This window comes from Triticum aestivum, chromosome 1D (genome assembly GCF_018294505.1).
Source record: "Triticum aestivum cultivar Chinese Spring chromosome 1D, IWGSC CS RefSeq v2.1, whole genome shotgun sequence".
Classification (NCBI taxonomy): Eukaryota; Viridiplantae; Streptophyta; class Magnoliopsida; order Poales; family Poaceae; genus Triticum; species Triticum aestivum.
The window spans coordinates 487690847-487762388 of record NC_057796.1 but is presented as its reverse complement, the minus strand read 5'-3'; the positions used below and the strand labels follow the sequence as shown (position 1 = coordinate 487762388).

The following is a 71542-nucleotide window of genomic DNA, read 5'->3' as shown; positions in this document are numbered from 1 at the left end:
AATATTTTGCAAACAATCAATAAATTCAGTTCTTTGATCATTGTTACTGGGCCCATAGATGTTGGTTATCATCCAAGAATTTCCAGTGTGTGCAGAGGTAAACCTAACTGAGACTGAGAATTTGTTCTTAAACATGCATTCGCCATGGAACATATTATCATTCCAAGCAATCAGCAACCCACTAGAGGCACCTTTAGATGGAGAAAACTCAAATTTAGAAATCCCTCTTGGTCAGAAATTCTTGAGATAGGCACTGTAAAAACTTTAGCTCTTAGTTTCTTGTAGACACACTATGGAGCAATCAGATTCTTCAATTTTACAAGAAATGGGCAACCATTTATTGCTAGAATTAGTTCCTCTAACATTCAAGTTGAGAATTTTCCAAGCTCTATTCATTAATGTAGTTGCTACTTGAAAAAAACAATCACATGCCATAGGTAAAGAAAAGCCCAGCTCATTGAAAGACTAGTCCATGGATAACAACAAAAGATTTTGAGAAAAAAGACCATAACACAAGTAGCTGCAATACATAAAATCCTTATTACAACACTTCAGACAGAGTTTCAGAGAACTAAACATCTGACTAATCGTAGGCTTAGATCCTTTCTTGAGGGCCTCCAGTTCCCCTCCTTCCCAGTAGCAGGTCCAACTTTCCTTGCTTCAGCCTTGCCACCCTTCTTGGCCCTCTTCTTAGTAAGCAGCTTCTCACTTGTGTTTTTAGGCTCCACCTTGCAGTAAGAAGCATTAAGATTTTTAACCACCATACTCTTAAAGTTAGGAGCAGCAGCATGGCAAGCCATGCAATTCTTATTTTTGCAAGTTTCCTTCTTAAATCAATTCTTAATGTGCTGGAGCCTGGCACTCCTTACCCCAGTTTCCATAACTGGTCCCCTCTCCTTTTCTTTTGCCTTTAATGTGTAGAGCACTTGTTGTGGAGGCCGGTACCAGCTTCCTCTTGTTGCTGTGATTTGTTGTTTGGAGGAGTGGAGAATTGTGTCCCAGCAACCTATAAAACTTCCTGAGTGGAGCCCTGTAAGTGAAAGTGCAACTATCCCTGGGTGGTTTTGGTAATTCCTAACAACATATAGCTCATTGAGCTAATGCTATTTCAAGATAAGTATTTCAGGAAAGCTCAATGATTGGCATGGCATGGACTAGAAAGTGGACCCCTCAAAATGCTAAGGACAAAAGATTGGCTCAAGCTCAAAGCACAAGACTCTACATTCTACTTTTAGTGATCCAAGATCACATTGAGTCCATAGGAAAAGCCAATACTATTAAAAGGGGGTGAGGTGTTGCTTAATGAGTTACTTGCTCAAAATGCTTAGTGATATGCTCCAAAAACCCTCAACTACTTTCTCATATCCACATATGTCCCAAACAAAAAGTCAAACTCGGCCTCACCGAAATCTTTCTATCCGGCGCCACCGAGTTCTCTTGACATAGCCACTGCCACAAACCCTAGTCACTCCGGTCTCACCGATAGGGATCTCGGTCTCACCGAGATGGGATTGCAACCTCTCTGTTTCCCTTCGTAACTTTTCGGTCCAACCGAGATGAGCGATCGGTCCCACCGAGATTGCAATGCAAACTCTCTGTTTCCCCTTCGTAATGTTTCGGTCTAACCGAGATGAGCGAATCGGTCCCACCGAGTTTGCCTGACCAACTCTCTGTTTGCTTATTACCAAAATCGGTCCCACCGAGTTTGTGTAATCGGTCTCACCGAGATTACGTTATGCCCTAACCCTAATGGAATCGGTCCCACTGAGTTGACATGTCGGTCCCACCGAAAATCCTAACGTTCACATTTTGAACTAAATCGGTCTGACCGAGTTTTATAATTCGGTCCCACCGAGTTTGGTGATTTGTGTGTAACGGTTAGATTTTGTGTGGAGGCTATATATACCCCTCCACCCACTCTTTCATTCATGGAGAGAGCCATCAGAACATGCCTACACTTCCAACATACATTTTCTGAGAGAGAACCACCTACACTTGTGTTGAGGTCAAGATATTCCATTCCAACCACATAAATCTTGATCTCCAGCCTTCCCCAAGTTGCTTTCCACTCAAATCATCTTTCTACCAAATCCAATCCTATGAGAGAGAGTTGAGTGTTGGAGAGACTATCATTTGAAGCACAAGAGCAAGGAGTTCATCATCAACACACCATCTATTACCTTTTGGAGAGTGGTGTCTCCTAGATTGGCTAGGTGTCACTTGGGAGCCTCCGTCAAGATTGTGGAGTTGAACCAAGGAGTTTGTACGGGCTAGGAGATCGCCTACTTCGTGAAGATCTACCCTAGTGAGGCAAGTCCTTCGTGGGCGATGGCCATGGTGGGATAGACAAGGTTGCTTCTTCGTGGACCCTTCGTGGGTGGAGCCCTCCATGGACTCGCGCAACCGTTACCCTTCGTGGGTTGAAGTCTCCATCAACGTGGATGTACGATAGCACCACCTATCGGAACCACGCCAAAAATCTCCGTGTCTACATTGCATTTGCTCCCTCCAAACTCCTCCCTTTACCTTCATATGCAATTGTTTTACATTCCGCTGCTATACTCTTAGAATTGCATGTGTAGGTTGATTACTTGATTTGTGCTAGGTTGCTAAAATCTGCCAAGACTTAAAATTGAGAAAAGGCTAGATTTTTATTTGGTTAAGTAGTCTAATCACCCCCTCTAGACATACTTTCGATCCTACAAGTGGTATCAAAGCTTTGGTCTCCATTTGCTTTGATTTCCATAGCTTTTGGTGATCATAGCCTTGGTTTCACAACCTAGGAGAGTATGTCATCTAGTGAGGGAAATTACCACCGTAGAGGTCCTTACTTTGATGGTACTAACTTTGCTAGTTGGAAGCATAAGATGAAAATGCATATTATTGGACATAACCCCGCCGTTTGGGCTATTGTGTGTATTGGCTTGCAAGGTGAATTATTTGATGGGAGAGAACCGAACCGTGAAGCTACCGCGGAAGAGTTGAAGATGCTGCAATACAATGCTCAAGCTTGTGATATTCTCTTCAACGGATTGTGCCCCGAAGAATTCAACAAAATCAGCCGTCTTGAGAATGCAAAGGAAATTTGGGATACTTTGATTGATATGCACGAAGGTACCGACTCCGTCAAGGAATCCAAATTGGATGTGCTTCAAAGTCAACTTGACAAGTTCAAAATGAAGGATGGTGAAGGTGTCGCTGAAATGTACTCTAGGCTTGCTCTCATCACAAATGAGATTGCCGGCTTAGGAAGTGAAGAGATGACCGATAGATTCATCATCAAGAAGATCCTAAGAGCCTTGGATGGAAAATATGATACCGTGTGCACATTGATCCAAATGATGCCCAATTACAAAGATCTCAAGCCAACGGAAGTCATTAGAAGAATTGTTGCTCATGAGATGTCACTTAAGGATAAGGAAGAGCTCCACAACAAGTCAAGTGGTGCTTACAAAGCCTCATGTGAAGCTCCCACATCATCAAGTGAGAAACAAACCTTCAATGAAGAATTGAGCCTAATGGTGAAGAACTTCAACAAATTCTACACGAGTAGAAGCAAGGAAAGAAGCTCCAAGTCAAGGTCCTACAATGACAAGAGATCTTCGAGTCGTGAACGAAATTGCTAAAATTGTGGAAGACCCGGACACTACTCCAATGAGTGTACGGCTCCCTACAAAAGAAGAGAAGATTCTCCCAAAAGAAGGAGTAGAAGATAAGAATCACCGCCAAGAGAGAGGAGTAGAGATGATCGTTATGAACGAAGACCCTCTCGGAGAAGCAAGGATTCGGAGAGGAAGGACAAGTCATCAAAAAGCTACACAAAAAGAAGACATCAAGCTCATGTTGGTGAATGGGTATCCGACTCCGACTCCGACCATCACTCCGAAAGAAGTTATCACTCCGACTCCGAATATACTCAAGTGAAGGTGTTGCCGGTCTAGCACTTGTGTCAACCAACTCCTACAACATATTTGACTCACCAAATGAAGGAATTGGAAGATGCTTCATGGCCAAAGGTCCAAAGGTATCACACCCCGAGTATGTTGATTTCAATAGTGATGAAGATGATTTGCTAGGACATGATGATTTACTTGTTGACAACTCTAGTTATGAAAACTATGATGAACTTGCTATTAATCATGATAATCAAGATAAAACGAATGACGATGATAAGAAGGAGATTGAGCGTCTAACTAAAGAACTAAACACTCTTAAGTTAGCTCATGAAATTACCTTGGAAGATCATCGAGAACTTTTAAAGACTCATGAGGAGCTACGCTTTGAAAAGCTCAACCTTGAGCAAGAGCATGAGTTCTTAAAAGCAATCAATGATGATCTTTGCAAGAAAAGTTCTTCTTACATTGCCAAGCGTTTACTCTTGTCTACTTACATGCCACAAGTTAAATCTAGCAATAAGAACAAGAAAGATTCTTCCTCTAGTAGTAACAACAGTCATGCTAAATCCAATATTGTTGCTTCTAGTAGTTCTCTTGATTCCACTAATGATTCTCTTAGCCAAGTTACACTTGAGCAAGAAAATAGCTTATTGAAGGGAATTATAGAGAAAGGTGTTTACAAGAGTCTTGCCGGAAGTAAGCAATTTGAGGAAATTGTACGCAAGCAAGGAAGACACCGGAAGAATCAAGGTGTTGTTTTTGAACAAAAGTTCAATGCCAATGGAGTTGAGTGGGAAGAAGATCAATACCCCAAGACGAAGTTTGTTCCTCAACAAGAGAAGTATGATCCTACTTCTTTCCAAGGAACACAAGCTCAAGATGATCTTCCACCACAAGACCACAAGCTAAAAGGCAAGGACAAGCTTCAAGAGGAGATTGATGCATTCGAAGAAGCACCTAAGGCCTTGGTCAAGTGGGTTCCCAAGACTACATCAAGTTCCACTTCATCAAGTACGACTACAACTCCAAGGATTCCCATCAAGATGGTGTGGATCCCGAAGAAGAAGAACTAGAGAGTTCTTGAGTGTGACTCCGCCAACATACTTCACTCTTATCATTTTGGCAAGGACAAGTGCAAACAACTTCCATATCTTGCACTAGTTCAAGGAGTCACAAACCCTCTTGTTGGTAAGACAAGGGACAAGGTAACCTAATGCATTCATGGACATCATCTCCTGAGAATATCACTCTATGTCTATGGATATCCTTGTTTGTTCCTTGTGGGACTAACCCGTGTAGGTATTGAAAGTGCAACTCACTCCAAAGGATTGCTCCAAATGATCTACATCAACATTGAGCATCCAAATCTTCAACACCTACATGAAGTCATCATCGACAAAACCCAAGGTTAGTTCATCCCTCTTAGGGGGGATATCACATCTAGGGGGAGCTTTACTCTAATCAATTGAGCTAAAGAAACTCTAATGATGTGAGCACAACAATGCTTTATGTAAAAGTGGCAACCTGATACGTCTCCAACGTATCTATAATTTTTAATTGCTTCATGCTATATTATATTCTGTTTTGGATGATTAATGGGCTTTGTTATACACTTCTATATTATTTTTGGGACTAACCTATTAACCGGAGGCCCAGCCCAAATTGCTGTTTTTTTTGCCTATTTCAGAGTTTCGCAGAAAAAGAATATCAAACGGAGTCCAAACGGAATGAAACCTTCAGGAACGTGATTTTCAGAACAAACGTGATCCAGAGGACTTGGAGTCTATGTCAAGAAATCAACCAGGAGAGCACGAGGCAGGGGGCGCGCCTACCCCCCTGGGCGCGCCCTCCACCCTCGTGGGGCCCATGTTGCTCCACCGACGTACTTCTTCCTCCTATATATACCTACGTACCCCCAAACCAACAGAAGCATCCACGAAAACCTAATTCCACTGCCGCAACCTTATGTACCCGTGAGATCCCATCTTGGGCCTTTTCCGGCGTCCTGCCGGAGGGGGCATTGATCACGGAGGGCTTCTACATCAACACCATAGCCTCTCCGATGATGTGTGAGTAGTTTACCTCAGACCTTCGGGTCCATAGTTATTAGCTAGATGGCTTCTTCTCTCTCTTTGGATCTCAATACAAAGTTCTCCACGATTCTCGTGGAGATCTATTCGATGTAATCTTCTTTTGCGGTGTGTTTGTTGAGACCGATGAATTGTGGGTTTATGAACAATATTTGAATCTTCTCTGAATTCTTTTATGTATGATTGGTTATCTTTGCAAGTCTTTTAGAATTATCAGTTTGGTTTGGCCTACTAGATTGATCTTTCTTGCAATGGGAGAAGTGCTTAGCTTTGGGTTCAATCTTGCGGTGTCCTTTCCCAGTGACAGCAGGGGCAGCAAGGCACGTATTGTATTGTTGCCATCGAGGATAACAAGATGGGGTTTATATCATATTGCATGAGTTTATCCCTCTACATCATGTCATCTTACTTAAAGCATTACTCTGTTCTTTTGAACTTAATACTCTAGATGCATGCTGGATAGCGGTCGATGTGTGGAGTAATAGTAGTAGATGCAGGCAGGAGTCGGTCTACTTATCACGGACGTGATGCCTATATACATGATCATGCTTAGATATTCTCATAACTATGCTCAATTCTATCAATTGGTCAACAGTAATTTGTTCACCCACTGTAATACTTATGCTCTTGAGAGAAGCCACTAGTGAAACCTATGGCCCCCGGGTCTATTTTCCATCATATTAATCTTCCAACACTTAGCTATTTTTATTGCCTTTTATTTTACTTTGCATCTTTATTATGAAAATACCAAAAATATTATCTTATCATATCTATCAGATCTCACTTTCGTAAGTGATCGTGAAGGGATTGACAACCCCTTTATTGCGTTGGTTGCGAGGTTTTTATTTGTTTGTGTAGGTGCGAGGGACTTGAGCGTGGCCTCCTACTGGATTGATACCTTTGTTCTCAAAACCGAGGGAAATACTTACGCTACTTTACTGCATCACCCTTTCCTCTTCAAGGGAAAACCAACGCAGTGCTCAAGAGGTAGCACAACCCCACTTGTGCTTAAACGATGAGTATGACCTATGATCAAATGTTCTCATTTGACTCCTAAGTCAATATACTCATATATAGATGACCTAGTCATCGCCAAATTGCTTGATAGATGCTAGAGTGTTTGTGCATACTTTGTCACATATTTCATTTGTCATTTTATTGTGTGAGCATGTTGGATGCATATTTTACTCATTCGAGGACATCCATTTGTTGCTTTGATTGTTTGGCTTTTTCTCTTTTGCCAAATGGATGGACAAGAATGCCTAAGAACTCCCTCTAGCTATCTATGCTTTTCTCGTCTCAAACTCTATTCATGCTACATCACAAAGTTTGATCAAGTCAGATTCGAACCACTCTGTGTGAGGAGCACTCGAAGTCCCCGATTCGTCATAGACTTAAACTTCCAAAACCTCTTTGTGCATTTCGGTATGACCGAGTCATCCATTTCGGTCACACCGAGATCACTAAGTTGATCTAGGTTTTCAATCTCGGTGCAATCGATTTGAACTCTTCGGTCACACCGAGTTGCAGTAACCGCTTGCGATTCTGTATCTCGGTGCCACCGAGTTGTTCCACTCGGTCACACCGACAGGGTTGGGATATATAAACCCACGGGTGAGATTTTGGAAATTTCTTCGAAACCTCTCAGCCCGCGCGTATCCTGCTCTGCCGCCTCGGGTCTCCGGATCGTCTTCTCGCCGCCAGCGACCTCCAGCCGCTGGTTTCCATCGCCGTCAATGGAATTCTACCCCTCCGTTGCCGCTGTAGCGAACTCCGCCGAACTAGGGTACGAGTTCGATCCTTTGTGCTATTCTTTTACCTTTGATTCGTAGCACATTGTTCTACCATGATCATCACCATGTATGCAAACACTCTATCCACTGAAAACATCCCTTAGGTTAGGTTTGATTTGAAAATTTAGGGTTAGGTCTCCGCCGAACTCATCTCGGACAGACTAAGTTGTAGAAATCGGTCTCACCGATTTGGCTTAGGCCATTGCACTTGCACTTTCGGTCTGACCGAAAACTGCAAATCGGTGTGACCTAGTTTGATTCTCTGTGAAACCCTAGCAGTCTCGGTGCCACCGAACTATGACTCGGTCTGACCGAGTTCACTAGTTTAGATTCCAAAAGATGCTACGGTATCACCCAGTTTACAAATCGGTAGATCCAAAATGCTTTCTGTGAAGAACCAAAACTAAGTTTTTAAGTCTTCTGTTTTGCAAAAACTCTGCACTTTGTGATGCTCATCCACTCTACCTCATCTATATCTATTCACAGGGTCTGCTGTCAGTAAGTTTAGAGAGATGTCTGATCAAAGTGACAGTCAGAACAGGTCAGAGGAACATGTGCACATGAGTGAGGGTTCAGATTTCTCTAGCACTTCTGATGATGGCAGCAGGAGCACTCCAAGCAACTTGCCAAAGGCAGCAACCAGATCTAGGAAGAAGAGAACCTCAGAATCTGAGGATGAGGATTATATTGCCACTGAGGAGGAAGTAAGCTCCAAGAAGAAAGTACTGAAGAAGGAATATGCCACAGCTGCTACAAGTAAGCCAGGAATGAAAACAAAGGCACCAGCATGGAGAATTCCTATGTCTAAGGTCAGAGCCTCCACTCAAGAGACAATGGAGTTCACTCTTGAACCCAAAGAAGGTGGAGAAGGCAAGAAGAGGAGAGAAAGGGTCAAGAAGACCATTGCCAGAGTTATTGGGAAGCCCTCAATGATGAGAGATTCTGAAGAGGAAGAGGAAGAGGATGCTGCACCAGCTCCCAAAACTCAGAACCTCATGGGAGATTCTATAAAGGCAGGGGCTGCTCCATCTAAGCCCAAGCATGCTCCCAAAGCTCCAGCTCAGAAGCCTAGTAAACCCAAGAGGAGCACCAGGAACATTCCTGCTGAAGAAAAGAACAAGGCCCCAGTGCCTGAGGTTGAAGAAGAGGATGATGAAGCCCTAGTGCTAAGAAAGTTGAAGCCCAAGATTCCTGACCATAATGATGCTCATCCAGTAGCAGAAGACATGCACATCAGGAAAGATGCTGGACTGAGATTATGGAGACTGTCTGATCCTTATGCCGTAAGGAGGAGGACAACAGTTGATTACAGGTTTCACACAAAGGAACAACAAGACTTCTATGAGACAATTCTGCTTGACAAGAAGCCCATTGTTTGTGACATGAGATGGGTTGATTGGGAATTCATCAAGGAAAATGAAGATCACTTCCCAGGAGTACATGACAGCTTCAAAGCATGTGGAGTGGACAAATTTGTTGCTCAGAAGCTCACCAAATGGAATGATGAGCTGATCATGCAGTTTTACTCCACTACTCACCTTTACCCAGATGGGAAGACCATTTGGATGTCTGAAGGTACAAGGTACCAATCCACAGTTGAGGAGTGGGCCAAGCTGATAAATGCCCCTGAAGAACATGAAGATGACTTGGATGTATATGCTGACAAGAAGAAAGACCACAACACTATGGCAAACATGTACAAGGAGATCCCAGACAAAGCTTTGGAGACTCATAAGCTTGGATTAGTACATTACCTGCTGTCTGGTCTGCCTACCATCAACTGGATCCTTAGGCACACATTGCTACCCAAGTCTGGAGATCACAAGATGATAAGAGGACATGCTATAAATTTGCTACATTTGTTTGATGTGCCTCAGAAGTTCAAGGTCATGAGTTTGATTGTAGAGACAATCAAAAGGACAGCTGCTGATCAGAAGAGAAGCTGTGGGTATGCTCCACACATCAGGAGCTCATCAACTCCAAGATGGGCACATGCACTTATTTGTTGGACAAGGAGCACTTACCCTTATATCCTGAATTTGAAGACAACAAGGTTGTGATGAATGAGGAAGAAACATCTTCAGTTTAAGCACAGGAGAAGATAGCCAAAGCAAAGGCTGAGAAAGATGCCAAGTGTTGAAGAGGCATCTCAAGTTTTCCTGAAGAGCAAGCAAGATCAACTTGGATATCTGATCCAGTCTACACTAAGGATTGAGAAGGGCTTGGCCACCCTGACTCAAAACCATAAGAGCTTGGAGAGGATCATAGAAACCAAATTTTAGGATCTTGATCTGAAGGTAACTGAGATTCAAACAGCAGTTGAGCAGCTTCAGGAGGAAGCAGAAGAGAAGAGAGGAAAGGCAACTACTGATGCATTTGAGCGAGTGCCTAGAGGACAGAGGTCTGCTGCAGTGCTAGTGAGAGATTCCAGAGCTACAGCATCAGCACCAGCAGCTACAGCCCCAGTGCCACATCCAGCAGCCACTCCACCAACTCCAACTACATCCACAGATGCCTTCGTCCTTGGAGTTCTCTCTACACCACCTCCCGAAGACCAAGCCTGAGAGACGCATAGCACTATGCATATTTGAACTTTTTGGTAACTTGTTGCCAAAGGGGGAGAAATATGTATCGATCATAGGCTTCGAGAGAGAGTGTCTTGCTTTTTATCTCTCTTGCTTTTGGTTGAACTTTTTGATTGTGTGCTTGTGTGAGATACTTTATGTCCTTGTGAGATACTTGTGTGATCATGTGATTGATCATTTGCTACCTTAATGCTTGTTTGGATGATACTATCTTTTATATCTCATATATGATCATTCACTTGCTTGGTGATGAGTGCATGCTTTTAATTTCTATCACTCTAAGCGCTCCACCAAGATGTATGTGACATGGAAGAGTAACCCATGATCCTAATCGATTGTGCATTTGCATTCAATAGCAAATTTTAAATAATGCACAAATTTAGGGGGAGCTCTTGCTTATCACATACTTCTCAAAGCGACGATGTTTTTCAATCTTATGATCATTTGTAGAAGCTTTGATCTATATGTTGTCATCAATTACCAAAAAGGGGGAGATTGAAAGTGCAACTATCCCTGGGTGGTTTTGGTAATTCCTAACGACATATAGCTCATTGAGCTAATGCTATTTCAAGATAAATATTTCAGGAAAGCGCAATGATTGGCATGGCTTAGAAAGTGGACCCTCAAAATGCTAAGGACAAAAGATTGGCTCAAGCTCAAAGCACAAGACTCTACATTTTACTTTTAGTGATCCAAGATCACATTGAGTCCATAGGAAAAGCCAATACTATTAAAAGGGGGTGAGGTGTTGCTTAATGAGTTACTTGCTCAAAATGCTTAGTGATATGCTCCAAAAACCCTCAACTACTTTCTCATATCCACATATGTCCCAAACCAAAAGTCAAACTCGGCCCCACCGAAATCTTTCTATCCGGCGCCACCGAGTTCTCTTGATATAGCCACTGCCACAAACCCTAGTCACTTCGGTCTCACCGATAGGGATCTCGGTCTCACCGAGATGGGATTGCAACCTCTCTGTTTCCCTTCGTAACGTTTCGGTCCAACCGAGATGAGCGATCGGTCCCACCGAGATTGCAATGCAAACTCTTTGTTTCCCCTTTGTAACGTTTCGGTCTAACCGAGATGAGCGAATCGGTCCCACCGAGTTTGCCTGACCAACTCTCTGTTTTCTTATTACCAAAATTGGTCCCACCGAGTTTGGTGATCGGTCTCACCGAGATTACGTTATGCCCTAACCCTAATGGAATCGGTCCCACCGAGTTGACATGTCGGTCCCACCAAAAATCCTAACGTTCACATTTTGAACTAAATCGGTTTGACCGAGTTTTATAATTCGGTCCCACCGAGTTTGGTGATTTGTGTGTAACGGTTAGATTTTGTGTGGAGGCTATATATACCCCTCCACCCACTCTTTCATTAGTGGAGAGAGCCATCAGAACATGCCTACACTTCCAACATACATTTTCTGAGAGAGAACCACCTACATTTGTGTTGAGGTCAAGATATTCCATTCCAACCACATAAATCTTGATCTCTAGCCTTCCCCAAGTTGCTTTCCACTCAAATCATCTTTCTACCAAATCCAATCCTATGAGAGAGAGTTGAGTGTTGGGGAGACTATCATTTGAAGCACAAGAGCAAGGAGTTCATCATCAACACACCATCTATTACCTTTTGGAGAGTGGTGTCTCCTAGATTGGCTAGGTGTCACTTGAGAGCCTCCGTCAAGATTGTGGAGTTGAACTAAGGAGTTTGTACGGGCAAGGAGATTGCCTACTTCGTGAAGATCTACCCTAGTGAGGCAAATCCTTCGTGGGCGATGGCCATGGTGGGATAGACAAGGTTGCTTCTTCGTGGACCCTTCGTGGGTGGAGCCCTCCGTGGACTTGCGCAACCGTTACCCTTCGTGGGTTGAAGTCTCCATCAACGTGGATGTACGATAGCACCACCTATCGGAACCACGCCAAAAATCTCCGTGTCTACATTGCGTTTGCTCCGTCCAAACACCTCCCTTTACCTTCATATGCAATTTTTTTACATTCCGCTGCTATACTCTTAGAATTGCATGTGTAGGTTGATTACTTGATTTGTGCTAAGTTGCTAAAATCTGCCAAGACTTAAAATTGAGAAAATGCTAGATTTTTATTTGGTCAAGTAGTCTAATCACCCCCTGTAGACATACTTTCGATCCTACAGTAAGCAAATAGGGGCCATAGATACAGGGCAGGTGTCAGTCTGGTGTTCTACATGAACTAGTTAAGGTAGGCATGGTTAAAGAGCAACTCGAATAGCTCTCCTATCTCAAAATAACCGCCGTTTACAGGAAGTTGGGCCAAGAAAGACTCTCCTATAATTCCGTAAAGTGTCCATACCTTTAAAGGATCATGTAAAAGTGGCATTTTCTTCCCAAAGGTTTATGGGATGATCATCTTCTCGTATCTTTTTGGCGGGCTAGTAACCATATATGAAACTTCACCGCGTGCCCTGCCGGAACGCCGTTGCGCCACCATGCCGAAATGCTGCCGTGCCCACCCCATCTTGTGCCCGCGCCGCCCGTTGCCACACCGTCCTCCGTCCGCGCCGCCGCCCACTGCCACGCCGCCCCTCGTCGACGGCTATTGCACCGCCCGCCGTCATGTGTGTCATTCACTAGCAGGTCCTAGGAAATTATCTATTTTTTATAATTAAAAATAAAATAAAAATGAATTTGGTGGAAGAATTTTAGGGAACTGACAAAAGTTGCTTTGAGACAACTTTCCCTAATTTGATGAAAAGCCCGTAAAGCCAGTTTTACGGGAAGATTTTTAAGGGATCTATTGGAGTTGTTCTAATCCCCCGACTTCGTGGTTGGATAATCCTCCTGAGTATTTGACACTTAATTATGGACGATGTAACCCTTGTTTAAATTATTTTTTTGTGGGGAAGGCCCTCATGGCTAGCTTTATTAAATCAAATAACACTTACATCGTCTACTAGTAAAGGAATGATAAAAAGGGGAGGTGAGTCCGACCACACAGCCGGTGGATGAACATGTCCCTGTTGAGATAGTGTATGAGCAACCATATTCCAATCTCTATTACAATGCCAAATAAAAACTTTCTTGAAATCTTTCAATAAACTTCAACAATCATCAAGAATTAGGGTTTCCACCATTGAATGCATGGCATTATGGTTTAGTGCTTTGACACCAATCATGTTATCCATTTGCACAACAATGGAATTGCATCCAATGCTTAGGGAAACTTCAATCCTTCAAGTAGTGCACCAGCCTCAGCTGAAACAACACCTAGAACATGTTCCATTTCACAGTTGAAGCTCCCACAAATGAACCTCTATTATCAAGAAGGACTACACCACAAGAACCCACGTGATCATCTTTTGAAAAGGACGCGTCCACGTTCAAGGCGAGTTGTCCTGTAAGTGGCTTCCACCAGCGATTACTTGGCGTGACAACAGGTTTCCTAGATGCTCTAACAAAATTCAGAGAAAGAGCTTGTATTGCCCTGCTTGTTTGATCAAGCGACTAGACCTCATCATCTCCAACAAGGCGACACTGCTGCCATATGTACTAACAGGTAATAGCAATCGTTCAGGTTTTTGTACAATGTCCATGTATTGCTTCTGAAAACTTAGGTCACACAAGATGATCACGATTACTTCCGCTCTTGATCTGCCAACTATTCCTGCCACATCTAATATTTCATGTAGACCAAGAGCTCTCAAAATCTCCCCAGCCCATCCCCATTGCAATGCGCCGGTTTGCAAGAACACACTAACGTGGGATTGCGTCATGTATGCATCGCCAAAAGAAGATCACTATTCCTAGAAGTTCCAAATTCCAGAGCTTCTGCCAAACCAGATGAGGTCTTGTCCCTCCAATGCCTGATGGACTAGCCTCCCACCGCTTGTAATAAGCTGATCGAACGCTAAAATACCCGACTTTGTTAGGTGCCAAGCGACAAAATCTTTCGTATGTTGTTGGTATATAGGAATATGCAGAATGCGCTCTGCATCAAGATGCCAGAAATTGTCCCTAATCAGCGTTTCATCCCAATGACCAGAAACAAGATCGATAAGCCCACTAACTCTGGTAAGTCTGCAATTGCCCCGGTTTGTAATAATCTTCCTATTTGAACCATTCGAGATTTAACAATCCTCTCATATGTTTATTTTCAAACCGTTTCCAACCCACCAGATACAAACTTTTTGGGAAGTATGTACTCCAGGCCAAATACTTTGCCAAGCATAGGAGGAGATTTTTTTAAGTTCACAATTAAGCAAGTCACCCACTGGATAATATTTGAACCTCATCACTCTAGCGCACAGTGAGTCATAGTTATCAATCGATCTCCAGCACTGCTTTGCTAGCATAAGCAAGTTAAAGCTACTAATATCACGAAAGCCCATGCCACCCCCGCAAACCAATACATCTTGCGATGCGATATTGCATTAGTGATTCCCTTACAATTTTTTGGGAATATGCACACACTCATCGGATATGTTGGGATAGCTTGAGCCACCGCCTTTATTAGAGCCTCCTTACCACCATAAGATAACGTTCTCCCCTTCCATCCATTGATGATTTTCTGATTTTCTGAATTCTTCCAATAAGACGTTTAAATTAATAGGGATAAGTATACTTTTCGTCCTCGAACTCTTCCGAGAGTTTAGAAATCGTCCCCCAACTCTAATCCGGATAGTGTTCGTCCCTCAACTATCAAAACCGGATAGTTTTCGTCCCTCGTGCCGATTCGGGCGGTTTTCATCCGACGTGAACAGTAAATCGATGAACAGTACATTCGAGAAAAATAGCAAAAAAGTATGAAAACTTGTGGATCAAAGTTCCTCGGGGGCGCAAGGTGCGTGCAATTTTTCATACTGTTTGGACATTCCAGGAGCTCGTGACAAAGCAAAAACCATAAGTATGTACGTTGGTGAACAGTAAAATAAAAAAAATAGAAAAAAATTCAAAAAAATATGAAAACTGTTGACATCTAAGATGCTCGGGTGCTCAAGGTGCCTAAAACTTTTCATGGTGTTTGGACATTGTGGGAGCCCGTGGCAAAATAAAAAAATAAAAAAATTGGCTCGGAAAGAAACTTTGACAAAGTGCACTGTTTTGTTTTTTTGGCTAGAGCTCCTCTTATGTCATTTGAGCACGAAAATTTGCACGCACCTTGCACACTTAAGCCTCTTTGATGCCAAAAAAATTCATAATTTTTTAAATTTGTTTTCTATTTTTTTCAATTTTTACTGTTCACCGACGTACATATGTAACTTTTTTCTTTGTCATGAGCACCTGGAATGTCCAAACAGTATGAAAATTTGCACGCACCTTACGCCCCCGAGGAACTTTGATCCGACAAATTTTCTTAATTTTTTTTACGAATTTACTGTTCACCGATTTACTGTTCACATCGGACGAAAACCGCCCGAAGCGGCAAGAGGGACGAAAACTATCCGGTTTTGATAGTTGAGGGACGAAAACTATCCGGTTTTGATAGTTGAGGGACGAAAACTATCCGGTTTTGATAGTTGAGGGACGAAAACTATCCGGTTTTGATAGTTGAGGGACGAAAACTATCCGGTTTTGATAGTTGAGGGACGAAAACTATCCGGTTTTGATAGTTGAGGGACGAAAACTCTCCGGATTAGAGTTGAGGGACGATTTCTAAACTCTCGGAAGAGTTCCAGCACGAAAAGTATACTTGATTACCTCGACATGGTTCATACGAGTACACCGTCATGTCTTTCGGTTTAACCAATGCTCCAGCCACCTTCTCTCGTCTGATGAACTATATATTCATGGATTACCTCGACAAGTTCGTCGTGGTTTATCTGGATGATATCCTGGTATTTTCCAAGAACGAAGAAGAACATGCTGAACATCTTCGACTTGTGCTGGAAAAGCTACGAGAGCATCAACTATATGCCAAGTTCTCCAAATGTGAATTCTGGCTACCCGAAGTAACCTATCTTGGGCATGTCATCTCTAAGGATGGTATTGCCGTCAACCCTGAACGAGTCCAGGCTATCCTTGATTGGACTCCTCCCAAGAACGTTAAGCAAGTCAGAAGTTTTCTCGGTCTCGCCAGCTATTGCCGTCGATTCGTCGAGAACTTCTCCAAGATCGCCAGGCCTCTGACTAACCTGTTGCATAAGGGCGTCAAGTTCCAATGGACAGACAAATGTCAGGAGAGTTTCCAGGCACTCAAAGACAAGTTGACTTCTACCCCAGTTCTAGCTCCACCTGATACTAAGAAGGACTTCGTCATTTACTGCGACGCTTCCCGTCAAGGATTAGGCTGTGTCCTAATGCAAGACCGCAAAGTGATTGCTTATGCCTCTCGGCAATTGCGCCCTCACGAAGAGAACTATCCAGTTCACGACCTTGAACTTGCTGCTGTCATTCATGCGCTGAAGCAGTGGCGACATTACCTTCTCGGTAATCGTTGCGAGATCTTCACTGACCACCAAAGTCTGAAGTATCTGTTTACTCAGCCAGACCTGAACCTCCGTCAGCAGAGATGGATGGAGCTTGTTGCAGACTTTGACTTGGGTATTTCCTATACGCCAGGCAAGGCTAATGTAATGGCTGATGCCTTGAGCCGCAAGTCTTACTGCAACCACCTCCAGGTTCACAAAGTTCAGCCCTCGCTTGTTGAAGAATTCAGGAAGCTGAACCTCCATATTGTTCCTCCGGGTGCACTCGCTCCCCCTCCTAAGGAGTTTGGCAAGGTGAACCTCCACGTTGTTACCCAGGGTTCCCTCAATACCCTAGTTGCTAAACCAGATCTCGTGGACAGCATCAAAAGGCTACAGAAGTATGACTCTGAAGCCCACAAGATTAAGCGCTACCTCGCAGAAGGAAAGCCCTCATTCTTCACTATTGCTGAAGATGGCACTTTATACTTCAAGGGCCGCCTAGTGGTGCCATGTGCAGAGAAAAACCTGGATATGACACAGGAAGTTATGAAAGAAGCTCATGATACGCCTCTATGCATCCATCCTGGTAGTACAAAGATGTACCAAGACATCCGTCAGAGATTCTGGTGGTCTAATATGAAGCAAGACATTGCTCGTTATGTTGCTGAGTGTGACGTTTGCCGTCGTATCAAAGCAGAACATCAAAGGCCTGCTGGAACTCTGCAACCTATCTCTATTCCTGAATGGAAATGGGACCATGTTGAGATGGACTTCGTCACTGGATTTCCCAAATCACAGAAAGGTAATGATGCTATTCTTGTCGTCATTGACCGGCTTTCCAAAGTTGCACATTTCCTGGCGGTCAAAGAAACGATCACTGCTAGTCAGCTGGCAACGCTCTATATGTCCAGGATTGTTTCACTCCACGGTATTCCATTGGTTATCAGCTCAGACCGTGGCAGCTTATTCACTTCAAGATTCTGGGCAAGTTTCCAAGAAGCTATGGGAACTCATCTGTCATTCAGTACTGCGTTTCATCCTCAGTCGCAAGGGCAAGTTGAACGCGTCAACCAAGTTCTCGAAGACATGCTTCGAGCTTGTGTTATTTCCTTCGGCAAGAAATGGGAGGAATCTCTCCCGTATGCTGAGTTCTCTTATAATAATAGCTATCAAGCTAGTCTGAAGATGGCCCCCTTCGAAGTGTTATATGGACGAAAGTGCCGAACCCCTCTGAACTGGTCAGAAACTGGGGAACATCCACTCTTCGGTCCGGATATTATCCAACATGCCGAAGAACAAGTCCGCATTATTCGTGAGAATCTCAAGACTGCTCAGTCACGTCAGAAGAGTCAGTTTGACCGTCATCATAAAGACATGGTCTATCAACCTGGCGAAAAGGCGTATCTTCGAGTCACACCAATGAAGGGTGCTCACCGCTTTGGAATCAAGGGCAAACTAGCTCCTCGATATATTGGCCCATTCACTATTCTTGAAAGGCGTGGAAAAGTGGCATACCAACTGGAGCTTCCGCCGAACCTTTCTCAGGTTCACGATGTGTTCCATGTGTCACAGCTCCGCCGTTGCTTCAAGGACCCAATCCAAGCAGTGGATCATGAAGTGCTCGAATTGCAGCAGGACCTCTCCTATAAAGAGCACCCGGTCCGCATTCTCGACCAAGCTGAACACCGCACACGTCAGAAGGCGATCAAGTTCCAGTGGTCGCACCATTCTGAAGATGAAGCCACTTGGGAACGAGAGGATCGTCTGCGCGAAGAATACCCCGCGCTTTTTCCTTCTACCTCCTAAATCTCGGGATGAGATTTCTTGTAGTGGAGGAGATTTGTAATGCCCGGATAATCATGCTACAGTAATCCCACGCTAATGATGCCACGTCACCCCGGTTACTGGTTAATCTCGTGTTATTTCAAAATCGATTCAAAATTCAAACTTAAAATAAAGTCAAACGGTAAAGATTTTCAAATATTAAAACTAAAATGTTGGGGTGTTGCCAAATAATGCATAGGTGATTATTGTGGAGAAAACACAATTTTATAAAATGTTTAAAGGCTCTAAAGTAATTAAAACAGCAGCTATGACAATTAATTAAATGCCTTTTAAAATATAATAATAATGCAAACTATTTTAATTAGGTGTCAAACTTTTGGGGCGGTAGAATAAATTATAACATTAATTTAGGAGTTGTATTTATATTTTATAAAACAGGAATTAAGAGAATAAAATAGAAAAGAAAATAGATAAAGAAAAGAAAACAGAAAACAAAACAATACAAAAGAAAAAGGAAAAGCAGAGAGAGAGAAAGCCCCTGCCCCACTTGGGCTTCGGCCCACCCGAGCCAGCTGGCCCAGCAGGCCAGCCCGCCTCCCTCGGTCGTTCGCTCCCCTTCCCTGTTCCCCCGACCGGGGTCGGAACAGGGCACGTCCCCGCCGCACCCCCTCGCCGGCGACGGGGGAGGATAAGGCCGCCACGCCCCGCCTCCTCGATCACGCCTCCCACTCGCCCCCACTCTCGCCCTCGGTTCCTGCGCCTCTCCCTCCTCCCTCGGATCCACCTCGCCCTCTCCTTCCCCTTCGCATCCGAACGCCACCGCCGCCATGCCTCCGGCCTAGCCACGGCCACTGTGCCCACCTCGCTGCTCCACTGTGTCCCCGAGGTCCGCCGTCGTCCGCTGCTTCGACTGGTGCACTCCGTTGGAGCTCGGAGCCACCGCAACGCCCACGACGTCGCTGTCTTCCTCCTCTGCTCCGACGAGCTTCGCCGCCGATTCCGCCGCACCAAGCCCTCCTCGAGCACGCTTGAGCACACCTGCAGGAGCACTGTGAGCTCCGCCCCCTTCTCCCCTCTCCTCGCGCTTCTCTTCTTGCCCCGTAGCTGCTCCCACCGTCGTGCCCGAGCTCGTCGCCGCGGTGGTGCTCGCCGCCATGGCCACGGCCCGCAGAGCTCGCGGTCGACCACCCCGCCGTGCTCAGCACCTCCGCCCGCGCCCACTGCACGCGCCCGCTACTCCTCCCGCTCCCCCTGGCGCCGTCCTCGACGGGCCAGTGCTTCGGCCGCCGCCGCGAGCTCGTCTCCGGTGAGCTCGTCGCCTCCCGCCTACTGCCGACTGCGGCAGTGGATGCGCGCGAGCACCAGCCGCCCGTAGAGCCGCTCCGCGCGGCAAGCCGTGTCCCGAAGCCCCATCGCCGTCGAGCGCCCGAAGGCCGCCGACGCCGTTTCCGGCCGCCCCGGGGCCGACCACCACCGCGATTAGCTGCGGCTCGCCGCTCCCGTTCGAACGGCGTCGGCCGCATCCATTTCGGCCGCCGAATGGCGAATCCCGCCGCACGGCCGCACCCTCCGCCGCGTTTTGGCTCGCCGGAGCCAACTCCGCCGCCGGCCGCCGACGTGGCTGGCCTGGGGCCACCCCAGAGCCACTGCCAGTGGGCCCCGTGGGTCCCAGTTGACTGGGTTGACCCAGTCAACTGCTGACTGGGCAGGGCCAAGCCACTGACGTGCGGGCCCCACCGCTTAATCCTGTAATTAAAACATTTTAATAATTAAAATTAATTAGTTTAGTTGATTAGACAATGACAGGTGGGGTCCAGTAGTTAACTAATCTAAAATTAGTTAGTTTAAACTTCTGTTAGTCCACTGTCTATGACAGGTAGGACCCACTGGTAAGTTTGACTTAGTCAACCCCTGTTGACTGCTGATGTCAGCATGACATCATGCTGATGTCATAAATCCAATTTCAAAATAAATTAAATGATTAATTAAATTCCAGAAATTAGTAAGTCTTTAGAAAATCATATCTTTTAAACCGTAACTCGGATGGAAATACTTTGTACATGAAAGTTGCTCAGAACGACGAGACGAATCCGGATACGCAGCCCGTTCGTCCACCACACTTCCCTAACCTATCGAACTCGCAACTTTCCCCCTCCGGTCCGTCTGTCCGAAAACGCGAAACATCGGGAATACTTTCCCGGATGTTCCCCTCCTTCGCCGGTACCACCTACTGCCGCGTTAGGACACACCTAGCACCGCTCATTGTCATGTCACGCATCTCCCATCCGCGTGAGAGGCATCGCTACCGGGCCATGCTTATGTTTGCATTGTATTTACTGTTTCTTCCCCCCTCTTCTCTCCGGTAGACTACGAGACCGACACTGCTGCTGCCCAGTTCGACTACGGAGTTGACGACCCCTCCTACTTGCCAGAGCAACCAGGCAAGCCCCCCCTTGATCACCAGATATCTCCTATTCTTCTCTATACTGCTTGCATTAGAGTAGTGTAGCATGTTACTGCTTTCCGTTAATCCTATACTGATGCATAGCTTGCCCTTGCTTCTACTGTTGTTACCTTTACCTGCAATCCTACATGCTTAGTATAGGATGCTAGTTTTCCATCAGTGGCCCTACATCCTTGTCCGTCTGCTGTGCTATACTATCGGGCCGTGATCACTTGGGCGGTGATCACGGGTATATACTTATATACTATATACATCACACATGTGATGACTAAAGTTGGGTCGGCCCGTAGGAGTATCCGCAAGTGGATCTTTGTGGCGGAGCGACAGGGCAGGTTGAGACCGCCTAGGTGAGAGGTGGGCCTGGCCCTGGTCGACGTTCGCGGATACTTAACACGCTTAACGAGATCTTGGTATTTGATCTGAGTCTGGCCATTTGGTCTATACGCACTAACCATCTACGCGGGAGTAGTTATGGGTATCTCGGTGTCGTGGTATCAGCCGAAGCTCTTTTTGACGTCAGCGACGGAGCGGCGCGCGCCGGATTGGACTGGAACGCCACTAGGCGAGGTCTGCTTCCAGCCTCCCTCGCAACGTGCAGGTGTGCAATGGGCGATGGGCCCAGACCCCTGCGCGCATAGGATTTAGACCGGCGTGTTGACCTCTCGGTTGAGCCTAGGTGGGGCTGCGACGTGTTGATCTTCCGAGGCCGGGCATGACCCAGAAAAGTGTGTCCGGCCAAATGGGATCGAGCGTGTCGGGTTATGTGGTGCACCCCAGCAGGGAAGTTTATCTATTCGAATAGCCGTGTCCCTCGGTAAAAGGACGACCCGGAGTTGTACCTTGACCTTATGACAACTAGAACCGGATACTGAATAAAATACACCCTTCCAAGTGCCAGATACAACCCGGTGATCGCTCTCTAACATGGCGACGAGGAGGGGATCGCCGGGTAGGATTATGCTATGCGATGCTACCTGGAGGACTTCAATCTACTCTCTTCTACATGCTGCAAGATGGAGATGGCCAGAAGCGTAGTCTTCGACAGGACTAGCTATCCCCCTTTTATTCTGGCATTCTGCAGTTCAGTCCACTAATATGCCCCTTTACACATATACCCATGCATATGTAGTGTAGCTCCTTGCTTGCGAGTACTTTGGATGAGTACTCACGGTTGCTTCTCTCCCTCTTTTCCCCCTTTCCTTTCTATCTGGTTGTCGCAACCAGATGCTGGAGTCCAGGAGCCAGACGCCACCGTCGACGACGACACCTACGACACTGGAGGTGCCTACTACTACGTGCAGCCCGCTGACGACGACCAGGAGTAGTTAGGAGGATCCCAGGCAGGAGGCCTGCGCCTCGTTTGATCTGTATCCCAGTTTGTGCTAGCCTTCTTAAGGCAAACTTGTTTAACTTATGTCTGTACTCAGATATTGTTGCTTCCGCTGACTCGTCTGTGATCGAGCACTTGTATTCGAGCCCTCGAGGCCCCTGGCTTGTATTATGATGCTTGTATGACTTATTTATGTTTTAGAGTTGTGTTGTGATATCTTCCTGTGAGTCCCTGATCTTGAACGTACACATTTGCGTGCATGATTAGTGTACGGTCAAATCGGGGGCGTCACAGCCGGGACCCTTTCCAAAGATTACGTGTAAATCATTGACCATAGCAAGTACGTGATCACCGGTACGCATGGCGGGCTTCTTCCGGTGATCTGCCTCGCCTTTGAAATGCTTGCCTTTCTTTCGATATTGATGGTTGGTCGGAAGAAATCGACGATGGCCCAGGTACACATTCTTCCTGCATTTGTCCAGGTATATACTTTCAGTGTCGTCTAAATAGTGCGTGCATGCATGGTATCCCTTGTTTGTCTGTCCTGAAAGGTTACTGAGAGCGGGCCAATCATTGATGGTTACAAACATCAACGCGTGCAGGTTAAATTCCTCCTGTTTGTGCTCATCCCACGTACGTACACCATTTCCATTCCACAGCTGTAAAAGTTCTTCAACTAATGGCCTTAGGTACACATCAATGGCGTTGCCGGGTTGCTTAGGGCCTTGGATGAGAACTGGCATCATAATGAACTTCCACTTCATGCACTTCCAAGGAGGAAGGTTATACATACATAGAGTCACGGGCCAGGTGCTGTGATTGCTGCTCTGCTCCTCGAAAGGATTAATGCCATCCGCGCTTAAACCAAACCATACGTTCCTTGGGTCAGCTGCAAACTCAGCCCAGTACTTTCTCTCGATTTTTCTCCACTGCAACCCGTCAGCGGGTGCTCTCAACTTCCCGTCTTTCTTACGGTCCTCACTGTGCCATTGCATCAACTTGGCATGCTCTTCGTTTCTGAACAGACATTTCAACCGTGGTATTATAGGAGCATACCACATCACCTTCGCAGGAACCCTCTTCCTGGGGGCTCGCCGTCAACATCACCAGGGTCATCTCGTCTGATCTTATACCGCAATGCACCGCATACCGGGCATGCGTTCAGATCCTTGTACGCACTGCGGTAGAGGATGCAGTCATTAGGGCATGCATGTATCTTCTGCACCTCCAATCCTAGAGGGCATACGACCTTCTTTGCTGCGTATGTACTGTCGGGCAATTCGTTATCCTTTGGAAGCTTCTTCTTCAATATTTTCAATAGCTTCTCAAATCCTTTGTCAGGCGCAGCATTCTCTGCCTCCACTGCAGCAATTCCAGTATGGTACCGAGCTTTGTGTTGCCATCTTCGCAATTGGGGTACAACCTTTTTTTGTGATCCTCTAACATGCGATCGAACTTCAGCTTCTCCTTTTGACTTTCGCATTGCGTCCTTGCATCGACAATGACCCGGCGGAGATCATCATCATCGGGCACTGGTTCCTCTTGATCTTCAGCAGCTTCCCCCGTTGCAGCATCATTGGGCACATCGTCTGGTTCCTCTTGATCTTCAGCAGCTTCCCCCGTTGCAGCATCACCGTATTCAGGGGGCACATAGTTGTCATCGTCCTCTTCTTCTTCGCCGTCTTCCATCATAACCCCTATTTTTCCGTGCCTCGTCCAAACATTATAGTGTGGCATGAAACCCTTGTAAAGCAGGTGGGTGTGAAGGATTTTCCGGTCAGAGTAAGACTTCGTATTCCCACATTTAGGGCATGGACAACACATAAAACCATTCTGCTTGTTTGCCTCTGCCACTTCGAGAAAATCATGCACGCCCTTAATGTACTCGGAGGTGTGTCTGTCACCGTACATCCATTGCCGGTTCATCTGCGTGCATTATATATAATTAAGTGTGTCAAAAACCATTACAGAACACCATGAATAGATAATTAAGTGATCAAATTAATAGAAGTTCATCATCACATTAAAACCAAAGTACATACATAGTACTCATCTAACAACATATAGCTCTCCAGAGCATCTAATTAATTAAACCATACATTGAAACTATGTAAAACATTTCAATGCGAAAACAAATGCGATCATAATCGCAACCAAGGTAACAATTGATCCAACGGTATAATGATACCAAGCCTCAGTATGAATGGCATATTTTCTAATCTTTCTAATCTTCAAGCGCATTGCATCCATCTTGGTCTTGTGATCATCGACGACATCCGCAACATGCAACTCCAATATCATCTTCTCCTCCTCAATTTTTTTTATTTTTTCCTTCAAGAAATTGTTTTCTTCTTCAACTAAATTTAACCTCTTGACAATAGGGTCGGTTGGAATTTCCGGTTCACATACCTCCTAGATAAATAAAATCTATGTCACGTTGGTCGGCATAATTTTCATAAACAATAAATGAACCAATAGTTATAAAGATAATATATACCACATACGAATCATAGACAGGACGAGGGCCGACGGGGGCGCATACCAAAACCATCGCACTATATAATAACAAGCAATAAAATAGTAAGAAAATTAGACAAGTATCTATCTAAAGTAAGAATTTTTTTCTTTCAGAAAAAGATAAGAACAAGAGGCTCACCACGGTGGTGCCGGCGACGAGATCGGCGGAGGCGATCGACGGCGGTGAAGACGGGAATGGGACGTGACGGGCCGCTAAACCTAGACAAATCTCGAGGAAAATGGAGCTTTGAGGACGAGCTTCGAGAGGAGAAAGCTTAACTAGTGTGGCTCGGGCATTTCATCGAACACCTCATGTGCATAGGAGGTGAGCTAGAGCACCACAAAGCCCTCCCCTCGCCGGCCAGAGAAAAACATAGCACTGGAGTGCTCTGCTCGCGGGCGAGGGGTATATATAGGCACCTCATTGGTCCCGGTTCGTGGCATGAACCGGGACTAAAGGGCAGCCTGTGGTCCCTGTTCAAGCCACCAACCGGGACCAATGGTGGTGGGCCAGGAGCGAGGCCCATTGGTCCCGGTTCGTCCCACCAACCGGGACCAAAGGGGCCAGACGAACCGAGACCAATGCACCCACGAGGCCCGGCAGGCCCCTGGCCTCACGAACCAGGACCAGTGCCCCCATTGGTCCCGGTTCTGGACTGAACCGGGACTAATGGGCTAACCTGGGCTGACCCGGCCTGAACCAAAGCCCTCTTTTCTACTAGTGTTTCTACATATTTCAACAAATGACCACACTCGGAGCAAAATGAGTGAATCAATACTCTAAAATATGTCTATATACATCCGTATGTAGTAGTTCATTTGAAATATCTAGAAAGACAAATGTTTAGGAACAGAGGGAGTATTTTGGAATATTGCATCAACTTGTCTAAGTTGTTGTACATGCAGACTGGGAGATCCCTTGGGCGAAATCTGCTTGCATGGTGTCAAACAACACCAATACGTGCTAGACTGAGAACAGGGTTATATTTTATTTGCCTTTTAGGGGAAGAGAATAGCACAACTGCACAACTCATTCAGTGTCACCACTGGTTTGTAGTGAAGATTGTTTGTGTGATGCCATGCAGGTTCAGTGTGCATCAGCATCGCTCTGAACGCCCCACAGTGTGTTGTTTATCCTTTGTTCCGAGTAAACTGTCCATGACCATTATTATTGTTCTGCCTCGAGCTCCTGACGAGACTGTTATACCATCATCTTACTGTCAATCCAGGTGGTTGCCCGACTGAATCAATTTCTGAAAGTTTATGAAGCAGGTTGTTAACCTTACAAATTCATGAAAGTTTCTAAAAGATAGGTTTCTAAAATTATGAAGTTTCTAAAACATAAGTTTCAAAAGCTCAAAAACTCATGAAAGTTTCTTGACAATCCCGAAAGTTTCAAATTATGAAAGCAGGCATAAGAATTTCTGAAAGCCCGCGGTCCAAGTTTTGAGCTCCCAAAAAGAAAAAAGAATTTATCTAAAATGGAATTTTTCTAATTTATTTAGGACGATCAGAATTGACCCTGCAGGTCAAGGAAACCCCTCATGAACATAGTATAGTTAAAATGGCTACGCTTACCACATGGCAGGTGGTGGACAGCCCTTTATCTTGATGAGTATTTGAATCTTGACAGAAGGAGAAGAAAGAAACGAAAAATGGCTACGCTTGACTTCAGACCTTCACCCTGTTTCATAATCTAGTGCTTCTTCAGATTCATCTCAATTTTGAGGACTCGACATTGTAGTATTAATTATCCATGTACCACAGTACCACAACAAAACATTAGGTAACATGAGCTATGTGGTCTTCATCTGAGTCGTTTGATGCGAACCCAAGAAAATAACAGTCTGGCATTTCCCAGTAAATTGATTTTCATTGGTTGTTTGATTTTTGCAGGAGTGTACTGCCCAAGTGATTTTACTAACTAGACGACGAATCTTCCTGGCTATTTAACCCAACAAGTAAATTGGCATCCAATTGTATTTATAGTAAAAAAAAGAAAAGGTATAGGTATATCAAACCAGAAAGATCTGTCATCCAGGAAGTGACTTGAACATGACAGTTCTTGCTCAACCTAGTAGTATTTCTAACTTGAACAAAAATTAGTGTTGGGGTTTTTATAGCAAAACAAATAAATGACAGGAATATTAAGCTGGAATGTAATAGTTTGATAAAATGATAAACAGTGACGAATGCTGTTCAGAAAAATAATAACCCAGGAAATCATTGAAACGGCAATGGTACTGGGACAGAAAGATGCTTTCTTTTGCATAATTTGTAACACTAGCCTCAATTAATTTATTCACCCGAGCATTCAACACATGGGTACAATTATTCTATCACACAACAGGATCCTTCAAAATCTAAAGCCAGGAATGTAATGCTACACTGTAAAACGGAACTAAAACAAATATATATGGTATTCATGCGATTTCCCACACAAAAGATAAAAATGCATGTTTCATGGAAATGCGGCCTTTAGGCTCTTGGCTAATTCTTCTAGCTTCTTCAATCCTTCTTCAGGAGAACCAGATTCGCCCAACTGTCTCACCATTGCGCTACCGACGATCACACCATCTGCACCCCAGCCCGCGATCTGCAATTTTTGTAGACAATATTGAAGCAGCAAGCTTGTCAAAGATTGCGCAAACAAAGGAGTATAAAACAAGATATTTTGCTGAGCAGGAGAGTTGCTGGATATGATTTACCTGCTTCACCTGCTCTGGAGTCGACACTCCAAAACCAACAGCAACAGCTTTATCTGTGACCTATAATAACAAGCAGACAATGTTCTATAAGCATCGTTGAACAAGATGTGCATTGCACAATAAGCTAGCAGACCAAAACTAGTTCCTGAGTTGACAATAAAGAAAAGACTTAGCAAACCTGCTTGATTTCCTTGAGAAGAGCTTCCACCTTGAAACTTACGTTTGCACGGGTGCCAGTAACTCCAGTAGTGCTTACCTGAATAGCAAATATTACTGCAACTTAGCAAGTAGCATATCATGTAACTGGTTATGCTCAAACAGATTCAGTAGAATCACAAATGCTCAACCTCAACAATGTCAATTCCATTTAGCGTACATTTTATTATATTTTCAGTTTAGCAATTAGCACAGCTAGCACCAGGATACATGTCAGCACAAAAGCATGTCAAGCCAGCCTCTGTTGAAGAGAAAAAAACATGACAGGGCAGAAGCATGTGCCTTTCTTATGTTTATGAAGTCAACTTCAGATGACAAATTCCGTCAACAAATTTTAAAATGACAAAATACCGTACTCTTGTTAAGTTATAAAAACACTACGCTGGCCATTATGAGAACTTTCTTATTAGCAATAAGAAGAATGTGCTATACCAGAACAGAGTTTAAGGGAGCAAAAATAATTTGGAGTTCTGGACACTTACAAGATAAACAAATCCTTCTGAAGCCTTTGTAATTCTCTCCATTCTCTCTGTTGGTGTAGTTGGTGTTGTTAGTAACACCTGCAGGAATTCATGCAAATGAAATAACTTATAAGACATAACAAAATTGATGTAAACAGCTGCACAAACAAAAGAGGCATCTTCAATATTCCAGACTAATCAGAACCTGACGAGTATTACGAAGTTTAAAATTACAGCAAAGCAATGAGCTAATAAGCATAACTTGTCATTCTGCATCAGCGCTTAAATAATAAATATCAAACAGGGTCTTTCTTCAAAGATAGAGAGTTAATGATAATATTCAACCCTATTTGGTTTAGACACAAAAATGGATAAAAGGAAATAGTTATAAAGGTAGGATGCATGATAGATGATAATGCCAAAGAGAGCCTACCAGCTCTAGGTTGTTCTTGGCAGCCTCGCTTCTCAAAATATCTGTCTCTTCCAGAGGAACATCAGGTACCACAAGACCTGCAGCATGGTAATAAATATGTAACTTGGTTGTTACAATGAGAACATAACTTTACAACAGCAAGAAAGTGCCACATTGCTAATATCACTGTGCGTCGTGTAAAATATAGTTGTGCGTATCTGTCTATGCTGTTACACAACTTTTTAATCCTCAATCGTCTACCTGAAACCTTATGCACTACAGCACTAGTAAAACTAAGATATGCAGGATAAACAATGCCATGTTTCAGAATTCAGATAATTAACAAGGCGACCATATGAGTAGAAATGGCATTTCAATGTAGAAGAACATCACTGAACCTATGGAAAACTATAAGGGCATTACCATGTACACCGGCTTCTTTTACAACGGACATGAAGTTGGCGACACCACGCTTCAGAATCGGGTTGTAATATGTGAAAAGCGCAAGAGGGCAGGACAGCTCAGGCACCACCTCTTTCACCATGGAGATAACATCCTCAAATGTGGTGCCCTTTGTCAGCGCGCGTGTAGCTGAAGCCTAAAAATGATGCAATAAAAAATTAATGTTAAAATGTGTAAGCTGAACAACATGAATACTACAGACAGAAGACAATACTAGATGTGTATGTAACATTGTAGCGTACCTGAATAACAGGGCCATCAGCCAACGGGTCAGAGTACGGCACGCCCAATTCGATCACATCAGAACCACAGGCATCGAGAACCTTCAGCGCCTTCGCCGTGGTCGCCAGGTCGGGGTCACCGGCGACGATGAACGGGATGAACGCGATCTGAAAGTTGCAAACACCATCAGAACACAAAAATTATGGCAGCTGTATCTAGTTATGGTGGAAACAGATCGAATCACAGAGCAGGTAACATATAAATATCACATCTGAGGGATCTATTTAGTACTGTATATATTAATCTTTTAGCACAGACGAACACATGGATAACTACAAGTTGCAGAGTAAAGTAAACATGGCCACTAAGACAACCATTATACTAAAATAGAATTATCTTTTACTGGCACCATGAGGATGGCCATCCTCCGCGGCCTAATCGACGGAATCAAAACACGCGCAGACTTCGGGGCGGTAAGAATTATCTTTACCTTGCCCTGCTCCTTGAGGTTGGTGAAAGTGCCCGAGATGGTGCGCTTGTCCCCGGCCACGGCGGGGGCGGGGGCGGCGGCGGTGGCGGACGCCCTGATGGCGGCCACTGGGCGCGCGGCCCCGCGGAGCGCGACCCTCCTCGCCGCGGCGGCGCGGCCCCTCGGCACCGCGGAGGCGGCCGAGAACGAGGGGGACGACGCCGCCGCCGCCGAGGACGCGGCGAGGGCGGGGGAGGCGGAGGCCTTGAGCGCGAACGCCATCAGGGGAGGGAGGAAGGGGTCGACGGCGGCGGCGGTGTGCGCGCGGGGTGTTCGACGCCGGGCGGGTTGGACTGGCTGGCTGGGACAGGCGGCGATGTGGCCGTATTAATAAGTTGTCAGTGTGGGTTGGTGATAGGGCGCGCCAGCCTAGTTGGTGAGGCGAGGCGGATGCGTCGACCCGGCGCCGGCGGGTGGGCCCGGGGCGTCAGCGAGCCGGTTTTGACCGGCACGTGTGGCGTGGATGGCGTTTTACGTGGTGCTGCTCGTAGAGTAGGCGATGGGCGCCGGTTCTCCGCCGCCGCTGCGGTGCCGAGGAAACATCCTCGGAAGAAGCCGTCGCCTCGCCTCTCCGATCCGTGTGATGTGATGTGATGGACCCGGCAAGACATTTTGTACTTCCTTCGTAAAAAAATATAAAAGCGTTTAGATATATGTGGATACGAGGTATGAAGTGTGTCGGTATTGTCATGGCCATTTTCGATTGGTGGAAGTGACATCGCTCGAAGAGGTGTTGCGTCTTTTGGTCTCAGCTTCTTTGCGTGGCAGCTAATGTTGTTTCCAATATTGGTTGTCATTCATGAGATTAATGTTGTCCCCAAATAGCCGCGATTGATTCTGTAACTAATGCTATTTCCAAGATTATCTACAGTTAATGCAACTAATACTGGTTCCGGATAATTGCAGTTATTAGATATTCCATTATGGACTACATATGAAGTAAAATGGATGAATATACACTTTAAAATATGTGTATATACGATACTACAAATTAGGGAGGTAGCATCATACACTAATATCATATGCATGATGCTAACTTATGATACTACCCATTACAAGCAGCCTTAGATCGACGGTTGTGTGTTGCACACATCATTTGGGCACAGTGGCGGAGCCAGGAATTAAAAAACAGAGGGGCAAATGACTCAAAATTTTGATAACAGGGGCCAAATTACCGTAATACATGTATTCTACCTAAATTATACATTGTTCATCTCCAAATTAGGACTAAATCAGGGATGTTAGGGGGGGCAGGGCCCCTGCTGGTCCCCCTGTCTCCGCCACTGTTTGGGCATCTCCAACAGGTTGTGTGTAAGTCTTATTTGTAAAATGATTATGTTATCGACCAACCAGCTAACATACAACTATTCAAATGAGTTATATCTAAGCCTTCTAATAGAAGGTGAAAAACAATTGTAATTGCTCTCTATTTCACCTTCAAGCTTGTGCAAGTGTTGTTGGTTAATTTTTACGTATGATACGTCTCCAACGTATCTATAATTTTTGATTGCTTCATGCTATATTATCTTCTGTTTTGGACATTATTGGGCTTTATTATTCACTTTTATATTATTTTTGGGACCAACCTATTAACCGAGGCCCAGCCCAGAATTGCTGTTTTTTTGCCTATTTCAGAGTTTCGCAGAAAAAGAATATCAAACGGAGTCCAAACGGAATGAAACCTTCGGGAACGTGATTTTTGGAACGAACATGATCCACTAGACTTGGACCCCACGTCAAGCAACCAACAGGGAAGCCACGAGGTAGGGGGCGCGCCTACCCCCCCCCCCCCTAGGCGCGCCCTCCGCCCTCGTGGGCGCCCTGTTGCTCCACAGACGTACTCCTTCCTCCTATATATACCTACGTACCCCCAAACGATCAGATACGGAACCAAAAACCTAATTCCACCGCCGCAACCTTCTGTACCCACGAGATCCCATCTTGGGGCCTGTTTCGGAGCTCCGCCGGAAGGGGCATCGATCACGGAGGGCTTCTACATCAACACCATAGCCTCTCCGATGAAGTGTGAGTAGTTTACCTCAGACTTTCGGGTCCATAATTATAAGCTAGATGGCTTCTTCTCTCTTTTTGGATCTCAATACAATGTTCTCCCCCTCTCTCGTGGAGATCTATTCGATGTAATCTTCTTTTGCGGTGTGTTTGTTGAGACCGATGAATTGTGGGTTTATGATCAAGTTTATCTATGAACAATATTTGAATCTTCTCTGAATTCTTTTATGTATGATTGGTTATCTTCGCAAGTCTCTTCGAATTATCAGTTTGGTTTGGCCTACAAGATTGGTCTTTCTTGCAATGGGAGAAGGGCTTAGCTTTGGGTTCAATCTTGCGGTGTCCTTTCCCAGTGACAGTAGGGGCAGCAAGGCACGTATTGTATTGTTGCCATCGAGGATAACAAGATGGGTTTTTTTTTATCATATTGCATGAATTTATCCCTCTACATCATGTCATCTTGCTTAAGGCGTTACTCTGTTCTTATGAACTTAATACTCTAGATGCATGCTGGATAGCGGTCGATGTGTGGAGTAATAGTAGTAGATGCAGGCAGGAGTCGGTCTACTTGTCTCGGACGTGATGCCTATATACATGATCATACCTAGATATTCTCATAACTATGCTCAATTCTGTCAATTGCTCAACAGTAATTTGTCCACCCACCGTAAAATACTTATGCTCTTGAGAGAAGCCACTAGTGAAACCTATGGCCCCCGGATCTATTTTCCATCATATTAATCTTTCAACACTTAGTTATTTCCGTTGCTTTTTACTTTGCTTTTATTTTACTTTGCATCTTTATCATAAAATACCAAAAATATTATCCTATCATATCTATCAGATCTCACTCTCGTAAGTGGCCGTGTAGGGATTGACAACCCCTTATCGCGTTGGTTGCGAGAATTTATTTGTTTTGTGTAGGTGCGAGGGACTCGCGCGTAGCCTCCAACTGGATTGATACCTTGGTTCTCAAAAACTGAGGGAAATACTTACGCTACTTTGCTGCATCACCCTTTCCTCTTCAAGGGAAAACCAACGCAGTGCTTAAGAGGTAGCAAGAAGGATTTCTGGCGCCGTTGCCGGGGAGGTCTACGCAAAAGTCAACATACCAAGTACCCATCACAAACCCTTATCTCCCGCATTACATTATTTGCCATTTGCCTCTCGTTTTCCTCTCCCCAACTTCACCCTTGCCGTTTTACTCGCACTTTTTCTATTCGTCTTTTCGTTTGCCTTGCTGTCTTACTTGGCTCGTTTGCCCGTTTGGTTGAAATAGTTGAGTATTTATTCCTAAACAGAGAAGCTAAGATCTATGGATCCCCATCCGCTTGCCAATCTTTTGAAGAGATCCAATTATGATGAACCAATTCCTAGTGATTTGGGTGCACTAGATTATCTTTATAAGGTTTTGCTTGAAATCCGTGAATCTGAAAATTGTGATGAAGTGCTTTATGAAGTGATTCACGATAGATCTTTGAATAAAAAGCATGATTGCAATGATGCTATTATAAATTCTCTTAATGTCAATTGTGCTAATATTATGCAAAACCCTAAGCTTGGGGATGCTAGTTTTGCTATGTCTACTACTTGTTGCAATGATCATGATTGGGGCGATTCTTCTTTTGATCTTGAAAATTTATTTAATCCCCATGATGAATATGAGATTGATAATATCGTTTGCAATAATATTGAAAGTGGATTTGGAAGAGTGTCAACTTTAGATCCCGCATATTTGGAGAATATTCAATCTTATGAAATTTTTGATAAAAATGGGTTTGGAGAGGTCGTGACTTTAGTTAATGTTAATCCCACTATTTTGGAAGAGTGTCAACTTTGCATACATGTGGATCGTGTTAAGAATATGTTTTGTGATAGCTATATTGTTGCATTTGCTTATGATCCTACATGTAATTATTATGAGAGAGGAAAATATGGTTGTAGAAATTTTCATGTTACTAAATTACCTCTCGTATGTTGAGATTGCTATTGTTTCTTTCCGCTTCCTTGCATATGCTAGTTTTTGCTTGCCTTGATAATCTGTTTTCCTATAAGATGCCTATGCATAGGAAGTATGTTAGACTTAGATATGTTTGTCACGTGTTTTATGATGCTCTCTTTGTGCTTCAATTCTTGTCTTTCATGTGAGCATCATTAAAATTATCAATGCCTAGCTAAAAGGCTTTAAAGAAAAGCGCTTGTTGGGAGACAACCCAATATTTTTGCTTTCTGTTATTCAATAAATATTTGATCTAGCCTCTGGTTAGATGTGTTTTTATGTTTTATTTAGTGTTTGTGCCAAGTTAAACCTATAGGATCTTCTTGGATGATAGTTATTTGATCTTGCTGTAATTTCCAGAAACTTTCTGTTCACGAAAACAATTGTTAAAAATCACCAGAACGTGATAAAATATTGATTCCAATTGCTGCTGATCAATAAACAAATTGCCTAGGTCGTCCTATTTTGGCTGATGTTTTGGAGTTCCAGAAGTTTGCGTTAGTTACAGATTACTACAGACTGTTCTGTTTTTGACAGATTCTGTTTTTCGTGTGTTGTTTGCTTATTTTGATGAATCTATGGCTAGTAAAAGAGTTTATAAACCATAGAGAAGTTGGAATACAGTAGTTTTAACACCAATATAAATAAAGAATGAGTTCATTACAGTACCTTGAAGTGGTCTTTTGTTTTCTTTCGCTAACGGAGCTCACGAGATTTTCTGTTAAGTTTTGTGTTGTGAAGTTTTCAAGTTTTGGGTGAAAGATTTGATGGATTATGGAACAAGGAGTGGCAAGAGCCTAAGCTTGGGGATGCCCATGGCACCCCCAAGATAATCTAAGGACACCAAAAAGCCAAAGCTTGGGGATGCCCCGGAAGGCATCCCCTCTTTCGTCTACTTCCATCGGTAACTTTACTTGGAGCTATATTTTTATTCACCACATGATATGTGTTTTGCTTGAAGCGTCTTGTATTATTTGAGTCTTTGTTTGTTAGTTTACCACAATCATCCTTGCTGTACAAACCTTTTGAGAGAGACACACATGATTCGGAATTTATTAGAATACTCTATGTGCTTCACTTATATCTTTTGAGCTATATAGTTTTGCTCTAGTGCTTCACTTATATCTTTTAGAGCACGGTGGTGGATTTGTTTTATAGGAACTATTGATCTCTCATGCTTCACTTATATTATTTTGAGAGTCTTAAAATAGCATGGAAAATTGCTTTAATTAATATCATGAGAAATTTGATGCTTGATAATTGTTTTGAGATATAAAGGTGGTAATATCATAGTTGTGCTAGTTGAGTAATTATGGAATTAAAAAATACATGTGTTGGAGTTTGTGATTCCCGTAGCATGCACGTATGGTGAACCGTTATGTAACGAAGTCGGAGAAAAGTATTTGTTGATTGTCTTCCTTTGTGTGGCGGTCGGGATCACGCGATGGTTAACTCCTACTAACCCTTCCCCTAGAAGCATGCGTAGTAGTACTTTGCTTCGAGGGCTAATAAATTTTTGCAATAAGTATATGAGTTCTTTATGACTAATGTGAGTCCGTAAATTATACGCACACTTACCTTTCCGTAATTTTCTAGCCTCTTCGGTACCGTGCATTGCCCTTTCTCACCTTGAGAGTTGGTGCAAACTTCGCCGGTGCATCCAAACCCCGTGATATGATACGCTCTATCACACATAAACCTCCTTATATCTTCCTCAAAACAGCCACCATACCTACCTATCATGGCATTTCCATAGCCATTCCGAGATATATTGCCATGCAACTTTCCACCGTTTCATTTGTCATGACATACTCCATCATTGTCATATTGCTTTGCATGATCATGTAGTTGACATTGTATTTGTGGCAAAGCCACCGTTCATAATTCTTTCATACATGTCGCTCTTGATTCATTGCATATCCCGGTACACCGCCGGAGGCATTCATATAGAGTCATATTTTGTTCTAAATATTGAGTTGTAAGTAAATAAAAGTATGATGATCATCATTATTAGAGCATTGTCCCAAGTGAGGAAAGGATGATGGAGACTATGGTTCCCCCAAGTGTCGGGATGAGACTCCGGACTAAATAAAATGAAAAAAATGAGAGAAAAAAAGAGAAGGGACAATGTTACTATCCTTTTACCACACTTGTGCTTCAAAGTAGCACCGTGATCTTCATAATAGAGAGCCTCTCATTTTGTCACTTTCATATACTAGTGGGAAATTTCATTATAGAACTTGGCTTGTATATTCCAATGATGGGCTTCCTCAAATGCCCGAGGTCTTCTTGAGCAAGCAAGTTGGATGCACACCCACTTAGTTTCTTTTTGAGCTTTCATACACTTATAGCTCTAGTGCATCCGTTGCATGGCAATCCCTACTCCTCGCATTAACATCAATTGATGGACATCTCCATAGCCCGTTGATTAGCCTCGTTGATGTGAGACTTTCTCCTTTTTTGTCTTCCCACATAACCCCTATCATTATACCTTATTCCACCATAGTGCTATATCCATGGCTTGCGCTCATGTATTGCGTAAGAGTTGAAAAGGCTGAAGCGCGTTAAAAGTATGAACCAATTGCTTGGCCAAAACCGGGGTCGTACATGATATGAATATTTTGTGTGAGAAAGATGGAGCATAGCCAGACTATATGATTTTGTAGGGATAACTTGCTTTGGCTATGTTATTTTGATAAGACATAATTGCTTAGTTAGTATGCTTGAAATATTATTGTTTTTATGTCAACGTTAAACTTTTATCTTGAATCAAATCAAATCTGAACATTCATGCCACAATAAGAAGAATTACATTGAAATTATGCCAAGTAGCATTCCACATCAAAAATTCTGTTTTTATCATTTACCTACTCGAAGACGAGCAGGAATTAAGCTTGGGGATGCTTGATACGTCTCCAACGTACCTATAATTTTTGATTGCTCCATGCTATATTATCTTCTGTTTTGGACATTATTGGGCTTTATTATTCACTTTTATATTATTTTGGGACTAACCTATTAACCGGAGACCCAGCCCAGAATTGCCGTTTTTTGCCTATTTCAGAGTTTCGCGGAAAAAGGATATCAAACGGAGTCCAAACGGAATGAAACCTTCGGGAACGTGATTTTTGGAACGAACATGATCCAGGAGACTTGGACCCTACGTCAAGCAACCAACAGGGAAGCCACGAGGTAGGGGGGGCGCCTACCCCCCCAGGTGCGCCCTCCACCCTCGTGGGCCCCCTGTTGCTCCACCGACGTATCCTTCCTCCTATATATACCTACGTACCCCCAAACGATCAGATACGGAGCCAAAAACCTAATTCCACCGCCGCAACCTTCTGTACCCACGAGATCCCATCTTGGGGCCTGTTCCGAAGCTCCACCGGAAGGGGCATCGATCACGGAGGGCTTCTACATCAACACCATAGCCTCTCCGATGAAGTGTGAGTAGTTTACCTCAGACCTTCGGGTCCATAGTTGCTAGATGGCTTCTTCTCTCTTTTTGGATCTCAATACAATGTTCTCCCCCTCTCTCGTGGAGATCTATTCGATGTAATCTTCTTTTGCGGTGTGTTTGTTGAGACCGACAACTTGTGGGTTTATGATCAAGTTTATCTATGAACAATATTTGAATCTTCTCTGAATTCTTTTATGTATGATTGGTTATCTTTGCAAGTCTCTTCGAATTATCAGTTTGGTTTGGCCTACTAGATTGATCTTTCTTGCAATGGGAGAAGTGCTTAGCTTTGGGTTCAATCTGGCGGTGTCCTTTCCCAGTGACAGTAGGGGCAGCAAGGCACGTATTGTATTGTTGCCATCGAGGATAACAAGATGTTTTTTTAATCATATTGCATGAATTTATCCCTCTACATCATGTCATCTTGCTTAAGGCGTTACTCTGTTCTTATGAACTTAATACTCTAGATGCATGCTGGATAGCGGTCGATGTGTGGAGTAATAGTAGTAGATGCAGGCAGGAGTCGGTCTACTTGTCTCGGACATGATGCCTATATACATGATCATACCTAGATATTCTCATAACTATGCTCAATTCTGTCAATTGCTCAACAGTAATTTGTCCACCCACCGTAAAATACTTATGCTCTTGAGAGAAGCCATTAGTGAAACCTATGGCCCCCGGGTCTATTTTCCATCATATTAATCTTTCAACATTTAGTTATTTCCGTTGCTTTTTTACTTTGCTTTTATTTTACTTTGCATCTTTATCATAAAATACCAAAAATATTATCCTATCATATCTATCAGATCTCACTCTCGTAAGTGACCGTGTAGGGATTGACAACCCCTTATCGCGTTGGTTGCGAGGATTTATTTGTTTTGTGTAGGTGCGAGGGACTCGCGCATAGCCTCCTACTGGATTGATACCTTGGTTCTAAAAAACCGAGGGAAATACTTACGCTACTTTGCTGCATCACCCTTTCTTTTTCAAGAGAAAACCAACGCAGTGCTCAAGAGGTAGCAACGTACAACTCTGCTCGCTCTCTCTCTATCCTCATTTATTGCATGTCATAATCACTATGTCCTAGGTGGTGAATTTACCAACACCCATCTTACAACTGTTAGAGATGCTCTTAGAGCAACATGGGTCATTGGATATAGATGATTGAATGGCTAAGATCATTTTGATTCAACAAACTCATCCCTTTTATAAGCATGACATAACCGTAGTGCTCGATGGACATGAGCGCATATGTTGTATGTGCTTGTGCACCTACAGTCATATCCAACTACTAATATCATCCTCTCTAGAAAAAACTACGGATATCATTATTTGGTTTCTTACTCTCTTGAAAAGAAGCTACTAATGCCAGTCAAAGGTAAAAATTGACAACCAAACAATATACTTGATCTATATGCATCAAATCAAAAATCAAAACCCGGCTGATGAGCCCCCAAATTTTCCAAAACCCAGAAAAGGGGGTCGAGGCGAAGTGATTGGGATGTCAGCGAGGAGGTCATCATCAAAGGTGTCAAAGTCGATCTCTTCTTCCAAAGTGATGGCATCTATAGATAACCCTTTTTTGTTGAAATCATCGTCGGCGGAGTCCCTGGCTCAAGGTTCTTTGGAATGGTATCCATTAGGAGATACTTCCTCTAATGGGAGAGTTGACGACAGAGATCCATCTATGCCCCATGGTGGGCGCCAAATGTCAACGTAACGGTCTGCCGGTTTTACAATTTGAAGGTTCTCATGAAAGAATGGAGAGAAAGGGGTGGTGCCCGAAGGGGTCTCGTCCGTAACGATGGTGACACCGTGGTTTCATCTCGGTTCAGGCCCCGGATGGGTGGCAACTCTACGGCATGCCCACCTATCTTTATTGATGATCATGGATGATTATAATGGTGTTTTTCCTATCTACTGAGCTATGTATGATACAAGTATATGCTTCATGTATCTTGTGTCCTTAAGCGGGGATTTGACCCTTTATATAGGTTGTCCCATGCCGGTTGTTAGTCTCAAGGGATATGATTCAATCAGGCGATCATGTAGTTATGAGGCTCAAATCTCCCACAACCACAGAATCTCTTAAATAACGCTCTTGGCCCTTATCCTTATAGTGCTTGCTCGACTCTGAAGTTTAGGCACAGTTGGTAATGATGTCCAGGTGCATCTGCATCGTCTCTCACTCCGAGTGGGTATCCTTACTCATCGACAAACAGTAAAAAAAATTGTACGTTCTCTCACAAGAATAAAATGCAGATTTTGAATGGTCTAATAGGGAGAGGATACCCGCATGAATTTTACAACACCGTCCAAGGGCAAAACAGAGCCTAAATTGCACCATAGGGGGACAGAACTCAGCACACTAGAAACAAACCTTCACTGCTCTCAACAAAAAGGAGGAGCATCACCACGGTGGACGAAAAGCACACCAGTCACCGAGATCAATCATGCATTTTTTAGTAGTATATACTCCCTCCGTTCCTAAATATAAGTCTTTATAGAGACTTTACTATGGACCATATACAGATGTATATAGATGCATTTTAAAGTGTAAATTCGCTCATTTTGTTTCGTATGTAGTCTATAGTGTAATTTCTATAAAGACTTATATTTAGGAACGGAGGAAGTAAAAACAAACTCCCCCAGCTATGCATATGCATGCGCATATCCACCCATTAGATTTTTTTTCTTCTTCTGTAGTTGTGGGGGGACATATCCACCCATTAAATAATAAAGTGGGCTGCACTAAAAAAGAAGATGATAAACTGGGCCTGTGCATATGGATATGCCTCCATGTTGGTGGGCTAGGAGAGGAGGCCTTATCAGATCCGTCCCGTGTCTCGTTCATCCGCTTGCTGCCGAACCTTTTTCTTCCTTCCTATAATCTTGGAAGAGAGACATCCGGAAGGAGCGCATCTCAACCCTAAACCAACAGAACTGCAGCAGCCGCAGGCCGGACACGGGATGGAGAAGGCGAGGAAGGAGGAGGAGGAGCAGGCGCTGGAGGGCCTCCCCAACGACCTCCTTCGAGAGATCATGTCACGGGTGCCGTACCGGTCGCTATGCCGCCTCAAGTGCGTGTCGCCGGCGTGGCTCCTGCTTTGCTCCGACCCAGGCGTCCGCAGGAGGTCGCCCCAGACGCTCTCCGGCTTCTTTGGCGATTCCCCCGACGGTACCACCCGCTTCATCAACCTGTCCGGTAGAGGCTGGCCGCTGGTCGACCCCTCTCTCCCTTTCCTTCGCGGCTTCGAAAACGTCAAGCTCCTGGACTGCTGCGGCGGCATCCTCCTCTGCCACGGCATGAGAGCGTGGCGCGCAGAATACATCGTGTGCAACCCCGCGACCGAGGAGATCTGGGCCGCACTGCCCGTGCCTCGTAGCCACCATGCGCCACCGGAATCTTATGTTCACGACCGCACCATCAGCTTCTGCTTCGACCCCGCAGTTCCCTCTCGCTTCACGGTGTTTGTCATCATCGATGATGATCACGACATTATTACCGCGATAGAGGTCTACTCATCGGATGCCAGAGAATGGGCTTCCATGTCGAGTGGATGGGGTCACCAAAAGCGGATTGGGTCACCATCGCGACAAATATTTTGGGACGAATGGAGAAGTTGTGAATCAGGATACTTCTTCTTAGACGGCACTCTGTATTTCATTGCTTGTTATGATTCCGGCTATAACATATTTGACTCGGAGGGTAGTACAATGCACTTGATAGTTACGGTGGACATGGACGTACGGGAGTACCTGGAGGACAATTCAACAGCCGCCCAAAGTTAAGTTTACTTTTATTGGGCACTCTCAGGGACGCTTACATGGTATGCAGATAGATCATTATAATGGTTGCCGGCTATCAGTTTGGGTTCTTGAGAATTATGCTAGTGGCCAGTGGACCTTAAAGCACACTGCCAGCATTCTGGAGCCGCTAGGAAGGCCTTGTCTATCTCGACACTTTACCTTGGTTGCAATCCATCCAGAACGTAACCTGATTTTCCTTAATGGTTGGGTGGAATCGAAGCAGGCACTTATGTCGTATGATATGGATACCCAGAAGCTGCAAGTTATCTGCACCCTTGAAAATTACCCCATGGAAAATTTAAGACCTCATGTTCCGTGTTTTGTTGAATGGCCGCCGTCGGATGCTCACTGAATTTCAGAGCAACTTCACATATGCTAAGTTGGCTTGGCACTTTCATGAAAGTCAGCTGTTGGGTATGGTCCTGATCTTCTAGTTTTGGGCAGTGGCTTGCACAAGTTTTACATTTACTCCAAATTTTTTTCATATTGGTTGGCTTCCAGGTGCATGTGCTTTTATGGCTTGAACAATGTTTTGTTGGATAGGCAGTGAGAACTTGTAAGCCACCCTTCAATGGGTTATGTCTAGTAATATGAATGAACCAAGTTATTTGATCTCCTTGCCTTATGTACTAATTCTTGTGGTCACTTGTTCTTGTTAGCCTCTCATGTGGGTAAGTGTGAGACAATGGGTATTATATCTGTTTGAAATTATCTGTATTTTACATCTCTCTCTGTCCATTTATTCAGGGCAAGAACCTCTAGCAAGGAACTTTCTATCCCAACAAAGTTAAACATTGGTGTCGTCTTGTTTTGATGCATTTGAAAGTTTATTTAATCCTTTTTTCTTATTCGAAATGATTATCTCTTTGTGTATATAATATAATTATACGTTAGCGTTGACTTCTCAAGATTATTGTTTTAGTGAAATCTGTATGCATGATGTTCCATTGACCGAGAACGGAATACTATCGTCTTTTCTAGGGAAAGAGAACAACACAACTTGTGTCATGAACTCATGATGATGTTTACTTCATCACTTTCGGCTGTGCAACCCGTTAGTGTGCTGTTTGTCTTTGTTCCGACCAGTATGTCTGAATTTTTGCTTGACTGAATCAATTTCTGAACACACTGAGCTTTACTATCCATAATGAACTTGCGGATTTTGTCATCCGCTGAGATTTTACATTCTGAATTGTGCATCGAGTTCTTAAACACACAAACTGAACCCTGTTCACACTGCTATTCAACGGTTTTGAGTGACTTTTAATTTCGACGAATTGGACTTCTGTCGAGCATGACCAGACTCACAATGCCAGCCGAGGCTGCTGCCCAAATTGTTATGCTGATTGCCTGAGTGTTTCCTCTTTATATCTAGTTAATCTTGTCAACCTCTCGGTGACCTACCATAATTAGGATTAGCCTCTTTGTTTTTTGCAGGAAGACGCTAGATGTTGTTCCTCTACCCCTGGACACTGTAGAACGCTGTTTATATTTAGCTGGTTTGATTTTTATTCAGGTTGTATCCTACTGTTGTGCTGCCACAGTTGCTTGAGCCTTTCGGTTTGACTGGCTGGAAATATGCCGATAAGCTGATACTGCGCATGTGTGTACTGGGGTGGGTTATTTCTTAAGAACAAAGGCTCAAGAAGAACCCGACAATAAAGCCATCAACCGGCCAATAGTACAAGAATTAGGCCACAACAATATTGGAAAAATCATTTTTGCCGAGTTTCAGCGTCGTTGCCTAGTGCATTCCATCAGGCACTCGGCAAACAAGGCCTTTGCTGCGTGTCGCCAAAATAAAACTCGGCAAATAGTCTTTGCCAGTATTACACTGGGCAAACAAAAATACTAGGCAAATGGGAGACTTTGCCGAGTGCCTCGGCAAAAGGGGGTCTTTGTTGAGTGTCACACTCGGCAAAATGGTGTTTTAGCCGCGCTGCACTATTTTAGGAGGTTGCATACGATCTCGGATGAAGATGATCTAAAAATCAAAGTTGTTCATTTTGACGTGAAGAATAATTCTCATGTTGAGTACTTTATCATTTTAGGACATCTTACTATTATTTTTTTGCATGCTAAAATATATTGTAAACACATATATGCCCGTGCAAGTGCAAACGAAGTCCAAAAGGCATAGAACTTGGCATGGTGCCATGCGCTGGCCTTGAATTTATCTGTACAGCTCAATATACACCATTAAGGTATCTTCAAGGCCGACCCTCAAACCGCCCGCAACGGTTCGTTCTGTCTGGCTTTTGCTCTCTGTTATGGAGGGTCCTCATTTGTCAGACTAAATCGTTTGCCGAACTATATGGCTGTACCTTTGGTCTACTCTGCGCTAGTGCGGAGCGGAGTCAGATTTTGTTGTTTGATGGTATTATTAATGTATTTGAACGGTCCGCCTGTTTTCCTTTTCTTGATGAAATGTGTTTCAATCAGGTGATGTTCCAGATGTGTTTCTGCGCTTTCAGAGACGTAATGGTGCACTTTGGCCTCTGTTGCACATGGGTCTGGAACCTGGAACTGTGAGGTTCAGTGATTTCAGCGGGCACCCCCGCAGTTGCGCTTAGCATCGTCAGGCGCCATTGCTTGCGGTTCGTGTTTCCTTTCAGGTTAATTATTATTGTTTCTTTCGTCAGGTGAATTAAGTAGTACTGTTTGAAACTATCTGCATCTCTTCTCTCCGTTTATTACCTTCAGTGTGAAACCATTTATCCGTCAAAGGTGAACTTGAAAGTGTTCTTATTATCTCTTGTATATACAATTGTGGACAGGGAGGTTCCTTCAGTGAAATCTGCACGCATGGTGTTCCATTTATGTTGTCAGACAATATGTTACTTTTATTTAGATCGCTAAAGTTTAGAGGAAAGAATGAAGCAAAGTCAAGTCTGGAAACGACTAATAAATCGTGCCATGTGTTACTTTGTGTTATTTCAGTTTGGAGTCCCACTCTTCACTAGAAGCTGGACATGGCAGCTTTTTTCTTTTATTAATACAGATCACCTTGGTCCTGTTAATATCACTCATTTAGAAGTACTTTTTTTAGTACATTTAGAAGTACCTTTGTCCTGTTAATGTTAGTACTTGCCAAGGTAACATAATTGTTGCGATTCGTTTAAAAAAATAGCCACCCGGAAATGATTTCTCATAAAAGGGAAAAAAAAACATGAACAGTGAATACAGTGTTCATTCAATGGTAAAGATAGAGTGAAGGATAGGCTGTGCAAGGTCATGGTGAATGAGCAATCATAAATTAGCAGCGATGATGAAACATTGATAACGAAGCACATAAAATGAATTCTGGGATTTTCCCATGAAAAAATTGTGGTTTCTCGCCCGATAAATATTACTTATTCAATCTTGCCCCACTCTTGACAGATACTCAAATAAATTGGTTGAAGCCGAAAAAAGGAGAGGAAAAAAAAAGGAATAGGAAAAAAGTAAAATCGGAAAAGACATAAACTGGTTCAGGAACCTTCCCTTACCTTCTAGAAGATTCGTAAAACCAGAAAAACCGACCAATACTGTAGCGTGTTCTTTACTAATAATTGGGCCGGCACATGTCGCTTGGTGCCTCGCTAGCCCTGTGGGAACCTACAACTATCTGCCGCAGAATGCGGCAGATAGGATTTCCGTTGCGTACGTACATGTTGTTGTAAGGCTGGCTGCTCCACATGCCCGCTGTTGGGCTGATTGTTTCAGCTTTATTTTCTGACAGAATGGGCCCTATAGACTAATCTATTAGCCATACACATACCTGGGCTGGGGCGTCTAAATTTTTGGGGCCCTGTGCGGTGGCACCTGCTGCACTTGCTCAGGGCCGGCCCTGGAAGACCACATCAAACACGCTACCTTAGTCCTGTTAATACCTGGAGAGCTTCAATTTTTACCTGTAAACATTGTGAAGGTTGAATAAAAGCTTAGTGAGAATGTCTCAAAAAATGTTAATACTACTCATTTAGAAGTTAATTGGTTATGTTAGGGCCTGTTCTGATCTCCTCCAGCTTCTATCTTATCAAAATTCTGGAGTGAATCTGTCCCGAACGGTTTAGATCGTAGAAGCTGGAAACGAGAAGTTGAGCTGGGCCGTAGTGCAAATTAGAGAAGCCAGGGAAACCCAGCTCCACGAAAGCAAAAAGTGAGAGTTGAGAGTATTTACAGCGATGTTGCCACCGCCAAAGAAAAAGATTCGTTATCCTCACCCTTGAAACAGAAAACGATTCGCTAGAGGACCGTCTCCCTCTCTTGTTACACAGGGCTGGCTGAACTGGGCTGGCTCTAGACGGCCCGTTATGGCGCTTAGGCAGGCTAGCGACGCTGCCAGCCCACACTAGCGATGGAGAAGCATAGCGATGCTGCCGAACGGAATGACTTCGCTACGTGGAGCAAGAAGCTGCGCTAAGAAGCTGGATTCGCGGAGTTTGGAGAGTTGGGATGAGTTCCGAACAGGCCCTTAATACCACTTATTTAGAAGTATTTTTTTTTCGAGTAAATTTAGAAGTTCCTTTGTCCTGTTAATATTAGTACTTGCCAAGGTAACATATTTGTTGCGATGTTCATTTAAAAAAATAGCCACTCGGAAATGATTTCTCATAAAAGAAAAAAACATGAACCATGAATACAATGTTCATTCCATGGTAAAGATAAAGTGAAGGATAGGCCTTGCAAGAGGCGATGGCGACAAATTGATAATGAAGCACATAAAATGAATTCTGGGATTTCCCCATGAAAACACTGTGGTTTCTCGCCCGATAAATATTACTCGTTCGATCTCCCCCCACTCTTGGTGACAGATACTCAAATAAATTGATTGAAGCCGAAAGGAAAAATTATTGGACTGAATTTTTTTCTCCTGGCAGAAAATGCATGTTCATCTTGGGCCGAGTGAGGGAGAGAGATTCCTATATTACTAGATCCATTTTGATGGTTATCGTTGGGCCTCCAATCCAAATACATCACCTCTCTCTCTCCACAAAAAAAAAAAAAACCAAAGACAGCAGCCTCCACCAGCTCGCCTACTCTGTTCCCCACACTCTAGTTCCAGCTCGACCTCCACCAGTGCCGCCGCCGTTCCCGTCGCGCTCTGAGGTGTGAGGTTTGCCGCCCGTCTCTCCCCTTCTTCTTCTTCTAATCTTCGGCCCGAGGAAGGGATCCGGGAGGAGCACATCTCAAATCCCTAAACGAGCTGCTTCTACCATTCGCAGCAGCAGCAGCAGGCCGGGTACGGGATGGGGAAGAGGAAGAAGGGGGAGGAGGAGCAGCAGGCGGCGGAGAGGATCCCCAGCGACCTACTCCCGGAAGTCCTGGCGCGGGTGCCGTACCGGTCCCTCTGCCGCTTCAAGTGCGTGTCCACGCCTGGCTGGCGCTCTGTTCCGACCCCGCCGTCCGCAGGAGGTCGCCGCAGGCCATCTCCGGCTTCTTCTGCTACCCGCGTATCGACGGTGTCAGCGGCCGGCGCGACGAGGGCCTCAGCTTCCTCAACCTGTCCGGGAGGGGCCGGCCGCTGGTCGACACACCCCTCTCTCCCTTTCTTGGGGGACTACGAGGAGGTCAGGCTCCTAAACTGCTGCGGCGGCATTCTCCTCTGCCAAGGCTGGAATAGAACCATGGAAGTTCCGGAATAGTTCGTGTGCAACCCTGCGACCGAGAAGATCTGCCTATGCTTGATGTGCCAGAGCCTCAAGTTCCCTACATCTACATGGTGGCCCAACATTTAACCTGGAGCAGCAAATTCTGTTTGTGTTTCAACCCCGCCGTTCCCTCCCGCTTTGTGGTTTTCGCGTTCGTTGAGAGAGGCCACACCATAGTGGCAGTAAGGGTCTACTCATCCGATACCGGAGAATGGACGTCCAAGGAGAGCGGTCGCCATATTGTGGAATATGGTGGTGAACCAGTATACGACTTTTTCGACGATACTCTGTATCTCAGAGCCTATGATCATGGAGATGACAGGTTCTATCCGAAGGGGAAACTAATACCCTCGATATTTACAGTGAACACGGACGGGGATACTTGGAGGAGAATTCCAATGCCACCCCAAGTTCATTTTGTTAGAGTTATAATATAAGTCATGTATACCCCTTTGTATTTATCCCGTAGTATAAGGGGTTTCCTGCATATGTACCACACCTGTACATGTATATATATCGGCCTATGGCCTCATGGGAATACAAGTTGCTTATTCCTAACATGGTATTAGAGTTAGGTCAATTTTTTGCACGCTGCAACTCGTGCTATTGATCCGTCCCGATCGAGTCCGGCTCGTCTTCCTCCCGCTCGAAGCCGCCGTCCCCGTGGCTGCTCCCGCTCGAAGTCAGCCGCCCTCCCGCTCGAAGTCGGCCGCCGCGCCTGCGGGACTGCTCCCGTGGTCTTCCGCCGAAGCTCTCCCCGCCGAAGCTCCCTCCCGTCGAAGCTCTCCCGCCGCGCCCGCGGGACTGCTCCCGTGGTCTTCCGCCGAAGCTCTCCCCGCCGAAGCTCCCTCCCGTCGACGCTCTCCCCGTGCTCGGCCACCGCGCCCGCGGGACTTCGTGCTCTTCCTCGCGCGCCCCCGCACCGCGCTCTCTCTGCCCAGATCTGCCAGGAGCCCGGACTCGTGGTCACGCATCCACTTTCGGCGGCCGCCGTTCGCGCGTGGTCTCCCGTGGTCTTCCGCCTGCCGTCCGGTGTTCCACTGATTACGGGTCTCTCCTAAAAAAATGTCTGCTGCATCGGGCTATGTTTCTGTCCCTCGCTGTCCGGTGATCTTCGATGGTACTAACTACACCGAGTTCGCTGGCTTCATGCGCATTCACATGCGTGGCATCCGTCTCTGGGGTGTTCTTTCTGGCGAGGTCTGCTGCCCGCCACGTCCGGTTCCTCCGGTGGCCCCTACTCCGCCGACTCCACTGGTTCTTCCTACGGATGCTAATCAGGCCGCCAAGGATGCGGCTAAGATTGCTGATGAGGCTGCTGATCGTGCCTATGATGAGAGGGCTTTGGCTTATGAGGAGGCTCTTCAGACGTATCATGGTGCTTTGTCTGTTTACACTCAGTGGCTTGATGATGATGCTCGTGCTGCAGCTGTTCTCACTGCTAGTGTTCTGCCTCAGTTTGCTTCTGAGTTTCTGGGTCTTCCTACTGTCTTCCAGATGTGGACCTGCCTTCGTCAGCGCTATGAGCCCTCTGGTGATGCCTTATATCTTTCTGTGGTTCGTCAGGAGCATGCTCTTCAGCAGGGTGACTCTACTGTTGATGACTTTTATGCACAGAGTTCTGCTATCTGGCGCCAGCTTGATTCTCTCCGCAGTGCTGGTTGTCGTACTTGCCCCTGCTGCCAGGCTGTCCAGGCCGATTTGGAGTTTCATCGTGTCTATGAGTTCCTGTCTCGGCTCCGTAAGGAGTTTGAGCCTCGGCGTGCTCAGTTGTTTGCTCGTGGCCGTATTTCTCTCATGGAGGCGCTTTCAGAGATTTGTGCTGAGGAGACTCGCCTACGTGGTGCTGGTTTGCTGGAGGTTCCCTCTGTGCTCGCTACTCGGGTTTCTTCCACTCCACCTGCTGCACCGCCCCATTCTCGCTCGAGTGCTCCGCCGCTCTTGCCCACTCCTTCTGGAGGCTCAGGTCGGCCCCGTTCACATTGTGACTACTGCAACAATGATGGTCATATTGAGTCCCAGTGCTACACAAAGCGGAAACACCTGCGCAAGGCGCGATCATCCTCCTCAGGGACTTCGTCATCTCCCTCGCCAGCTTCCGCCATTGCTTTGACTGAGCAGGATATTCTGAGACTTAAGCGTCTGCTCGCGGCTTCAGGTTCTTCCTCGATGGGTACTGCTGGTTCTGTGACTGATGCTTCCCGCACTGAGCACCCGCCCTCTACACAGTCAGGTACATCCCCATGGGTTCTGGATTCTGGAGCTTCTTTTCATATGTCTTCTCATTCTTCTGCTTTGTCTTCTCTTTGCTCGCTGGATTCTCCTGTTCATGTCTTCACTGCTGATGGTACTCCACTTTCTGTTGCTAGTAGAGGCCATCTTTCCACTCCTTCTTATTCTGTTCCTGATGTTGCTCATGTTCCTCGACTTACCATGAATCTGTTTTCTGCCGGTCAACTTACTGATTCTGGTTGTCGTGTCATCCTTGATGTTGATTCTTGTTCTGTCCAGGATCGTCGCACGCACACTCTGGTTGGGGCTGGCCCTCGCCGCCGTGATTCTCAGGGTCTTTGGGAGTTGGACTGGCTTCATGTTCCTTCCGCTGCCACCACCATCGCCAGTTCCTCCGCTGCTGTCGCTTCTGTTACTGGTTCCTTCAAGCAGTGGCATCATCGACTTGGTCATCTGTGTGGTTCTCGATTATCGTCTTTAGTTCGTCGAGGTCTTCTGGGGTCTGTCTCAGGAGATGTCTCTTTAGAGTGTCAGGGTTGTCGTCTTGGCAAGCAGATTCAGCTACCATATTCTCATAGTGAGTCAGTGTCTCAGCGTCCTTTCGATTTAGTCCATTCTGATGTATGGGGTCCGGCTCCTTTCACTTCGAAAGGTGGTCATAAATACTATATTATTTTCATCGATGATTTTTCTCGTTACACATGGCTTTATTTCATGACTTCACGTAGTGAGGTGTTGTCTATTTATAAGCGTTTTGCTGCCATGGTTCATACTCAGTTCTCTTCACCCATTCGTGTTTTTCGTGCTGACTCCGCTGGTGAGTATATCTCTAAGATGTTGCGTGGTGTCCTTGCTGAGCAGGGTACTCTTGCCCAGTTCTCTTGTCCTGGTGCTCATGCTCAGAATGGTGTGTCTGAGCGCAAGCATCGTCACCTTCTTGAGACGGCTCGTGCTATGATGATCGCCGCCTCTCTTCCGCCTCATTTTTGGGCCGAGGCTATCTCCACTTCTGTCTATCTCATCAACCTTCAGCCATCTGCTGCTTTGCAGGGTGGTGTTCCTTTTGAGCGTCTGTTTGATCGCTCTCCCGATTATTCGATGCTTCGCTTGTTTGGTTGTGTTTGCTATGTTCTTCTTGCCCCTCGCGAACGCACCAAACTGACCGCTCAGTCTGTTGAGTGTGTCTTCTTAGGCTACAGTGATGAGCATAAGGGCTATCGTTGTTGGGATCCTGTCGGTCGTCGGATGCGTATCTCTCGAGATGTGACTTTTGATGAGTCTCGTCCTTTTTACCCACGACCATCTTCCTCGGTCTTTTCAGTGGAGGATATCTCTTTTCTCACTTTTCCTGACTCCCCTATCACTCCCGTCGCGCCTGTGCCTATTCGTCCCACTCCCTCTGCTTCTCCACCCCTCGTCGATTCACCGCCACCATCTTCCCCGGTCTCCTCACCTAGCATGTCACCGGATTCTACACCTTCATCTCCGGTGACTTCTTCGTCGCCACCCCCTGATTCTACCTTGGCGATTCCTCCTTCTCTTGTTCCATCTCTTCCGCAGCATTACACTCGTCGTTCACGACCTGTGGATGCTTCCTTGGATGAGTCGTCCTCTTCCTCTCAGCCTACTTATGGCTTGCGTTCTCGTCCTCGTCCGCCTATTGATCGCTTTGGATTTCCCACCGCTGGTGCTGCTGTTCTTGAGCCGACTTCTTACCGTCAGGCTGTTGTTCATCCTGAATGGCAGTTTGCGATGGCGGAGGAGATTGCTGCTCTTGAACGCACTGGTACCTGGGATCTTGTTTCTCTTCCTCCCGGAGTCCGTCCCATCACTTGTAAGTGGGTCTACAAGGTTAAGACTCGCTCCGATGGTTCTCTTGAGCGTCACAAAGCTCGTCTCGTGGCTCGTGGTTTTCAGCAGGAGCATGGTCGTGATTATGACGAGACTTTTGCTCCTGTGGCCCATATGACCACTATTCGTACACTTCTTGCCGTTGCCTCTGCACGCCACTGGTCTATATCTCAGCTTGATGTTAAGAATGCCTTTCTTAATGGTGAGCTGCGTGAGGAGGTGTACATGCAGCCACCACCTGGGTATTCTGTTCCTGATGGCATGGTGTGTCGTCTTCGTCGCTCTCTCTATGGCCTTAAGCAAGCCCCTCGCGCCTGGTTTGAGCGTTTTGCTTCTGTGGTCACTACTGCTGGTTTTTCAGCAAGTGCTCATGATCCCGCATTGTTTATTCACCTTTCTCCTCGTGGCCGGACTCTTCTTCTTCTCTATGTTGATGATATGGTCATCACTGGGGATGACCCCGAGTATATTGCCTTTGTAAAGGCCCGTCTTAGTGAGCAGTTTCTTATGTCTGATCTTGGACCTCTTCGCTATTTTCTTGGGATTGAAGTCTCTTCTACCTCTGATGGCTTTTTTATATCCCAGGAAAAGTATATCCAGGATCTTCTTGCTCGTGCTGCTCTTTCTGACGAGCGCACTGTTGAGACTCCTATGGAGCTCAATGTTCACCTCCGTGCTACTGATGGTGATCCTCTCCCTGACCCGACGCGTTATCGTCATCTCGTTGGCAGTCTTGTCTATCTAGCTGTCACTCGTCCGGACATCTCTTATCCGGTTCATATTCTGAGTCAGTTTGTTTCTGCTCCCACATCGGTTCATTATAGTCATCTCCTTCGTGTTCTCCGATATCTTCGGGGCACGATCTCTCACCGTCTCTTCTTTCCTAGCTCCAGTTCTTTACAGCTTCAGGCCTATGCGGATGCTACGTGGGCTAGTGATCCTTCTGATCGCCGTTCGCTTTCTGCTTACTGTGTTTTTCTTGGCGGTTCTCTCATTGCCTGGAAGACGAAGAAACAGATTGCAGTTTCCCGTTCGAGTGCTGAGGCTGAGTTGCGAGCTATGGCTCTTTTGACGGCAGAGGTGACTTGGTTACGGTGGTTACTTCAGGACTTTGGTGTTTCTGTCACTACACCGACTATGCTCTTATCTGACAGTACAGGTGCTATTAGCATTGCGCGCGATCCTGTGAAGCATGAGCTCACCAAGCATATTGGTGTTGATGCTTTCTATGTGCGCGCTGCTGTGCAGGATCAGGTCGTTGCTCTTCAGTATGTGCCTTCCGAGTTACAGTTGGCGGATTTCCTGACGAAGGCCCAGACTAGAGCACAACATGGCTTTTATCTCTCCAAACTCAGTGTTGTTCCTCCACCATGAGTTTGAGGGGGGTGTTAGAGTTATAATATAAGTCATGTATACCCCTTTGTATTTATCCCGTAGTATAAGGGGTTTCCTGCATATGTACCACACCTGTACATGTATATATATCGGCCTATGGCCTCATGGGAATACAAGTTGCTTATTCCTAACACATTTTTCTTTCATTGGGCACGCTCAGGGACACTTATACGGTCTGGACATAGAGCATGTTAATGATTGCATGCTATCGGTTTGGGTTCTCAAGGATTATGCTAGTGGAATGTGGACCTTAAAACATACTGCCAGCATCTTGAAACTGCTAGGAAGGTCTTATCGTGAGCTCGGTGAACAATATATGGTGGCTGCGGTCCATCCAGAATGTAACCTGATCTTCCTTGTTGGTTGGATGAGATCGCAAGAGACACTTATGTCATATGATATGGATAGTCAGAAACTGCACGTTATCTGCACTCTTGACGATTACCAGATGTCAACGCTCCGACCTTACATTCCCTGCTTTGCGGAATGGCCGCCGTCAAATGCTCATTGAATCCGAGAGCAGCTTCACATTTGCTAAGTTGGTGCGGCTCCTTCATGGAAATCTGTTGTTGGGTATGGTCCAGATCTTCTAGCTTTGGTCAGTGGCTTGGACAAGTCCTATGTCTGTTCTAATTTGGCTTTCTTATCAGTTGAAGTCCATTTGAATGTGTTTTTTGTGGCTTTGGAACAATGTTGGCTCGGCAGTGAGAACTTGTAAGCGACCCTTCAATGGGTTATTTCTAGTAATATGAATGAACTAAGCCACTTAATCTCCTTGCTCTACGTATTAATTGTTGTAGCCACTTGTTTGTTCCTCGTGCGGGGTAAAAACAATGGGGCATCGCATATGTTCGAAATTATCTGCATTTTCATCTCATTCTGTCCGTTTATTTAGAGCAAATACCTTTAGTGTGAAACTTGTTATCCATCAAAGTTGCATATTGATGCCACCCTGTTTTAGTGCACCGGAAAGTGTTTCAGACTTCAAAATCTCGCCAAAATGGCGCACCCAACCGAAGCCGGCTCCTAGCTGCTGGCTCTTCAAGATAGGAAGCTGACCGAGCTTCTCGTCCTCTTCTCAGCCTCGAAGCCCAACCAGCTTCGGGGACTACTGTCGGAGTAAATGACCACGGGTAGCCTAACTGACCCCCCTGGCTCTTTGAAAAATTATCAGGCCGATTGGGCCTTCAAGCATCCAAAACACAGGGCCACCTTCCCCTGGTCGGCTATCTCACAGGCCGACTACCGGAAGGCGACCCGACCTCAAAAACCTTCCCGAAGATAACCATAAGATGGCCGACTCCCAGAAGCCGGCCACGAGATGACCGACTCCCAGAAGCCGGCCAAGACTACACCCTCAAGGGCTGCACCCACATAACGGTGATGAGACGGGGCGTGACCACGGTTCAGCCTGCCACCCCCGAATCCCGGAGCACGCATAGCCACAGTGCGCCGTACGGATCAGCCATCCCCCGTCCGGCGCGGCACTGTTGCCATGTTGACCGTGACGCCATCCACGACAGGCGCCAGTGTAGGAGATATGCCCTAGAGGCAATAATAAATGATATTATTTATCTCCGAGTTCATAATTATGTTTATGTTCCATGCTATAACTGCTATCTCGAGTCTGCAATAACCACGAGGCTCGGAGGAAGACTCATATGCACGTGTGAAATAATAAACGGTAAAATGTATTCCTAGTCTGGCCTCTAAGACTAGCTCAAGTGTTGCATGATGGTTATGTTTTCCTGATCATGGGCATGTCTATGTCAGCAACCTTGAGGGCATAATGTTAAGAGAACATTTGTGTTGAATCGACCCGGCATGATGTTATGCTATGAGATTCATTCGTCACAAGTTTATTGGTACATAACACAGAGATGGTTAACGTTTGCATGATTCCTTAGACCATGAGAGTATCGAGTTTCTTCATGCTTGCTTCATGAACTTTGGGGTTTGTTAAACGTCATCCGTAAATGGGTGGCTATTACGGCGGCTTACGGGTTCATGGAAAAGTGTGTCAAGTAACTTGATAGCTCAAGATTGGGATTTGCTCCTCCGACGATGGAGAGATATCTCTGGGCCCTCTCGGTGTTACGGTATCCATCATCGTCTGGCCAGACACTTTGTGATTTGATCACGGGGATGCCGGAACACGACAACGAGAAAAGAGAACAATACCGGTAACGAGGTAACTAGCATAGTGGACAAGTTGTTGATCCACGGGAATGCCAACATGTCTCACCTCGGGTATTTGTAACATATCGCGAAGCAACAGGAATAGCACACGGCAACTGGAGGTTCACTCGAATATTTATTCGTGTGGGTATAGGGGTCAATATGGGTGTCCACGGCTCCGATGTTGATCATTGATCGGAAGGGGTTCCGGGTCATGTCTATACTTCACCGAACCTATAGGGTCACACGCTTAAGGGTCATCTATCTGCTGAATACTAGACAGGGAGTCTGAGAGAAAATCACCGAAAAAGTTTCGGACACCGGAAAGTTTCGGACAACGGAATCGTACCGCAGAGAGAGGTCATCGGATAAGTTTCGATGATACCGAAAAGTTGTTTCGGGATACACCATTAAGTCAAATTGGTTTCGGCACATGCCTGATAATTCTTGGAGGATGCCAGAATCATTCTGGAAGCTTTTTGGAATTTTCTGAGATAAAAACCGGAAATGTTCCGGAGCTGCCGGAGCCACTTCAGATGCGTTTCGCAGATGAAAATCACTAAAACCGGAATTGTTTCGGAACGCGTTGAAAATCATTTTAGTGGGTACTGTAAATGTTCTTAGCCCACATAAATATTTTCAGTTCGATCAGACGCTGAAAAATGTCGTCGTGAATAGTGAAAATCAGCTTTATGGTTAGGGGATGACATGGATGGATAGGAGCCATTTTTTGGGCCCCTCATGGGGGTGTGGCCGGCCACATGGGGTATCCCCCCTTGGGGACCCTCTTGTTCCTTGGTTTCACTCCTAGGTCCTTGTGGAAGGACTTCATTCATGTGCATTTTGGGTTTTTTGTGAAACTACCCTACCCCCTTGGGATTTCCTATAAATAGAGGTGGAGGGGCAGCCCTCCACACTCATCCCTTGCTCTCATACACATGCCATGCATTATCTGGCTTCTTCTCTCCCTCCCACGAAAAGAGTTTCGTAGAGCCGTAAGGCTGTCTGGGTTCCGGCAGGAACTAGTTCTGGACGGCGAAGCCCTGCCGGATAGATGACACCGTATGTGTGCAACTCTGTAGAGAGATCGTAGTTTCGGTCTTAGTTCGTGAGTGCCTCCCGAAGGGCTGTCCGTGTGACCGTCCGAGTTTCGAAGGTCCTCCCGAAGGGCTGTCCGAGTGACCGTTCGAGTTTCGAAGGTCCTCCCGAAGGGCTGTCCGCGACACCGTCCGGGGGGCTGTTCGACCGCCTCCTGGAGGGCTGTCTGAGGAGCAGATGAGGGTATACATCCTCGCGGTTGGGAGGTTGTAAATCCTAGCTGCGGGGATCTGCACCGCCGATCGTCATCGACTCTACTTCCCGCTGCGCTACGAGTCGGTAACGAAAAAGATCAAACCATGTATGCAGTCTCCATAGTGGTCCTGGGCTGGTGCGTAGGTCGGAAAATTTTTGTTTTCTGCTGCGTTCCCCTACAGCCAGTACGTCCCGCGGGCGGCGGGCCCCTTCAGCCAGAGAGATGCTCGAAGGCGGCCAGGCCTCCCCTAGTCGGCCTGGGGCATAGCCGGCTCCCAATAGCCGGCTACCTCCCTGCCTGCCTCGAAGTATGTGCATCATTAAGGAGACAAGATGAGGTAAGGCTACAGCGAGAGCCCGGCAGGTGGCGGCACTGTAGCCATGCTTACCTCGACCAAGCCCTCGTCATCAGGGGCGAGGCAACAGTAACCAGCCACCGACAAGACCCCAAGCGGTGGGGCCGGCCTGTCGACCAAGAGGCCGGCAGCCGGCGGGACCCACCAGTCGGCGGGCCCCAACGGCCGGCGGAGAAGCCGGCGAACATAGACACTGACGGATGGGACCCGCGCCCAGCTGGATTACCATTGTTTCCCTAGGGGGTAGGCCTATATAAACCCCCCAGGGCACCCATGCAAAGGGTTGATCTCGGAGATAGTTTTACACACCACGTAGAGCGAAGAGGAGAGCTAGCCTTGCCTTTCTTCCTCCTCTAGCCAAACAGCTCAAGGAGCACTTGTAGCTACTTGTGTTGATCTAGTGATCATGCGGAGACCCCGCAGAGCAAGACTAGGGGTGTTATCTCCACGGAGAGCCCCGAATCTGGGTAAGATTCGCCGGCGTGCATGTCCTCGCCTTATCCCGTTTCCAGGCACCGGCGATGTCTTACTGGCTCCCACAATGATAAGCCACCCGTTGGCATATGTCGCACCTACCACCCGACACTTTGCCTATGAAAGAACTATTGTTTCTTGCCACATATTTGCTGTTCGATTTTCCTCCACTCATAGCCCTCACTTTCCCTGTGCTTTGACATCTATTCATTGACATTCTCACACCCTAATAACTCTACCACACCTGTAGGCCACATCAAAGGAGATAATGTCTTGATTCTTCCACTCTACCAACTTTGAGTGTGTTTTCACGCTCAGGATTTCAGAATGACAACAAATAGCTGGAATTTCCTGCCTGGATAGTTGAGTGTCTAGAACACAATGTTCCTTGAGCAACTTGCACAGCTTTCCTTTATTGATTTGAGTGATGTGATGCATCCATCCCCTTGCTGCAAACATGGTACTATTTGAGAGAATTTAAGTCGGTAGCATGATAACTTCACTTGTTTGTTGGATGCTGAACTTGGCATAAATCCAAACGTGTCATGTGTGTACATTCTTTTAAACATAATGACCATAGCAGGTAATTTGTCAATCGTAAATATTCTATTCTGATCTCTATCTTTGCCAGCATGATGCACTTAAAAAGCAAGATTACTTGTGATGTCGAGGTGAGGTAATCTTTCACTTGTTCTACTCACAGTCCTGTGAGGTAAGTCGGTTACTTGCAGGTTAAAACTTTCACTTTACTTTACATCCAGATTTGTGTTTTTGAGTTTGGATCCAGTGGCCATAGTTTTCTGTTCTCCTTCTCTGGCAACAACTGAGAGCTCTGAAAAAGTTGGACACCAACAGATAACATATAAATGAACTGGTCAATGGATGAAAATTATTTCCAATTTAATCTATGGGACAACCTCTAGCTTTTAGTTTTGACAAAGTTGTATTATAGTTTGTTCAGGTAATGTCATTTTAATTGTTTGAGCCTGGAGCCCATACACGAGCATTAGCTTTGAGCTGATGTTCCCCTGTTATTCATCGATTATGATGTTCCCATCTCTGAATTTTAGGAGATAAGCAATGTCTTCTTTTGTTTTCCATTACCTAAAGCTGACCATGGGATATGTTCCGCACCATGCTGACTGTTGCATCTCTAACATTTTGCATCTCCAGTATGCTTATGAAAAGCTTAATTTGAAAACAGAATCGAACAACATGTACACAAAACTACAAAAGACACCTCAAATAAAGCAAATAAAGTTGATGCACATTGACAACCAATAGTGCAAAGCAGAACGCAAGGATTGTTACTTTAGAATTTCATGAGAGATCAACCAATACAATAATAAGCATGCAGAATGCCACGATAACATTAAAAGGCATAATTTGTCTGATAACGGTGGCCACAATCTTCGATTTTGCAACATTCCTTTTCGCATTCTAGAAGTTGACTTCTGTCAATACTCAAGCTTTGATGTGGACTTCTTGTTACAGTGAGTAATCTCTACAAAGTGATTTGGCCTTAGTGGGAGCTGAACTGGGAAATGTACCTAACTGCATGTTTAATCAGAGAATTGCTTGCCTGGCAAAACATCAGTGTTACAGTGGATGTAGGCTACATAGTACCTGCATATTTGCTCTGCCATTGTGTATCCTCTTGACAGGAGTGTTATTGGAGCTAGCCTTTTAATGTATATAAAGCTAAAACAAGCATGAAGTAGATAAAGTTTTAAGAAGAATATTTTTTTACTGTTCTCGTATCCTCCCTAGCTGTATACTTTTGAGAAACGACAAATCTGATATTTTGTACATGCGCCTTTTCGAGAATGTTTTCTGACTTTGTAGAAACTTCACTTTTCGTAGGAGCATGTGCAATAAGGCGAGGAAAAATATGCACTAGGGAGGAATATGCAGGCTTCTAGTACTAGGGCAGAGCATAAGCATAGGCCTACGATTTGCAGTGTGAGAAAAGCTTGATCAGGTGGCTGATGAACCTGTCTCTTGAAATAGCTTCATCTAGCCTGATGCAGCCCCAAACTTCTAATCTTAGATAGGGACAAGAATGCCATATAGATCATATATTTTAGCATGAGCTGCCCCCCACATCGCCCATCCCAATCATTATAAAATGCAAGGGAGAATGGTATATGGTTCTTGCTGTATATAGTGGGTTGGCACCCAGAAAAACCAGATGCAGACCTTTGCATCACTCGGGTATCAAATTACCACAATTTAATTGAGGTCAATTTATGCTTGTATTTTTTTAACACCGCTTAAATTTCCACCGTCGAGAAGGGATCAACTGGTCCTATTTCTGAAAGCAACCAGGCATATGTACAAAGGTTCCAACCTTTGCTCCAAGCAAACCTAGAGTAGAAGTTGGTTATGAGAAAGCTCACCATAAATAAATATAAAAGATTGCCGTTGTCTTGTTTCAGGAAAAAATATTTCTTTTGTCAAACAATGTAAGGTGACTGAGTTTGGCATTTGATGACAAAACACACTCAAGCTTAGATTCATTCCAGCATGATCTTTTAACTATTTGATCCAGTGAAAGTTAGAAGAGAACCATATGATGTCTATAAGACTTGAAATACTCTGCTTTATATAAGCACTTATGTTGCTACAGTGTACTTAGGTCTCAGGAATTAATATGTACCTCCATGAAGAGTGCACCACGTTTATGCTGCAAGCTGCCTTGCATTTCAGCCGATATGGTTCCCTGATCGATGCTGATTGGGTATCGGCTCTTGATAGGTACTCCTGGCAAAATTGTCACTCTTCCTTGGCTCTATATCCTGATTGTATCCTGAAACAAGTTGTGGTATACAATTCTTTCCGCACTGAAATTCCACCAGCAGAAATGATTTCTGAAAGTCCATGGATCAGTGATACTTGAGGTAAGAGCTTCTGCGAGAAAGCTTCATCTCTAGGAAATAAAATTCGTGTGCGCTTTATATTCCTTGCCATTTTATTTAACTTTGTAGCATGCAAGTCGTGCCAATTTGTGGGCAGAAGAAAGCAGTGGGCATTAATACTCTGTGCATCAAGCAGGGAAATTCTTGGTTGGCTGTAAAATGAGATCAATGGGAGAGGAAACAACATTTGATTATTTTTGTTCCCTCTCCACTGCCAAAGATGCATCTTATCAACCTGTGTGCCAGATGCACTCTTAACCTTTGCATGAAATGGTAGGTCTCACCATCACCGTTTCTGTCTCAAGGCTGTAAGTATTGTGCCAGATGCTTCCTTATAGAGCAATATAGCCTTCAAAAACAAAAAATTCCTAATCCCCAGAGCTTTCCAGGTTCCAGATTCTCTTGTCATGACAGCTGCAGTGAGCACGGTGTGAAAAACCGCACTGTCGTGTGATCAATGCAGATTCCAGGGATTGTTCGACATATATTCCCTTCTTCAGTGCTTCAGGCCTCCACTATAAATACAGCCAAATGGGGATGTGGACTTCATACACTTCCTTACGTCTAAGATCATACAAACTAAAGCATCACCTAGTGCTCTTGTTGCAGAGACAACAGAAGCCATGAGCTATTATGGAAGCAGCTCTTCTGGTAATTTCCATCTTCTCCGTAGATATGATCATGTTCAAAATCTCAAATGCTCCATGGATGCCAAAAGATCAATGCTGAGATCGTCGCAAATGGTCATTCAGGTGGCAGGGGTGGCCGTCGAGTCGAGTATGGGAGGAGCTATGTGGTGAGGCCAAAGGGACGGCACCTAGCCACCATTGTGTGGCTCCATGGCCTAGGTGACAATGGTGCAAGGTATTACTTCTTTCTTTAACTCTTGCCTACTCAGGTGATGCCCCTCCAGGACTTAACATCTCAGGTGTCTGGTTTTGATCGTCAGATCGATCTAACGCACTTCACTTCTCTTAACTGAATGCTAAACTTCCTAGCCAAATTTCAAAGATAAATAAATGATGGCACCTTCTCCATGCAACATGCATGCTGTATGCTGTGTGAATGTAATAGGGATGCAAGAAACCACACATGTCAACCAGAGAAGACATGAGTAGATGATCGCAGTGTCGATGCAGAACGCTTTATTCCCTTGCACCTTTTAGCCTGAAATGATCGATGAAGTGGCCTCCTTTTTGCATGCATATATTCCTAGTATTGCTTTACTCAAAGTTAAATAATTTCCTTGTCCTACATCACACCTAACAATCTTCTCAAGGACATCAATATGCCTCTCACTTTCCTTCATGCAGTAAGTGGAGAGGAATGTCAAATACTTGATGTGGGCTAATGACATATAAATATTGCACAAGTGTAGGTAGCTCATGCAAGATACCTAATTTCCTATCCCCTGTCTTGGCAAAACATGTAAATATGCCATATAGTTGTATAATTTATCATAAGGCAGTGGATGGGAGTATCTTCGTCCTGTCGACCACTGCAGCAGAGTCCTTAACGGCAAGCATTAGCTTGCTAACTAAGTAAGCCTCAAGAGAAAAGACAATAACACCTAGAAGGATCTAGGTATCTTTCTAACAAATAGGAGAATAAAAAGACCCCAGCCGAAAAGGACTAACCTGGGGGGTGGGGGATAAGAGTGTAATTTTAGGCACCATGTGTGGTTCACGCTGCAGGAAGCTGGAGTGAAATATCTTCTGCTGCAATTCTGTTCCTGATGCAGAGAGCTAACTTCTTTTGTCCATTCTGTCATTTTCAGCTGGTCCCAGCTGCTGGATGCTCTTCCCTTGCCCAATGTAAGCATCCATTTTTGTACTTGGAGCACTCTTATTGCCCAACTTAAAACAGAATATTCTGTGATTACAAAGTGCAGTAGTGTAACCTGTCGTGTTCAGAGACTAGTTCTGTTGCAACCAAGTTTTTTTATTCACCTTGGAGCCAATTGCTCATGTAGATCAAGTGGATATGCCCCACCGCAGCGACCCGGCCCGTCGCGGCTTTTGGCGGGTTCCCCTGCACTGCATGTGAGTTTCTTCTTGCTTGGAAATTTGCTGCGCGGTTTTGAGGCACTGCTTCGTATGCGGGAACTTTTCATGAATGATATGGGAACTGAATCATGTTTCTATGAAATTCATGTGAAATTCTGTCAGAGCGGTGAATTTTGAAAACTTGCTAAACACCATTTTTTACTGAACTGAAACAGGGTTTGACGTTGATGACACTTCGGTCGATGGCCGCGACGACATCGAGGGGCTGGATGCTTCAGCTGCACACATAGCGAACCTACTGTCGTCCGAGCCTTCTGATGGTACCATCTGCTTACTTCAGGATCAGGATATTCACTGTTAAGAAATATGCTAAAAGTGTTATTTGAGTGCTAGGCCTAGTGTTCTCTCTCTCTCTCTCTCTCTCTCTCTCTCTCTCTCTCTCTCTCTCTCTCTCTCTCTCTCTCTCTCTCTCTCTCTCTCTCTCTGTCTCTCTCTCTCCAAGAGCACACCATCTGGTCCTGTCGTTTCATTAGACTGCCATTAAATACGTGTCAGAACTATGAAATTATATGATGACGGTGCTGTTAAACGGGAATTCGGCAGTTGCAGATAACTGATTTTTCACAATTTGTCGATGCAGTGAAGCTTGGGATCGGCGGCTTCAGCATGGGTGCAGCTGCCGCCCTGCACTCGGCAGCATGCTACGCTCACGGCAAATTCAGCAGCGGCACCCCCTACCCGATCACGCTCAGCGCAGTCGTCAGCTTGAGCGGCTGGCTCCCTTGCTCAAGGTCAGTCAGTCAGTCATCTGCCACAGAACCAGGCACCTTTTGCTCCTAATTCCTAAACAAACCCTGATGATCTTGGTGAATTCAGGACACTGAGGGGCAAGATGGAGGGCTCACACATGGCAGCAAGAAGAGCCGCCTCCCTGCCCATCCTGCTCAGCCATGGCAGAGGTAACAAACAAACAAACCTACAGGCTAGCTGCTGATTCAAAGTTGTATTTCATGGTGTCACTGAATTCTGTGTGGTGACCTCTACTCGTGCAGCGGACGAGGTTGTCCCCTACAGGAACGGCGAGCGGTCGACCGAGTTCCTGCGGTCCTCGGGGTTCTCGTATCTGACTTTCAAGTCCTACAACGGGTACGCATCTTACACCTCCCCTGACAAAGCTCTTCCTCTGTTCTTCCTTCCTCAGAAGTCAGAACATTAAACATGGTTTATTTACGCAGGTTGGGCCACTACACCATCCCCGAAGAGATGGACGACGTCTGCAGGTGGCTCAGCTCGCGGCTCAGCGTCGACCGATCTCGTTAAAGAGAACAGGGCTTCTGTCATTCCGCGTGTGCGCGCGCGACGCGGTGGCTTCCATAGTAGCATATAGCAGAGTGTAAACTTACTATAGAGAGGTGAATGCTGGTTTGGTAGCTTGTGACAGCACCACATGCCCCTGATCTCTACAGGCGCCGGTTGCTGGCTGCCATTGCTGCTGTTGCTCTAAGCAAGCAACCATGAGTGCTGTGTAGTAAACTGGTGAAGGTGTGAGAGCATATTTATCAGAATTATGTAATGTAACCAGTGCTTGTTTTGTAATGCAAAAATAACCATCTATACAGATTATACAATTCATGCTACCAGTGATCTCATCAATCCTAGACTTTTAAGTTTCAAAGACTTTGTCACAATCTTCCTAGAATATCAGAGAAAAAGCTTTGTAAGAACGAACTGAAGCACCCCTTTCCAGGCAGTATATGGACGGCAACTATTATGCTGTATGTATGTTCTCAGGTGTATCGCTCTGATCAGATCTAGGTCAACTGAAGCATCTGAGGCTAACTTTGCGATGCCGAGGATGTCCGGAGGATCATGGAGCTCTCGCCGTGCTTGCTTCGAGTAATCATTACAAGGAACATACAGGAATCTGGCAGTGTTTACAGTGGAGGAGAGTGGGCACTGTCTTGAGGATGGTAAGTAAGTAAGGTGACTTGCATCATGCTCTGGTATGTCTGAAGCCTACTGTCATCACTGCACAGAAGGAGCAGATCACCAGGGTTACCAACTCTCACCAGACATACACTGAACTTTGATTTCTCTCGGCGAACTGCACAGATAAGCAGATGCGCAAACTCACCTCGAATCTTGGCCATTCGCTCGGGTCAGAGCACCAGTCGTCCACAGATCGTGCGGGGTGCCCCAAATATGATATGCTGCCATGCTGCTGCTGCTGGTATCAACCTGCCTTGGTTCAGTAATTGATGGTGTGGTCGTCTGCACTGCTTCGTCAGGTATGTTGCCTACGCCATCAGCACCTCCTGATCCGGTGCTCGACTCGCCTTCTTTGTACACGCAGAACAATGGAAATCACAAGAGCGTGGTCGATTATGCACGAAAACACGCAAGAAAGAGGAGAATGCGGTGCACTCACCCCTCTAGCCCCCTTGGGATTATCACACCCTTGGCACTCGCAACACGAGGTGCACGCGACCTCGTGCTTTAGGAAGAAGAAGAAGAGTCAGCTAGCCTTGGTTAGGATCACCAGAGAAAGAAGCAGCATGCCTGGCTTTCAAATGAAGAAAGAGCGTGCGTGTGGAAGAGAACGCACCTTCACACACTAACAGCTCCGGTTTCCGCATCTGCAATGGCATCGCTTGGGTTTCGTTTCGGTGCTTGATGGTGGTGTGGTTTGTCCTGGACCGGCGTTGGACCGATGATGGTGGTGTGCTTGTTGTTTGGGTAGCAAAAGTTACTTCTTCACTAGTAGAACTACTAGGTAGAAAAGCGAATGTGCAACGTCAAGGGATAGGGATGTTGGGGAGGCTTTATGTGGAGAAGCCCGGAAAATCAGTTGAGGCAACAAGGTGAAGCCGACGGTAGCAGGGTGGAGGCGGCCTGTGACAACTTTTCTCATGCGTATCGGGTGATGTCTTGCGCAGCCAAGAAGACATAATGAAGGAGGGGATGGTCGGGTAGTCAAGGGCATCGGCGGTGGGAAGCTAGGATGGCGCGGCAACGAGAATGGGGGCCATGGAGCACCAGCATGGCCAGATCCTCCACCCTCGTTCGTGGTGGCACTTACTCCTCTCGGCGAGGTTGTCTTTGACATGTTCATCATCTTCTGCGTGGTTGCCTTGAGAGTGACTACCTCGACATGTCTGGTGTCGGCAACGATTGACGATGGCGACGCACACGAGCAAGTGGCATCGTCCCAATATTTTTCAACACGGTACTGACCTTCCAAATATTTTTCTTTTTCAGTTAGAGGATGAAGCTAGAGGAGAATTTGGCAGATTCAAGACAAGACGGTACTGACCTTCCAAATATTTTTCTTTTTCAGTTGCGCTTTTTTTTGGAGTGGTATTTTAATCCCATCTTGACCCAATATCGGGTCTTCCAAGCAGGAACACATTGCTTCACATATTTCACACCCATTGAAAATGGTTCTAATGGAATAGATTGCACGCTCATTCTAAAAGCCCTATATGAAAAAGAAAGATACATCTTGTTTGGGTAGCAAGTACTTGTTCACTAGGTAGAAAAGCGAATGTACTTAAGACCTGAAGTAATTCGTCTCCTTTTTCTTACTTCTCATTCACGACAGTTGCTAGCCTACACCTTTTTTTACATCATCAACTGGCCTATATGGTGTCGAGTTACCCTACACCTTTTTTTACATCAGCAACCGGCCTATATGGTGTCGAGTTACCGCGAGTTAACTCACCCTGCTAATATAATTCTATTATTTTTATTAAGATAAAAAAGTCAACTGTAATAAATGCTTTGAACTGAAACCGTAGATCTTCATCTTTTGTCCTAGACCGAGAGCATCCGAGCCGTTGAAAGACTTGACCGTCACACTGTCTGTCTTTAGAGTGAGATTTTCGGGCGCACCCCAGGAGACCGCCAGCCGCAAGGTAGGCGATGTCCGCCACCACCAAGCACGCAAGCGTTTCTGCTCTGGTCGTATCCCCCGATGCTCGGAGCGGGAAGGATTCAGTCAGACTCGTCGTGCAGCACCAGCAATGGAAGCGTGCTCCCCGTCCCGTGCATGCCTCACCGTCGGTTCAGCTGGAAGAGCAGAAGCAGATCTTGTAGGCATCTCCTGTTTGATGCTCGAACCCTTGCATGGTGGAGTAGTTTCTTTGACGTGAACAGCAGGAGCTCTGCTTTTGCATTGTGGAGTCGTTCACAGGTAAAAATAATTTCAGAAGTAAATAAAAGTTCGTAGGTAGAAGAATCAGCGACAGTGCTGTTTGCGTCAGCGCAACATATTGTGTGTGTTGGATTCCTTCTGTATTTCCTAGCTGGTGGTTTTCTGCTCGAGTAAATAAATACCTTGGCAATGGCATCGTGAGTTCAGCATCGTGCTATAACTGAAGGCTGTCCAACTGAACTGTTTCAGTCTGCAAAAAAACAGAGCGCTTACTGAATCAGTTGGTGCGTAGGTATGTGCAGGCCTGTGAGAATAATCTGGCAACCCAATCGATCAGTTTGACATGGGCAACTTGTTTTGCCTCCTTCAGACTACAGCTTTGTAGGCGATTCTCAAGTGCAGAGAAAGTAGACTACAGCTTGAAGTGTTATTATCTCATTTATTATGCAAAGTTGCAAACCGTAATCATGCGCCATACCGAGCTCACGGCCATATATGGACCATATTCGCCGGTATCAAGGCCGTGTCGGTGCACTTTCCGAGTATGGGAACCGTTATAGGCATGGCCACCAAGAATAAGGGCGCAATATGCATTTTACTCTAGGCACAGTTCTTACATTTTCAAGGAAATTTTTTATCTTGAACATGACTGAAGGAAAGCTTCAGGCTTCCTGCGCCTCTGCTTTGCCCTCACCGTAGTCGGCCGCTACCAGCAGGCGGGACAAAGGTCTCCCAGCCAGCAGATTGGCAATGCTCCCAGCGCCAGGAGCCAATGAAGACGATGTCAAGGCCAAAGAAGAATCAATGTTGAGGGCGAGCCGACGAGCATGCCCCTCTCCAGTGGGCACAGGGAGCTAACAACCCGCACCAACGGACTGAGTAACATCTTCTATTAGTCAGACCCACATTTGACTCTGCTTTAGCAAATTAGCAGTCTGAATGAACTTGCGCAATTTTGTTATGCGCTATGTATGTAACATTCTGAATTGTGCGTGGGGTTCTTAAAATATGCAAACTGGACTCTGTTCAAACTGCTACACGACAGTAAAATCTTAGGATTTTTAGAAAATGAATCAGCCAGGCATCAACTTGAATTCAAGACAGGACACATTGGTCATGGACTCATGGACCGCGCTTAGTCAGAACAAAAACAAACATCACACACTATGGGTTGCACGAGCGATAGAAATGAACGGTGAACCTGCATGACATCACATGACAAGTCGGAAGTCCTAACTAAAAACATGCCATGACATGAGGGTGTGTTCTTCTCTCTCCCTAGAAAAGTTATAATTCCTTTAATCGGTCTAGCACATATTGTTGAAAAGCACCAGGCATGCAGATTTCACTAAAGGAACCTCCCTGCTTGTATGTACAAGATACAACAACTAGAGAAGCCAGCCCTAACATATAATTATATTACTGCAAAAAAGAGATAACCCTCTTAAATAACAAATGAGATAATAACACTTCAGAGTTGATAAAAAATAAGGCACCATCAATATTTAACTTTGTTAGGATAACAAGTTACACACCAAAGGTACTTAGCTTACTGTAAATAAATGGACTTGGCTCATTCATATTACTAGACATAACCTATTGAAGGGTAGCTTGCAAGTTCTCACTGACTAGCCAACAAAATAATGTTTAAAGCCACAAAAACAAATGATCCTGGACGCAACTGATAAGAAAACTAAACTCGAGTAGATGTAGTACTTGTTCAAGCCACTGCACAAAACTAGAAGATCTCGACCATACCCAACAGCCGATTTTCATGAAGGAGCCATGCCAACATAGCAAATGTGAAGTTGCTCACAAATTCAATGAGCATCTGATGGCGGCCATTCCACAAAGCAGGGAATGTAAGGTCGGAAATTTTTCCTCTGGTAATCTTCAAGAGTGCAGATAACATGCAACTTCTGGGTATCCAAATCATACGACATAAGTGTCTGTTCCGGCTCCACCCCGCCATTAAGGAAAATAAGGTTACGTTCTGGATGGATTGCAACCAAGGTGTAGTACTCATCGCACTCACGACAAGGCTTTCCTACCAACTCGAGAACACTGGCAGTGTGCTTTAAGGTCCACTGTCCACTAGCATAGTCCTCGAGAACCCAAACGATATCCGGCAACCATTACGATTGTCTATATCCATTCCATGTAATCGTCCTTGAGAGTGCCCAAAGAAATTCAGTTTAGCTTTGGTCGGCTGTCGAGTTGTCCTCCAAGTATCCCCGCTTGTGTCCACTGCAACTATCATGTTTATTGAATTTCCCTCCGTGTCAAATGTCTCCACACGAGAATCATAGGCACTGGAATGTAGAGTGCTATTTAAGAAGAAGCATTCTGGTTCCAAGCTATATAACACAATTTTGTGACCCCATGGGCTCGACATGGAAGTCCATTCTCCGGTATCCGACGAGTAGACCTCCATAATGGTAATGTCGCGACCATTCTGAATGACGACAAACACCGCAAAGCGAGAAGGGACGATCGGATCGAAACACAAGCAAATGGCGCGGTAAGCACGAGGACGTGGTGTCTCATGGGTATCAGGCACGGGCAGCACGGCCCAGATCTCCTCGGTCGCAGGGTTACACACAATGTATTCCACGCCCTCCGCTCGCATGCCATGGCATAGAAGGATGCCGCCGCAGCAGTTTAGGATCTTGACGTTTTCGAAGCCGTGGAGGAAAGGAAAAGAAGGGTCGACCAGCGGCCGGCCTCTCCCGGAAACGTTGACAAAACGGTTGCTGCCGCTGCGGGAGAGGCCGAAGAAACCGGAGAGCGTCTGCGGCGATCTCCGACGGACGGCGGGGTCGGAACACATCGCGAGCCACGCTGCCGACACGCACTTTGAGCGGCACAGAGACTGGTACGGCACCCGCGACAGGATCTCTTGAAGGAGGTCGTTGGGGACGCCCTCTATCGCCTGCTGCTCCTCCTGCTCCTCCTTCTTCCTCCTTTCCTCCATCCCGTGTACCCGGGCTGCTGCTGCTGAGTGGTAGAGGCAGTTCGTTTAGGGTTGAGAAATGAGAATTGAGATGCGCTCCTCCCGGATGCATGTCTCTCTTCAAGATTAGAAGGAAGAGGAGGGCAGAGAGTAGCAGACCTGAAGCTCGGCGATGAACGAGATGGCGGCGACCGCAGCGATCGATCTGAAGCGGGACGGCGCCGGGAATTTGGATCGGAGACGGCAGGGAGAACAGCCAGCTTTGATTTTATTTTCTGAGGCAAACGGCCAGCTTTGATAAAAAAAAACAATAGCCGAATAGTCGTCTGGATGGGCATCACAGGCCCATTTTCTTAACCCAAAACAATCCGATGATGCCTCTCCCAGCCCACTATCCGATATCCATATGCACAGGCCCAATTTATTGTATCATCTAGTGCACGATATAATTTCTCAAACATTTTTTGTCTTAAAAAATAAACATATAAAGACTTTGCCCTCTAATTGTTACTAAAAACGTATATCGACTTTTCCCTCTAGCTAGGGTTTCTATTCATCTCCACGGCAATACGCCGACATTGAGAAATTCTTCCCTGCTCCCCTAATATCCCGATGATGAAGCCTAGGACCGATTCAGGAGCAACCATGGACCTCCCTGCCCTGTCTTGGCTTAAGTGTTTGGAAGGATTCGAGAGAACTAGGGTTGGTGCACGGTTTGTCTTCTACTCCGGCTTAAGGTTTCCAGTTTGATCATGGACCATCGAGCGTCAAGGTCAGGGACTGACTCATGCGAGGTCGAGGCCGTGATGAAAGAATCGGTTTACATGAGAAGGATCTTGACAACGGAGTTTTTCGTAAGAGGAGATGTCACCGCCAATGGCAACCCGCTGGATGGCAATAGCACGGGTACACATAGACAAGTCTTACAAGTATTGGTTTTACAGGAATATGTGATCGGTGGGATCTTGCACAGGATGTCAAGATTCACCCGCTAGACAACAACCTTCATTTAATGCAATTCTTCTGCCTAACGGATTGGGAGAGGGTTATGGAAGGAGGACCATGGTCCTTCCGGGGCGATGCCGTTGTGCTAGCATTGTATGCAGGTCCACAAAATCATCATCCATCTTGCTGGAAATTATAGAAATATGTCTTAGAAATATGCCTTAGAAGCCATAATAAAGATGTTATTATTCTATTTTCACCTTCATGTTGAGAAACATAGTAGAAAACAAAATTTCTTTCTAAGAAATCAAAACCAAAGATCATTTGTGAAGGTGGAGGAGATTAGATCTAGATCGGCACTATTGAAAAAAGGCTTATAGGTGGCCTCAAATTAGTGGTGGGCATGGCGAGGAACCCGCCATAGCTAATACGGGAAAAAAAAATCCAGTGGCGGGTAAAATTATTCGCCTGCCACTAGTGTGTGCACATGATACGTCTCCAACGTATATATATAATTTTTTATTGTTTTGTGTTGTTATATTATCAATCTTGGATGTTTTAGCCGTGACCCCTGCCCGTGCCCGTCGCGTCCCGCCATGCTCCCACTGCGCCTGACCTGCTGCCCGCGCTCCCTCCGTGTTTGGGTCGCGCCCTGGCCGTGCCTGCTTCTGCCCGGGCACGCCGGCTCCATCCGCCGCTCCCCTCGCGTGGCCATGGCATCTAGCGCCGAGGCTCCCAGCGCCCTCCGCCGCCGCTACCGTGGCTCCCCGGAGCCCGTCCGCCGTGGCCAGAGGCCACCGTCGCTAAACGCCGGCCTAAACGGCGTTTGCCACTAACCCGCCCCCTAACCCCACTAACAGCGGCCCCAGAGACCCTAACCCACTTAATTAGTTTAATTGAATGTCTATTAAAGGTAGCAGTGTAAGACAGGTAGACGCCACCTGCCCTGTTGACTAGTCAAAGGCTGAACGGGCCAGTCCCTGTCAATGACATGTGGGTCCCCTGGACCCTGTTGACCAGTCAACTGGTCAACAATTGACCCTGCTGATTGGACCCCTCCTGGCCCACTGTCAGCCATAGGTGCACTCTGGCTGGGTACACTCTTATGGGTGCCCATAGCATTTTGCTATTGAATTTCAAATTAATATTACACTAGTAGAAAAAGGGGCTTTCGTTCGGGCCTGGCCAGCCCATTAGTTCCGCTTCTGCCACGAACCGGGACCAATGGAGGCATTTGTCCCGGTTCTTGAGCCCAGGGGGCCGGCGGGGCCTCGTGGGCATTGGTCCCGGTTCGTCTGGGCCCATTTGTCCCGGTTCTTGGCACGAATCGGGACCAATGGGCCTCGCTCCTGGCCCACAACCATTGGTCCCGGTTTGTGGCAGGAACCGGGACAGAAGGATGGACTTTAGTCCCGGTTCCACCCACGAACCGGGACAAATGAGTTGCCTATATATACCCCATCGCCGGTGAGTAGAGCACTCCATAGTGCTCTGTTTTTTGCTGGCCGGCGAGGAAGGGCATTTGGGTGCTCTAGCTCACCTCTTATGCATGTGAGGTGTTCGATGAAATGCCCGAGCCACACTAGTTAAGCTTTCTCCTCTCGAAGCTCGACCTCCGAGCTCCATTTTTTCCGAGATTTGTCTAGGTTTAGCGGTCCGTCACGCCCCGTCCTCGTCTTCACCGCCGTCGATCGCCCGCGCCGATCTCGTCGCCGGCACCACCGTGGTGAGCCTCTTGTTCTTATCTTCTTTCTGAAAGAAAAAAATCTTACTTTAGATAGATACTTGTCTAATTTTCTTACTTTTGACACACATAATTATATATAATGCACGCAGATGAACCGGCAATGGATGTACGGTGACAGACACACCTCCGAGTACATTAAGGGCGTGCATAAATTTCTCGATGTGGCTGAGGCAAACAAGCAGAATGGTTTTATGTGTTGGGCATGTGGGAATACGAGGTCTTACTCTGACAAGAAAATCCTTCACACCCACCTGCTTTATAAGGGTTTC

At 45.6% G+C, this 71542-nt stretch overlaps 3 protein-coding genes and 1 long non-coding RNA gene across 4 annotated transcripts; 2 read left to right on the top strand and 2 right to left on the bottom strand.

Moving 5' to 3' along the window:
- Positions 1-27091: 27091 nt before the first annotated feature.
- LOC123183324 (tryptophan synthase alpha chain) lies at positions 27092-30210 on the bottom strand. The gene is made up of 8 exons (XM_044596108.1): positions 29819-30210; positions 29349-29495; positions 29068-29242; positions 28666-28742; positions 28254-28331; positions 27734-27811; positions 27556-27615; positions 27092-27443 (listed from the first exon to the last, which is right to left on the bottom strand). Exons 1-8 carry the CDS (start codon positions 30077-30079, stop codon positions 27309-27311), a joined length of 1011 nt encoding a protein of 336 aa, XP_044452043.1. The 5' UTR covers positions 30080-30210; the 3' UTR covers positions 27092-27308.
- Positions 30211-46169: 15959 nt separating this feature from the next.
- On the top strand, positions 46170-47330 carry LOC123178358 (uncharacterized). Its single transcript, XR_006489516.1, has 2 exons — positions 46170-46237; positions 46347-47330. It is a non-coding gene; the product is annotated as an uncharacterized lncRNA (long non-coding RNA).
- Positions 47331-59883: 12553 nt separating this feature from the next.
- On the top strand, positions 59884-63103 carry LOC123178342 (acyl-protein thioesterase 1 homolog 1-like). Its single transcript, XM_044591443.1, has 9 exons — positions 59884-60120; positions 60222-60333; positions 61247-61283; positions 61442-61511; positions 61691-61795; positions 62116-62266; positions 62352-62434; positions 62528-62621; positions 62711-63103. Exons 1-9 carry the CDS (start codon positions 60093-60095, stop codon positions 62793-62795), a joined length of 765 nt encoding a protein of 254 aa, XP_044447378.1. The 5' UTR covers positions 59884-60092; the 3' UTR covers positions 62796-63103.
- A 4124-nt stretch (positions 63104-67227) lies between these two features.
- Positions 67228-68785, bottom strand: LOC123178327 (F-box protein At1g67130-like). The gene is made up of 2 exons (XM_044591442.1): positions 68741-68785; positions 67228-68622 (listed from the first exon to the last, which is right to left on the bottom strand). Exon 2 carries the CDS (start codon positions 68600-68602, stop codon positions 67706-67708), a length of 897 nt encoding a protein of 298 aa, XP_044447377.1. The 5' UTR covers positions 68603-68622; positions 68741-68785; the 3' UTR covers positions 67228-67705.
- Between the last annotated feature and the right edge of the window lie 2757 nt (positions 68786-71542).

What these genes read in the sequence shown, in the direction of transcription:
- LOC123178342 (XM_044591443.1), top strand. Translation starts at nt 60,093, where the DNA reads ATGAGCTATTATGGAAGCAGCTCTTCTG. An exon ending in TTATGGAAGCAGCTCTTCTG is followed by an intron (nt 60,121 to 60,221) that starts GTAATTTCCATC and finishes ATGGTCATTCAG; the next exon opens with GTGGCAGGGGTGGCCGTCGA. An exon ending in CTAGGTGACAATGGTGCAAG is followed by an intron (nt 60,334 to 61,246) that starts GTATTACTTCTT and finishes TGTCATTTTCAG; the next exon opens with CTGGTCCCAGCTGCTGGATG.
- LOC123183324 (XM_044596108.1), bottom strand. Translation starts at nt 30,079, where the DNA reads ATGGCGTTCGCGCTCAAGGCCTCCGCCTCCCCCGCCCTCGCCGCGTCC. An exon ending in CTGATGGCCCTGTTATTCAG is followed by an intron (nt 29,243 to 29,348) that starts GTACGCTACAAT and finishes CATCATTTTTAG; the next exon opens with GCTTCAGCTACACGCGCGCT. An exon ending in TTCTCAAGGAAATCAAGCAG is followed by an intron (nt 27,616 to 27,733) that starts GTTTGCTAAGTC and finishes TTGTTATTATAG; the next exon opens with GTCACAGATAAAGCTGTTGC.
- LOC123178327 (XM_044591442.1), bottom strand. Translation starts at nt 68,602, where the DNA reads ATGGAGGAAAGGAGGAAGAAGGAGGAGCAGGAGGAGCAGCAGGCGATA.